Source organism: Engystomops pustulosus, chromosome 4 (assembly GCF_040894005.1).
Source record: "Engystomops pustulosus chromosome 4, aEngPut4.maternal, whole genome shotgun sequence".
NCBI lineage: Eukaryota > Metazoa > Chordata > Amphibia > Anura > Leptodactylidae > Engystomops > Engystomops pustulosus.
Window position 1 is genome coordinate 86,097,439 of NC_092414.1, and position 72,089 is coordinate 86,169,527.

Consider the following 72,089-nt stretch of genomic DNA (forward strand, 5'->3'; position numbering starts at 1 on the left):
TAGGGAAAGGGGGGGCGATTTGAATTTTTTTTTAAACTTTTTTTAACCCTAGGTTGCCTGATCGATCCTACCATATACTGCCATACTACAGTTTGAATAGAGATATGACATACAAACAGTTTCTTGGGGGATCAGGTTACATGCTGCCCATAGAGATCTATGGGAAGTGGAGAGAAGATAGGATGAACTACTTAAAGGTGTATTCCCACGGAGACAAGTTTCTTAAATATACTTAAGACAACAAAATAACACATTCTCTATTTCACTGTTATTAACAAAAATACAGCATTTCAAAAATATAAGTCCAACCTGTTTCTATCAGTCCTGCAGTACACAATTTCAGTTGCCCCTACACACGACCCTATAGCTTCTGATTTAAGGTCGGGGAAGCCATCTTGGATTCCACAGCCGTGGAACTAATATTTCTCTCTGCCTCAAGCTCTTCCTCCCTGCATCTCACGACGGAGCTCTCACACCGTGAGGAGTGTAAAGCTACAGACCGATAAGTTCTTTACCTGGGGAGGGGGAGGAAGGCACAGCAGATCTAGTGTGTTGTCGAATAGCATAGATGTAGTATAGTTGACATTGTGTGTAATAGGCATCTCATGGATCTCATCATCTCTCATCTGTCTCAATGTTCAGAAGGTAAATAAAAGTGTATATAAACCTGTACCCTGATAACCTGACCACATTTTTAGCTCACAGAACTAGATGGATAATAAAGTGTCTGCTTAGAGAGTCCCTGCACACACTCTGGAATCTTACACTGACCACCACTGAGTGATAGGAGCTAAAACAGCAATAAATATAGTACAGCATAATACCTTTCTATAATGGGGCTTATTTACTAAGGGTCAACGGCCCCACTTTCGACAGATATTCGGGAATTGCGCCGCTGGGATAGGTATTTAACCAGAGATTAACCACGCGATCATATTTTGGAACAGCCACGCCGACTTTCGTTCAACAGAAATCGGGGGCGTGTCATTGTATGATCCCACTGATTCGGACTTAGCGCGGGATTTAACTTTAAAATTGTGTCACAAGACAATGCACTTACATACACCGGGAAGAAGAAGGTGAACTCCGGCGGACCTGACCGGGGTAGCTACACATGCAGGAAATCAGGCGCTCAATCACAGTGCATTCCAGACGGACAATGCACTTTCATGAATCCTGACAAGACAGGTAAGTAAATGTGCCCCAATGTGTTCTATGTCACTGCTCATTCTCTTTGTTTGTGAGAAATAGTTTCAGTTTGTGTTCAATTTATGGTAAACATCACAATAACTATTTCAGAGACATCTGAAAATTACTAGCAGAGGGAAGTGCTGGTGAATTAAAAGTTGCATAAATAGATGGAAAAAGTGTATCAGTCATTTACCAACATGATCTCTTGAAAAAGTCCTGAAATTACAGGAATACTGAGTTGTGCACTCAGCTAAATGATTGTTCCCAACTGCTTTCCATCCCCTTCATGTTGTAATAATATGACGCTACAATGCCCCCTTATGTGAAGTATTTAGTTTCTAATATACTGGATTTTTTTAATGCAGAAATAATGCAGAATAATTTTAATTGAAAGGAATAATAAAACGACAGTGTTCTAGAGTAAACTTAACCCTTTTCACCATAGATAAAACATATTTTTGATACATAGATACTGATCTAACATAATTTCAGATCTTTTTGATATCCACAAACCAGAGCGGCAAATCTCTACTAATTGACACATGGTTATCCAACACTTGCAGTGCCCTTTTTGCTATTAGATTATGAATGACATCTCAAGGACTCTGGGGTGTCTATGACCAACAAAGATCATGTGTGAACTTCTGCACAAGAGTGATTCTGAAAGGTGAAGATTATACCACTATATAGATCCTGCACAGATTACAGTTATTTAAATTAAGAATTAAGAAAGGTTTATCTCCCAGCATATAATTTCTTGGCTAGAGCAGGAGGAACATGCTTGTTAACACCTGTTCTCGCCTTGCAGGGTGGTATTCGAATCTGTCTACTCTGTGTTAAATTTAAGTATGATTGACAAAACAGTCAGGTCTCATCCGGATTCTGGAGCTTTTTACCATCACACCTCCAATGCAACAATGAGTATTTATTATAGACTAGGTTTGGGTTGGATAAAGATTAGAATGTAACCTTTAAACATAATCAGAGACATAAGCAAATGTGTCATCATTCTTTCACTGATTGGACTAAAAAAGCTGACCTTTAGCAATCAGTATTACCAAATGTATTCAAAGGCACGTCCATAAGTCTTGTCCTGCAATGTTATTCCACTTTTTACATCATCTCCTTATTGGAGTGAGACTAGGACAATTTTACTAAATGAGAACTTTTTATAAAGGTAAATCTAATTCCCTATATCGTTTTTGTTTCATGTTTTGTGATGGATTGTTCTGCAGTTTTTTTGAGCAAAAGGAGTAGATCCAGCAGGCAGAAGTAGCAGTCCATCCTTTATATTTAAAGGGAACCTGTTGCCAGATTTTACCCCAATAAGCTACCACCCACGCCACCAGGTAGTGTATGAAATGTCATTTCTACACTTCTGTCTTTTATGTGACATCTCACCCGTTTTAAAAATCACCCCAAAGTCATGTGCAAAAGAGCAAAGCAGAGATATTGGGGCAGATTTACTTACCCGGTCCATTCGCGATCCAGCGGCGCGTTCTCTGCGGTGGATTCGGGTCTTCCGGCGATTCACTAAGGCAGTTCCTCCGACGTCCACCAGGTGTCACTGCTGCGCTGAAGTCCGCCGAAGTTCACGATCCTATTCCTGGTGAAGGTAAGCGCGTGTCCAGCGACACTTTTGTTAAAAAAATGCGGCGGTTTCTCCGAATCCGTCAGGTTTTCGTTCGGCCACACCCCCCGAAACCCGGGGCAATACAGGGAAAATCTGCGCAAATCGGAAATATTCGGGTATGACGTCGCGAAAACGTGAATAGGGCCCTTAGTAAATGACCCCCATACAGTCAAATTTACAGGCTGCAGAGGCAATGTCATTTCAGCTGCCCTTATTTTCGTTCTATAGGATGCCTTATATGCTTTGGTGCCATTTTAAAGAATCTCATCTTTTAGAACACATCAAACTTGTGGTTCGGTGAGGTATAGGACTGGAGATACAGGCAGGTAAAGAAATAGGCAGGACCTGAATCTGACGCTTGCATTTCCAAATATATATACAAGTATCTCCAGTTCTGAAGCTCACAGAACCACAAGCCTAATGCAATCTGAAAGATGAGATTCTTATCTTTAATATGTTTTTTTTAGGTACTACAGGACAGAAGATTGTCTGAAGTGAAGCTCCCCTCTGCAGCCTCTAAACTTAATTAATATACTTTGTGTATCAATTCATCACAATTTTCTAGATCTCTGCTTGCTGTCCTTCTATAGGAAGCTTCTATATTTGCTTCCAGTGAATAGAAATCTGACCATTGCCCCACATTGCACTGCTCGTCGGTTTCTTAGAGAGTAATAATGAGCCTTATACCTGTGTGACCATGGTCAAATTTCTGTCCACTGGAAATATAAAAGAACAGCAAGCAGAGATTGAGAAAACTGTGAGGAATTGATACAGAAAGCATATTTGAAAATTGTTTTTATTGTAAAAAGTTATACATTATGACATACATTTTCTGTAATGGGAATACTCCTTTAACTCATCTTAGGTAACATATGATTCTTATCAGCTCATTTTCACAAAACTTTGGATATGACTTTTAAAAGGTAAATGGGTAAGATTTCATAACAGGGGATTGTAGAAAGAACAAACCCTATCTGTAAGTTTAATTACAGTGAGTAGAAAATGAATTCAGACCTCTTTAAATGTTTCACTCTTTGTTTCATTGCAACCAATTGATAAGATCACAAAAGTTATTTTTTTGGCTCAGTAATGTACACAATGCACCACATCTTGACAGATTTTATTATTAATTTATTAAACAAGAAAAACTGAAATATCACATGATCATAAGTATTCAGACCTTTTTCTGTGACATTCATATTTACTTCAAATGCTGTCCATATCCTTCTGATCCTCCTTGAGATGGTTCTACTCCTTCATTGGAGTCCAGCTGTGTTTAATTAAACTGATACATCTCACAGACTTCACATCTCACAGTGCATGTCAGAGCACATGAGAATCAAGAGGTCTAAAGAACTACCCAAGGAGCTCAGACACAGAATTGTGACAAGGCACAGATCTGGCGAAAGTGACAAAATAATTTCTGCAGCGCTCAAGGTTCCTTAGAGCACAGTGACCTCCAGAATCCATAAACGGAAGACGTTTCGAACGACCATAGCTCTTCCTCGACCTGGCTATCCAGCCAAACTAAGCAACCATGGGAGAAGTGCCTTGTTAAGAGAGGTAAAGAAGAGCCCCAAGATCACTGTGGCTGGGCTCCAGATATGCAGTAAGGAGATGGGAGAAAGTTCCACAATGTCAACTATGAATGTAACCCTCCACCAGTCGGGGCTTTATGGCTGAGTTTGCCGATGAAAGCCTCTCCTCAGTACAAGATATATGAAAGCTGCATACAGTTTTCAAAAACACAGATTATGAGAAATAAGATTCTCTGGTCTGATGAGATAAATATAATTTTTTTTGGTGTTAATTCTAAGTGGTATCTGTGGAGAAAACCAGGAACTGTTGATCCACCTGCCAAATACAATCCCAACAGTGAAACCTGGTGGTGGTGGTAGTATCATGTATTGGGCATTTTTCAGCTGCAGGGACAGGAAGACTGGTTGCAATTGAAGGAAAGATGAATGTGGCTATGAAAACGATGGGCGCTGTATGAGCCCATAGAAATACATGGGGAAGTGTGCTATCCATTGTTTCTACGGCTTGCTCACCTCAAAAAACAAAATTCATGCACTTAAGCCCGTTGACTACTGTACAACATTATTAACCATTTTTGTAACCTGTCTTTAAAAATATGCCCCAATATGTTTTCTTTGAATATGGGCAAAAACCTTTTTCTAGGCATTGAATTATACAAAAGGCCATGCTCACATACTAAACCTTTTAAAGTTAAAAAACCTTTATCACTATGGCATAAGTGCAAACCCATATTTAAAGGGAACCTACCACCACGATTCTACCTATAAAGGTAGATCGGGTGGTAGGTGGATGTAAGGGACGTGAGGAGAGCTCTTTTTAGAGCTAATCCTCACGTCCCCGCTAACTTTTAATAAACTTTATTCCCCTAACATGTAAATTTAGTTATGCGGCTACTGGGGCGTGGAGTAGCCGGGCACGAGGCTATACAGCGCGGCTACTCCACGCCCCAGTAGCCACGTTACTCCTCCTACCCTGTGTGTTCAGCTCGCGGCATCCGACAAGCCGGAGTTCTGCGCATGTGCAGTAGCTCCGGCCTCGGAGCTGTGGCTGCTCAGCTGCGTTCTGCGCATGCGCAGAACGCCAGCATGCCGGGCAAGGGCGCGCAGCTACGAGGAGCTGCGCGCCGAACACACAGGGTAGGAGGAGTAACGTGGCTACTGGGGCGTGGAGTAGCCGCGCTGTGTAGCCTCGTGCCCGGCTACTCCACGCCCCAGTAGCCACATAACTAAATTTACATGTTAGGGGAATAAAGTTTATTAAAAGTTAGCGGGGACGTGAGGATTAGCTCTAAAAAGAGCTCTCCTCACGTCCCTTACATCCACCTACCACCCGATCTACCTTTATAGGTAGAATCGTGGTGGTAGGTGCCCTTTAATATAGGACAGGAGTCAGTGTATGATCATTTTAGGGCTGACCATTAGAACTGAAGTGATCACTAGAGGGGAGGTAAGAACAGGTCCATGTGGTAGTAGTTGGGTAGAAAGATCTAAGAGCAGACACTACTACGCTCAACAGTATTTTAGCTTACTGTAAATGGCCTGAAATTCATCATATCCTAGCTATGCTGATCAATCAGCTCTGTGGAAATAACAGTGCTGTGCTCCACTAGTCATGCACCAGATTTACTTCATTTGTGAGCGTCAATAATAATAATTGCATTATACACTCACCGGCCACTTTATTAGGTACACCATGCTAGTAACGGGTTGGACCCCCTTTTGCCTTCAGAACTGCCTCAATTCTTCGTGGCATAGATTCAACAAGCATTCCTCAGAGATTTTGGTCCATATTGACATGATGGCATCACACAGTTGCCGCAGATTTGTCGGCTGCACATCCATGATGCGAATCTCCCGTTCCACCACATCCCAAAGATGCTCTATTGGATTGAGATCTGGTGACTGTGGAGGCCATTTAAGTGCAGTGAACTCATTGTCATGTTCAAGAAACGAGTCTGAGATGTTTCCAGCTTTATGACATGGCGCATTATCCTGCTGAAAGTAGCCATCAGATGTTGGGTACATTGTGGTCATAAAGGGATGGACATGGTCCAACAATACTCAGGTAAGCTGTGGCGTTGCAACGATGCTCAATTGGTACCAAGGGGCCCAAAGAGTGCCAAGAAAATATTCCCCACACCATGACACCACCAGCCTGAACCGTTGATACAAGGCAGGATGGATCCATACTTTCATGTTGTTGACGCCAAATTCTGACCCTACCATCCGAATGTCGCAGCAGAAATCGAGACTCATCAGACCAGGCAACGTTTTTCCAATCTTCTACTGTCCAATTTCGATGAGCTTGTGCAAATTGTAGCCTCAGTTTCCTGTTCTTAGCTGAAAGGAGTGGCACCCGGTGTGGTCTTCTGCTGCTGTAGCCCATCTGCCTCAAAGTTCGACGTACTGTGCTTTCAGAGATGCTCTTCTGCCTACCTTGGTTGTAACGGGTGGTGATTTGAGTCACTGTTGCCTTTCTATGAGCTCGAACCAGTCTGCCCATTCTCCTCTGACCTCTGGCATCAACAAGGCATTTCCGCCCACAGAACTGCCGCTCACTGGATGTTTTTTCTTTTTCGGACCATTCTCTGTAAACCCTAGAGATGGTTGTGCGTGAAAATCCCAGTAGGTCAGCAGTTTCTGAAATATTCAGACCAGCCCTTCTGGCACCAACAACCATGCCACGTTCAAAGGCACTCAAATCACCTTTCTTCCCCATACTGATGCTCGGTTTGAACTGCAGGAGATTGTCTTGACCATGTCTATATGCCTAAATGCACTGAGTTGCTGCCATGTGATTGGCTGATTAGAAATTAAGTGTTTAACGAGCAGTTGGACAGGTGTACCTAATAAAGTGGCCGGTGAGTGTATATATATGCTGATGTCCCAGGACCTCAAAAACGCGAGATCAACCGGGACGAGCAAGTAAGTTTGGGACATCTCCTGTGAGTAAATCTGACAATAGATGTCCCTTAAAAGCCTAGTGAACGTCATTATTCCCAACAATATATGTTTTCTACTCTTTAATCCTCTTAAAGTTTGAAAGGCTTTGGTTATGAGCAATTCTGCTTATTAATGGATGCATAACTCAGACTGTGTAATGTCATTCTCACCAATTCATTCATTTTAAAAAATAAGTACAATACACTCAGAAAAACTTGGATCACATGATATTGTTGTATGAACGTAATGCAAATTCCTCCTGAAGGACCAGAAGCCTAAAGTGATGGTATATATCATGTTTCCCTCCACTGCAGTACACAGAAGTCAGAAAGTGTCTGTTGCCACTTCTGCTGCTGCAAAACAACTGTGCACTACTTTTATGTCATGTGACTCAAGAATATGAAATCAAATCATTTAAAAGAAATAATTCATTGTATTATTTTTTTCCAATTGTTATCACAGCTTTCCTTCTTCCTATTTCATAGGTTCTAATCCTGTACTTTTAAAGTAAGTTGCCTATTTTTAACCAAACTTTTTGTCAAACATACTTTTAAAGATATATTGATGGCTTTCTAAAAAAAAATCTTTCCACGCTACTATCTATATTTAAAGGAATTCTACCATCAGGATCAAGGATTGTAAACCAAGCATACTTAGATGCTGGCTGGCCCTGAGGCAGGATACACTCTTTTTTTAGCTTCTAATACTCTTGTTTAAAAAAAAACAACAAAAGGCTTTATAAATTATGCTAAATTATTGCCATGCAGAAGTCACCTCTTTTACACAACAGATAAACCAAATATGATTACACTAATAAGATAATGGGGCTTATTTATTAAGGGTCCAGCAATGCATTTTCGTCAGACTTCCCGACGTTTTGGGGTTTTGCGCGGCTATGACAGATATTTAACAGGGAATTATGTCGCATGCAATCGGATTGTGGCGCAGCTGTGCTGGCTTTCATGTGACAGAAATCGGGGTCGGAAGGATTTGACTGAGCGTAGGATTTAACTTTCAAATTGTGTCACAAGATCATGCACTTACATGCACCAGGAAAAATAAAGTGAACTCCAGCGGACCTGAGAGGGGATATTAGTGAATCCCGGCACAGTGCATTATCATCGGACAATGCACTTTCGGTGAACTCCTCTGGACGGGTAAGTAAATGTGCCCCAATACCTCTACAGAGAATGGTAAAATACAATGAAGCAGCACTCCTTAAGCAATGTGTTTTTTTTAATTCCACCATTATTCAACATTTTACTTTCTCAATCATGGCATTATCAAGCTTTATTGAGAAGGGGAAACGTTGCCTGTCTGAACACTAGTGGAATAAAAAACACGTTGCTTGAAGAGTGCTGTTTCATCGCATTTTATCAATCTGGATGACAAGACAGTTAGATCAAACCTTCAGAAAGCCATTGCTTGCTGTAAGTGCTGCTTTGAATTATGCAGCTCCAGGCTCTTGTTGCCTATCGCCATCTCACTAAATGGTGTAACTAGAAATCAGGAAGATGATAATTATTGACAAGAAAATAAAATTCTACAATCATAAAATAAGTACAATAAAATCTACAAGCCAAAAATTTAAAGATTAGAAAAACATTATGCAGTACATATACAAGCTATTATTTGTGTATCTATAATTAGTTTTGTAATTAGTTTTATGCCTTTGCATAATTCTTATGTAACTGCTCCTACAGAATCTGTTAAGCCTTTTATAGAAGGTGTCTGTGAAATGCATGTGAAATCCATGGGGGTAATACGATGGGGGACATGTATTATCGTATCTGCGCCAAAAAAATGCAGGGATTTTACAATTGTTGCAGATCATTTATAATGAGTTTGCGCCAGAAAGGAACTGATGATTCTGACTATCCTCCATCTTTTTTTGGCGCAAGTGGGCGTGGCCTAACTTTTTCACATTATCCGTCACATTCATGTGTATTTTGTCTGCATTTTTAGGTGCAAATTTTGGCGCACAATAGACCAGGAAAAAAATGGTCAGAGAGCAAAATTAAGGCACAGTCCATGTAAGATTTTAGCGCACATCTCATTGATGTAGGCATTTATATGGCGCACGACTGATTATTACCGTCTACACATTATTTACTTACAGCCCTGCGCCATTTTAAAACATTTGGGCTGTGCTTTCCGGAGATTGATCTCCGATGCCAACAGTCGTGCTTGCGCCAGAATTAGTAATTCCCCCTAAGTGTGGATGCACAGCCCTCAGTAAATGTGCCCCTCTGTGTCTTTAAAGCTATATTTTATTACACGTTGGCTGGGTTCAAGGCCATCTTTGTGGATGTCCTGCAGCATGAGCTAAGTAGGGCCAGATTATGCAAGAGGGCAGTTTATAATGTGATCAGAACAAATAGAGAGTATCATAATGAAGCTGTCCTCTGATAGTAAATTTGAGAAATTTCTGTAGCTGTTGTTAGGCCTGCTGAAAAGAATAAGTCACTCTCAGATCCTAAAGTGAGTAAATTTACCGTAGTCCTTGAATGCCTGTAAACGGTGATCCTGGAGCCTATGAGTATCTGTGGACCACTTCCTGGAAGAAGAAAGTAACTTAGGTAGATATAAACCACAGACCTCAAAGTTAAAAAAGTGTTTAGTGTATGTTCCAACAGCAATTCACAACTCAAAAAAAAACATTATGCTCAATCTCAGCTTCTCTGAGTTATCGTAAAATTTTATTATAGTCATGGAAATTAATTTTTATCTTTCCTGACTGTATAGTGGCAGATATCTGTAAATGTGCATGTATCAATGTATATTTGGATTGTAATGCAAAAAAACTTCTACATTATCATAAACTTTAGAGACTTTATTACATTTTAGATTCTGTTACCATAATAGAAAGCCTTTTGTCTGGTAGATGCACAAAAACATTGCATAGGCATGCACCAACCAATAAAGCTTGTGTCCCAAATATTGTGATAAAACTGAATTGTATTGGAGCAGTCTTAATCTCTACATTGTTTTCCTTTGTTTGTCTATTTGCTGAGCAGAAACAATGTCTCACTTGACTTCAAAGCCGCAATACACTCTGAATGCAAATGAAAGCTTTTTAGTTTAGATGCTATCACCCAACAATGCGTAAAAACATGAACTTAAGACAAGCATTATCACCGGTCAATGGTCAAATTCTTGTCACTAGAAAGCACTTTGCTCCTGGGAAAGATAACCTACATGTTTTATATGAATAATGTATTTCTAAAGCGTAAATATACCATATAATAGATGAAATGTATATGCTCTATCCATGTTCCTGTGCATTCTTCTAGTACTAACATTACCTTAAAGGACATCTATCACCAGATCAAGGATTGTAAAACAAGCACACTGACATACTAATGTGTGCCCCCTCTGGCAGGATCTGCTGTTCTTTTAGCTTCTTATGCAAATGAGCCTGAAGGGCTCCAGGCTCCATAGGAGTTATTAGAGCCTGGTGCTCCCAGGCTCATTTAAAGCCCCATTTTCTTAAAAACAAGGGCCTAAGTAAGCTAAAAGAACAGCAGATCCTGCCAGAGGGGGCACACACCAGTATGTCTGTATGTTTGGTTTACAATCTTTGATGTGGTGATAGATGTCCTTTAAAGGGGTATTCTTGTCTGGGCATTCACATTCAGTTTGATTAATCTGCCATGTATAAACATTTCTTCAATTAGATGTTATTAAAAAAAATGTTTCTGTTTGAAGATAATTTCTCATAAATGTAGTGATTTTGTCCCTTAGAAACGAGATAGCTTCCTCGGATACGGCCACCTCTGCTGGATGGATTTCACAAATAAACAAAAAGTTCTTGTATATGTAAATGTCCGGGAGTTACTGCATGTCCCCACGGCTGTCCTGTGGTAATGGATACTGAATCCAGGAGGTCAGGCAGGACTCTATAGCGCAAGTCTGGCCACCACTATCAAAATGTGAGGTGGCCGTAACCGAGGAAGCTATCTCATTTCTAAGGGACAACATGGCTATGTTTATAGGAAATTATCTTCACACAGGAACATTTTTTTTAATAACATCCAATTGAAGAAATGTTTATATATGGAAGATTAGTGAAACTGAATGTGAATGCCCAGACGAGCATACCCCTTTAAGGATGATCTGGTTCCATTGACACTGGTTTTACTGTCAGAAACAGTTGAGCAGGGACTAAAGTGCATTCCCTCTGTACAGAGAAATGTTATTATAAGTAATAGAATTGCAATACTCATTTTGAAACATTGCTAATTTTCATAATTCATGTTTTTAGCCATTTGGTAGAAGAGTTTAAGAGGATATGAGGGTATCTATTACATGACAAGATTTTCTTATTGAATGCAAGATAATTCACTTATTTCCCAAAGTCCGATCGGAAAAGAAGAGCAAAAATAAATCTCCAACGTACTGTATGCTGCGCTCATTTGCCCATTGAAAATTTTAATTTGGATTTGTTTTTTTTCCTCACTCAAGTACTATATATATTTACACTATATCATTCCAATTCTCTGTCTTCTGAATTTTCCTTATGCATTACTTTAGTTTGTTGATATGTTGTTTTACAGCTTACACAATATAATTTTTCAAGGTGAGCACAGGATATGCTCCCGGGTTATGTACAAGATAGGTTATTTAGGTTTCTACTTAAGTTGAATTTGCATATAAGTCAGAACAGATATATTTTATAATTGTAGGATTATCAATAAAATTTCATTACAGACAGACACCTTATAGCTGATCATTGCAGCCTGGGGCTAAAGTAGCATCCAGAGAGCTTCATCAGAGGTCACAGTGGGCAGAGACATCCGTCTGTAACTAGGGGTTATCTGTAAGTTGGGTGTCCTTTAGTGGGGGACTGTCTGTATTTACAAACCTTGCATTTGAGAACTTATCATTTGTAGCACTAAAGGGTCAACGGCCACCTATAATCCCTGAGGTTCGAGGAGCTCAGCCCTTTATCTTTACTGCCAACACTTCACATTTTTTAACCTATAGAAGGCTTATATTTTGTAACCTTCTGTTAAGACTTGCGTTGCAGAACAAAGAGATGGATTAGAAACTTAAACATTAGATTTTGTTCACCTTAGGTATATGTATCTCTATGACTTGCACATAGAAATTCCCTGGAATAACCTACAAAACAGAGCAGCTACAAACAGTGAATAAGCAACTGATATTTATAAAAATCTATAAGAAAACAGTAGGATCTTGCATGTCTGTATAGTTTATGGCCACATCTTGGCTGCCGTGCTTCGCCTGACCTAACTAAGCAATAGTGCTATTGATAAGCTGTACACAATGGGGGAGATATATGATGCCTTCTCCAACAGTTTGTCAGACAAGACATTTATAAAGCGCCCCCAAATCACAAATGGTCTAATCAGGTCAGAGGTGGCAGAAATTCATTCTGGTGCGCTGTCCAGATTTACTAAGGGAATATCAGGACTGGCGGTTTAAAAATGTCAGTCGAATACAGTTTTCATCAGATTTCTGGCTTGATCTTTTAACTTTTATAAAACTTTACCTGGCTCCCTGCCTAGTTGTCGCTGCTCAAAGTAAGTGCCCCCCTCCACAAACAGCTCGTCTTCCTCAATTTTAAATTTAAAAAACCCTCACACCTCCCTCTGCTACATTGCTTCTTGCCTCCGCCTCCCTGCATACTCTTGCAGACCAGTTCATTCAACTCATTGAGCACAGGATTGCTGCTTTGACGCAGCTCGCTAGACAGTGGTGACCGCCAGCGCTTCTGCACTCCTATCTGTCCACAATCTGATGCTGACAACGCAAGCACTAGAATTGCTTGCACGGTCCGCAGGAGTATGCAGGGAGGTGGAGGCCTGAAGTATTGTAGCGGAGGGAGGTGGGAGGAGTTTTTAAATTCAAAATCGAGGAGTACAAGTTGTTTGTGGAGGGTTGCACTTACTTTGAGCAAGGATCACCATGCCCAGGGGACTACTAGGCAGGGAGCCAGGTAAAGTTTTGAAAGAAACAAGCCAGAGATCTGATGAAAACTGTTTTTGGATATGTTTGGTATTGACTGTGGGGACGTGGTGAACCTAAAAACAGTGTTCTGGTGACAGGTTCCGTTTAAAATGCTTTATAGGTAACTTAGCAACTCCTTTCCAGATCACATGATGTGTATCACAGTACAATGCACAGCTAAGGCCAAGAAAAGACACCTGAAAAGGCCTTTAAAAAAAATTATATATATCCGACCGGTGGGGGGCTAAAAACAAAATGTTTGCTCATCTCCTCCAGTGGTCCCATTGACCCGTGCCTATGCCTGTTAGAGCCATGCTGCTATCTGTATATAAAAGCAGCCATCCATCCACTGCCGCTCTCCTGATATAGGATTGGAACGGGATATATAGTCGGACGGGAACACCTGCTTCTGTACTGTATACAAACAGGGACATGGCACTTACAGGCAGCGGCACGGGAGAACGGAAACATCATAGGATGTTTTTTTTGTTTTTAAAAACCCACGCTCAGAAAATCTTTATTTTTAAAGGCCTGACAACACCTTTAAGAAGCCATCCTTGTACTTATACTGTATGAATACAGGATGCTTTACACACAACTGACAAAAGTTTCTTATTTCTTCCAATAAACAGTTTACACTATAGCCGGTCTATGTCAACATGGCTATTTGTAGAGTGCAAGCTGTTAATGGTTGTTGTCATTGTAAAATGTTTTTCTTTTTAATCATGAAAGATAGCATATCATTCTCAGATATTTGTCTAAGTTGTGGCATTGTTGAAGCGTTTCATATCACTTTACCTAGATTTGACCACAGAAAACCAGTGAATTTATTACATAAAGGAAAACTAAAATACCTCTAAATATGACAAATATTTACAGTATTTAGCAGTGCGGCACCTTTATTATTAGTGCAGCTCTGTTGCAACATTGAATGGGTTCATTAGGCTCCCGAGGAACTAAAAATAATAAACAACGATACTAACCTGCACTTTGGTCCAGCATGGTGCTGCGGATCACCGCTGGACCACCTCTACTGGTTTAAAGAGGGTCAGTGGTGACGTCCTGTCGACAGCTTGCAGCTCCTACAACCTCTGGCTGTGCACTCTATTAGGATGTTGTGGGATCACATTGTCAACGCAACATCAATGCTGAGCCTCGTGGTATAACTCATTGTATAACTATGCATTGGGACATTCATTTGATACTTCTCCTGAGTATTTCTGCAACTGGTACATGAGTACCATATTTTTCGGACTATAAGGCGCACAAAAAATCCTCAGATTTTCTCCGAAATCAAAGGTGCGCCTAATAGTCCAGTGCGCCTTATATATGAACCATACTTACAGACAACAGCTGCCTTGAACTGCGCACCGTTCTGCCACCTGCTGGTCATTCATCCTTATAATCCGGTGCGCCTTATATATGAACCTGACGTTTTAGCAGGCATTTATTGATGAGGTGCCTTATACTCTGGTGCGCCTTATAGTCCGAAAAATACTGTAGTATATGCTGTGTGCAGCTGACCTTATAATACTGTTGCTTAAGAAAAAGAGAAATTGCTTGCTTTTATTATCAAAATTTATAGTTAATAAAGCAGATAATCTTTCCCGAGATTTTCTTAACAGAAAAGTGGTAGAAGGATCAAAGTCCACGTACAGTAAACCGAATACAGGATAAAAAAGCAAATGGTCATATGTCAAATAAACCCAATAATATTAGATAATCCTATATGGACTTATCACCTCCTAAATTGATGTGCAACGGTAAGACAGAACTCTCCTTTTTAGGATAATGTAATTACAAAAAGTCTAAAAATGCATATAGGCATAAAATCGAGAAGGAATTATTATTGATCCATTCACAAAACGGATGGCACACGGGCTATTTTCACCTGAATGCGTCTAAATTGCTAAATTATTTTTGCCTCAGATCTCATATAGATCTTTTATAGAGGTTTTGGAATAGAGGTACAATAGAGGTATTATAATAAAATGTGAAATTTTATTCTTTCCTTGCAGTTTGCAGATGTGCTTGCAGTTTAGTTTACTACACATATCTATTATGTTGTTTACTATTTTGTGCCCAGTCAGTTGTGGTAACTTGGCAGAGGTTGTTCCGTATCCCCATGCTTTTCTACAATATTTTCAAATATGTTTAGCTATCTCCCGTGTCTCGACCATCTGCTCACTATACACCTGTCTGGAAAAGAAAATGTTGAGCTGAACAAGTGGTTACATAAGCCTTTATTTTAGGTTTCTTTTGGATGATACTGAAGGGCATCCAATATACAGCATATGGAGTATCAGTTTATAAGTATATAAGAATCAGTTAATACCTTTAGTAGTAAAGAAACAAAAGAATAAAAATATTTTAGTTAATCAAATATATGCTGTGTGCAAACTGCAGTCTGCAAAGCACTGCACTAGATTGACAGCTGCCTGCAAATTATTCCCAATCTCTCAATTCACATTATACACACGTTACACATGTAATATTATTATATTACTACTAACAATCAATAATAATTTATCAAATATTATCATCATTTTATTAGGCAAAATTTCAAAGCATCACCTGCTTGCTGATGGGGTTAGAATATTGACTATAGTAGTAACTGATGGTGTTAGATAATGATGTCAGGACAAGTGATCCATAGGATTGTCATTGCCTGATCCTAAAATAGGCCAAATCCTTGGACGAGTTCTCCAAAACCCTACAATGGAGGGAAGCATTCATAATGGATCTGACCAAATGCCAGAGCATCAGTGCAGATGTAAAAAATAATAGATAATAAAAAAAAAAGATATAACAGTATATAACGATCTTGCAGATAATGTAACAAATTCTGTTGTCTTTTCCTTTTAGCTTGGAGATCTTATCACAAATATATCTTGTACTTAGGATACATTCACCGCCGTGTGCTGGAGAGGTGACCCCTCCTCCCTCCATACAGAATAGCAGTGCACGGCCGCACAAGCGCCGAAAGATAGAGCAGGCTCTATCTTTTTGCGGTGTGCGGCCTGGATCCCGGCCGTGCCGCTATTGCGGTCTATGGGGACGTACATGCAGCCGCAAATTTGCCCCTCAGGCGGCAGTGTGAATAAGCCTTAGGTGTAGAAGAGCCCTGGCAGGCAGCTGTGATTTATCCGACAGATCTGCTGCACGCCATTCTACAATGTGCCCCTTAATCTTTTTGGGCCAGTTATGGACACTTGGCGGAGGGCATCCAGTAGCCACACACTTTTCTAAGGAATTTAGGACAGGGACATGATGGCATCTAGGGAATTGTTTTCAGGTCTTGTGTGAGCAGCTGAGGGATTAGATTTATAGTTGGCGCTTACATGTTAGTAACCCTTTAATTACCAATGGTCAACTACAGCAGAAAGTAGCAGCCACACCGCGCCCCATGCATTGCATGAGCCTGACAGATCGCCCACCCCACGTGGTGTTATTGCATCATGTCAGGCGATCTATGCACCTCACACACGTCACGGGTGTACAGAGTGTCTAGGCTTTACAAGCCCGGGGTAACACGACGTCACGCGCTGCACACGTACTGTACGGCCGTGGGGATCGCGGGGCGCCAGGGGGGAGGAGTCTACAGGAATGCGCGCTCCGAGTCTAGTGAGCGCTCGCTCCTTATTGAGAGCAGCGGACATGGTCCCGCCCTCGCCGCGCATGCGCCCGGCCCCGAGCCTTTCTGTCTGCTCTCGGCCGCGCCGTGGAATGTGAGAGCCGCGCTCTGCGAGAGACGTGCAGTGCGCGCGCAGGGGCGGGAGTGACGGGGGGCCGGGGGTAGTGCAGCCAGCGGGGCCGGACCAGCTGAACGGACACAGACCGGAGACGACACAAGTCCATGGAGAGGCGCGTCTGCTCCGGGTGCTCACTTCTTTCCAGCAGCACCAGCCTCCTCTAACCCCGGGCCGGCTCTCCTCCTGCTCCGGGCGCTCGGACGTGTGGTGGTGCGGATAGGGAGCGGCAAGGGTCGCGGTGACAGCAGCTGTAGCATCCGGGGAGCCTGGAGGAGTAGCCGCCTCTATGATGAAGTTCAAGCCGAACCAGACTCGGACTTATGACCGGGAAGGCTTCAAGAAGCGGGCGGCCTGCCTGTGCTTCAGGAACGAGCGGGAGGATGAGGTGAGACCGAGAGGCCCGCCCCCCGCACACCGGCCTGGCGGCTCCCCATGGCGGCGCTCGGGATGGCCGTTCACTCCTCCTCGTCTTTGTCTACTGGAAGCCCGGAGGGGAGCCCCCGGGTGTCTGGAGGTGGGCACCCACTGACATGTGTCTGCCTGGAGTCCAGCACCCCCTGCCGCTGATACATGGCTGCTCCTGAGTCATGGTCACATCACCGGGCATCTCCATTGTTCTGGTGACAGTGGATCGTGGAGGCTTCTCGGTATTTCCTTTATGTCTGTGCTGCACCATCGCTGTACAGATGGGGAGCTCTTACACACTGTGCCCCGACGTTCCCATACTGACTCCTGGCTGCGTAGCATATAATAACTTTTAATGCACCGAAACCAAAGCTAAGGGGATTCTTCCTGTGGTTGTCAATGCAGATCTATGGATAGGTATAGGTCAGGTGGTATAGAGCTTGGCCTGTGAACTAGGATCCATTAGAAGTGAGTTGGAGGTCAGGTCCTACCTACCCTATAAAAACCAGAAGCCATGGCACCTGAGTGATCAGAGTTTACACTAGCGGCTGCTTTATCTATGTGATAAGAGGACTGTAGAGTTCCATAGACTCCCTATATTTCTATAAGTTGTATAATATGTTACTTCTCAGTATGTACTTGCTGATTTTCTGTTACTAATTGGCCCCCAGCCTGGCTCTTCTGTGTCATAATATGTCAAGTTAGTATATGGTGATTCCTAATCTTCATGGTTTACTTTCTGCCGCTCAGATCACCATGTGCAGAGTGATATGGAATAAGAGACTAAAGAGCAGATGTCAGGACTTAGCAGTACATCCCCCTGTCATGTGTCAACCAGCTACGTGCTGAAAGTTACACTCCATCAGATGCCCAAATACTCGCAATCTAGACAAATAATTTGCTATATTTATATGTTTACATCGCTTCCTAGTGCTGGCCTTGCATCTACTATTTGCTTTCTGTTTTGGTTTCACTGTAACAAATAACTGTTGCCAGTTTTTCAACATGATATTTTGAATATTCTAATTTATGAAAGGCAAAAATAGTATGTTGTATTATGTTGCTTGATTAGCCATTGTACTACTATCAGAAATTAAACTCATCTCAAGGGGTCTTTTACCAGGTGAAAGTTATAGTGCTATACAGTACAGTTCCATACAGCTTTATAACCTGCCTGAAGGTTGTATGATATACAGGGACTGCACATTGCACTCTAGTTCTGTCTGGTCTGTCACATTTCTGTTGCTGTTTGACTTGACACAATCATGTGTAAAATTTCAAACATATTGTGGTCTGATAGTGATGCAGCCAAAATACCCATGCTAGAAGGCGCTTTTTTTTGTGTGTGTGGGGATGTTGTTATTGGTGGTACCCAGCTGGTGCAGTGTGGGCCCAGTGGTTTGGACCTCTGACTAGTGTCTAATTGTTAAATGGTGTATGTGAAATTACCTTCTCTGTAAACATGATTCTTGTGTGGAAGTTTTTGAACTGAACAGTGTGTATGTAAAGGTGAGAGCTATAAAGACTGCCCCTTGTTATCACTTGTAACTGCTCATGTTTTAGGCAGTCTGATAGCACTGTGTAATGGCTGCTGAATTTACCCCAGCAGTAATTCCTAAGGCATCAGAAACCAGACAGAATAGTCAGGCTTCTGATTTGTTTCATGCCACCATAATGCAACAGCAGTGGTGATCCGCAGCAATTGGATAACACTACAGAAAATAAATCCGCTGCAATATGTGTGGGGATTTTCCTGCATCCGTTACACTATATTGCTACTGTATTACGTTGCAGAGCCCCCTGCACAGAAATGGCACATTTAAAAAAAATAAATAAATAAAAAAAATATGCATGTGTTATGTAATGTGTATGGGGCACCCTTTTTGTCCATAAACAATTTAATTTCTACTTAACTTTTTTTTTTCAATTCATTCAGGCCTGAAAGTTCCCAGTCTATAGCGCAATAGCACTGACGCCCGCCAGATACATCAGGAGATGGCACGGCCAACATTGTTGGGGTTAAAGGGGATGGGAATGGGGGTATTTCTTATTAGCTTTTTATTACATGGTCTTTTTTTTTTTTTTTTATTGGTCAAACACCGGGGTCAGGAGTGTATTTCCAGGATTAAAATGTTGATGTTTTAGCTGCCTAACAAAAACTGGACTTTATATACTGTTCTGTGCAAGTCCTTACTATAAGCAGCAGGTAGTTTATCTCCAACTATACACAGAGTAGCATGACTTAAATTTTTAGTTTTTGCATGTCTGTTTTTCACTTTGCAAGTTTTGGAGGCCATATTTTTATTGGTGGCAAAATGGTGAAAAAGCTGTGGTTTGGCCTTTTTACCCTGTTACATCATTGACTGTATGAGAATTGTTTTTAAAAATCTAGATGGATCATGTATTAATTTTTCCACTGATGAAAGAAGCCAGCTGGCATGGGGCTGAGCCTGCAGCAATGTCTTGAGGTGTGGGAGCAGGACCAGGTCTCTGGGTGTTGGGAGTTGGCTGGAGACCCTTCTGCCATTTCTTTTCTTCACTGCTCTCATGTGACGGCCCTGTCTGAAAGGGTTAAGCATTTTTTGTCTTGTAACTGGGGCTCTTTTAGATTTCCCAGTAACTAGTAAGCTAGTGCACATGGAGGAGGGGGCAAGCTTGATCATGGTACTTAAAGAGGACATGTCACCAGATTTTGACCACCCTGAGTAACAATGCCTGCTGATAAAGGTTTATAAGTCCTCCCCATATCACCTAAAATTAGCTGCCAGTGGGGCACTGTAGCTTGCTTACAGACATTTTTCTTATATGCAAATTAGTTTTTTGTGACTCATGTCTGGTATCTGTGACTCTTCTCTCTCCTGGGCTGGCAGTGAACCACGCCTAGCGTCTGCTAATATTCAACCACAGACATATAAAGCTCTATGTACAGATGGGAAATATTGTAATTTTTTTGTTTTTAATTTTTTTTTTTTTTTTTTTTTACACAGTGCCTTGTGTTACATTCATGACATGTGACCAGTAACATCATCGCAGGTCCTTTTAGGCTTCTAATAATAGCAAACTGTACACCATATCTGTGATCACATGAAATCACAGCAGCCTCCTTGGAGGATGGAGAGAAGTCAGTCATGGAGGCTGCTGTGACTTCATGTAGTCAGATACATGCATGGTGATCTGACCTCTTATGCATTTGGTGACCCCTGATGAAGTCCTTGGGGTAATACCGCACCATACCGTGAGCACATTGAGTCCAGGACGTGCGCCGTGTCTCAAAAAATGCAAGGGGTCCTAATCCTGCCCTGATTTTGTGGCATGGCGGTTCAGCTCGCTATGGAGAGGGACATGTTGGCACCAATTGGGGCAGTTAATGGAAGTTTTCTACTGTATAACACAGCAGACACAGGCCCTGTATGGAGTGAGTTCCGGCCATGAGCCCTCTCCATACATTCTTAACTTATTTGTGCGGTCACCAAGAAGATGATTTTTGTGTTTATTCATGTGTACTAAGGTGTTGTGGCTTAAGAGCAGTGGCGTAACAAGACTCCAATGGATTGGGGGTCCCATAAACTTAATACCTCATTCCTGCCCCTGTCCCGCACATTATAAGCGAGCTACTACACATAGACCACATTTATATGCTACATTTACCCCACCCTCCTCCACCCCTGGGCCCGATCGCTATGCCCCTGCCTAAGAGAGTCCTTTTTTTAGGGTTGTAGGGCTGCAGCTTCTGCTGCTGTAGTCAAGTGAGATCTTCTTTTTACCTGCTTCAGTGCTTATTCCACAATTCACTGATATTCTGCTGGATGTTATGGTCGTCGGTGCTACCAGGAATATTCCTTGTGGCCAGATCATGTGGTTCCTATTGTATAGAAAATTGCTAAAATCCTTATTGCATGTATCTTCTTTCTCAATGCTCTAGACCAGTAATGGCAAACCTTTTTAGACACCAAGTGCCCAAACTGTAATTCAAAACCCGCTGATTTATTGCAAAGTGCCAACAATGCAATTTAACTTGAAGTTGTAGTTTAGAAAAAAACCACTCATACATTGACTTATTTTTTTCAATAAAATGTTCACCACAGACTCCAACAAGCAGACCAGGATATGAAACTTAAAAAGTGCTGAGCTCAGCATGTCCTGGGCTGCCTGGGACGAAAGGAGAATGTCTTGGGACAGGACAATTTCATATTACGGTCTTCAGTCCATGAATTAGTCTCCACACTGTTCTGCTTCTTGGACTGACTACAGGATGTGAATCCTTGCATCTCGGTGATATATGATGCAATGGAGTTCCTGCTTCCCTGCTAAATTGCAACGCTGCATCATGATTGCAGTCGTGCAGAGCTGTTTAGCAGGGGCTCCTTTTGTCATGTAGCAGTTTGATGCACAGAGTCCATCCATTGAACAGTGCATATCCTGTGATGTATGGATTTGACCACAGCAGTATGTGGGAAACTTCACTCAGCACCAGTTTACCAAACTCTGTGCTAGAGTCATTACAATATCAGAATTTGGAATTGGATATTGATAGTGGAGTATCACAATTCTCAGTACCAAAATTGTACTAATGGTTTGATAGGGGGGCTACTTTAAACTCATACACTACTGCCATGTGACTATACACGTCCTATGTGCACATTATGTAGGTGTATATATATGTCCAGAAACTGTAACACTTTAAATAATCTCTCCTTTGATATGAAATTAGGATTGTGTTTCTAGGTGACCAGAACCAGAGATATCCACAGTTAACGTTGCACAAATAAATGTGATTTTTTTTTTTTTAATACAGCTTTTAATTCCCAACTATTTTAACAGTGGCTATCTCTATTTGTATCTTGCCTACAAAAAAAATCCTAAGTTTCTCCTCTTTAATAGGACACCATAATTGGTGACATGACCATTGGAAGTGACCCACCCTTCAGCCTGGCAGCTGAAGGCAGAAAGTACATGCACCCTCTGTCTCTGAGCCAGAAAAATTGTGATGGATTGACACTGTACACATTTGTAACTTATTTTGGGAAGGTTTATACAAGGTTTATACAATTTACCTCTTTAATGGGAAAAATGGGGGGGGGAATGAAAAATATTTTTTTTTTAGTAATTTGCTAGTTATATATTTAAAAAAGGTAATAAAATTGTTCTTCAAGATGGTCTCACATGTCATGGATAAAGCAAATCAAAAAGCAAAGTAAAAAAATGCTATAGTTTGTATAGTGGCTCCAAAGCTATAAAGAGCCGAACAGACCTGCAAAAATTGACCTGAACATTTGGAAACCAATGACCCTCGGTCATGAAGTGGTTAAAGGACTGTGCATGGTGTTTTGTGAGACATGCTTTAGTATTTAGAAGCTTGCTTTTTAATTTTGGTTAAGTAATAATTAAATATTGTTTTTTTGTTGAGGCCGTTTCTTTCGTGAAGATCACTATAAATATTGTTGGGGATTCTTCAGAGCTTTTCTGCCATACAAGCATTGAAAAACTCGCAAATCCTGGTAACTATTTTGCACTTTACCGTGGACTGGCAGAGGGCATTTCTGTAAACTACCTATAGTGTGCGCCAAGAACTGACGCAGGCTGTAGCACACTTTTATGCCAAGAAGGACCTGGCGTAGAACTGGCCTGCCACACGCTGGCCGCAGGATATGTCAGGACACTGGGGGTTTCTAGATATATACGATACGGAGGGGCCGGATCAACCTCATTGTTGTGTGGTTTTTGGGGTTTTTTTTTTTTTTTTTAGTGCATTGCTGATGTTGTCCTGATTAAGACCATATAAAATTTATAGTTTTATTACGGTAATTTAAACATTACGTTTTATCAAAAGAAATGTACAGCATATAGATAGACCCCTCAGTAGACACATTTTTATATACAGGCAGTCCCTGGGTTATGTACAAAAAAGGTTCTGTAGGTTTTTCTTAAGTTGAATTTGTATGCAAGTCGAAATTGTATATTTTATAACTAACTGCAGTTATTAGTTTCTTTGACAATTGGATTTTAAAACTGGGTTGTTATAAGAAACAGGATTAACAAAGCTTAACTGCAGGTACCTTTGATAATTGTTTAACTGTTTATTGTAGCGCAAGGCTAAAGTACAGTAAATTCCCAACATCCAGAGGTCCATTTGTAACTAGGGGTCGTCTGTAAGTCGGGTGTTCATAAGTAGGGGACCGCCTGTACCTGAATAAGTCTTGAATTGTCATGGATTGCTAGAAGTACCGGTTTATTTTTCTTAAGATGCAGATGAACCACAGGAGAGATGTGAATGCTACTACGTTTGGGGGGGAAAATGGTCCATTTACTGTACAAAAAAAAAAGATTAGCCGTGTCTGATCTAACAGTCCCACTTTCTTCCCTCCAAGGCAGTAATCTGATTTGCTGCATTGGACTTGTGCATGAAGCCGTTATATTTTATCAGTGAGCTTAAAGAGAACCTACCACCACAAATCTACCTATAAAGGTAGATCGGGTGGTAGGTGGATGTAAGGGACGTGAGGAGAGCTCTTTTTAGAGCTAATCCTCACGTCCCCGCTAACTTTTGGGAAACTTTATTGACCGAATATGTAAATTTAGTTATGCGGCTACTGGGGCGTGGAGTAGCCGGCACGAGGCTACACAGCGCGGCTACTCCACGCCCCATAAGCCACATTACTCCTCCTACCCTGTTGTGTGCGGCGCGCAGCTCCTCGTAGCTGCGCGCCCTTGTCCGATATGATGGCGTTCTGCGCATGCGCAGAACGCCGTCTGAGCAGTCCCAGCTCCGAGGCCGGAGCTACTGCGCATGCGCAGTAGCCGGCTTGTCAGACGGGGGCGCGCAGCTACGAGGAGCTGCGCGCCGCACACAACAGGGTAGGAGGAGTAATGTGGCTACCGGGGCGTGGAGTAGCCGCGCTGTGTAGCCTCGTGCCGGCTACTCCACACCCCAGTAGCCGCATAACTAAATTTACATATTCGGTCAATAAAGTTTCCCAAAAGTTAGCGGGAACGTGAGGATTGGCTCTAAAAAGAGCTCTCCTCACGTCCCTTACATCCACCTACCACCCGATCTACCTTTACAGGTAGATTCGTGGTGGTAGGTTCCCTTTAAAGGATTTCCACGGATGCAGCCACTCCTCATTGGTTGAATTATGCAGAAAATATGACTGACAGATGTTTCGGTTTTGTTTTTTGGGGGGGAATATTTTCTTTTTCAATTTGTAACCAGATTTCAGCATGTTTTGTTCTATTTGTATTTGATGTTGAAAATGCATAGAAACAAGGTTGTTTTGAGGACAAGGCAGCCCCTGTTAGTGTATGATATCCATATGTCCACCGAGCGTTTTATTTTGAGCCTGAATTAACACCTAAAGGACAAAGTGCATCCTAGCTATAACCCATTCGGGAAAAAAGGGCAGCAGTGTTTTTACATGGGTGCAATTGAAAACCCCTTCATTTTTCATGATAAATGTTTTTGAACTGCACTCATACGATCCTAGGTGCTTGTCAGGTTGCATCCGTGACATTTACACTCTGCCTGTGTATGTCATCTATGGTACATGTGTGAGCTAAATATTTCCATAGGACGTATGTATTGAGGCTTTTCATGCACAGTGCAGCATTTCATAAATCTAGGGGAAGTTTGGACAACTATAAACAAGTCTTGCACCACTCGGTGTGAAAACAAGAAACTTGTACTAATGTTAGAGCTTTAAAATGTCAAGAAACTGCCCTTTATAACTTAACTACATGTTCTTCTCAAAGAAAAAGTGATTTAATGAATGATCAGGAGTAAAACAATCGCCTGACTATTTTTTTCATTCTGGTTGGTTGCCTTTTTTCATTGCTTACTAATACAACATGTACAACCTAGCCCTTGCAACAGCCTATAAACTGCACCTAGGTAGTGTGAGCAATATGGAAATGGGGGAAATTTATAAATCTGTCTATGCCAGAATTTTGCGCCATATTTATTGAAGGTTTTTGAACGTTTTTAGTCTTTTTTTCCTGAGTTGTCTGAAAAAGTGGCATAGCCCTGCATAAAATAGGCCTAACTACAGAAAATCCAATATTGTGGTGCAGCAAAGTTGGATTGGCTAGACTTATTCAAATAAATCAGAGACCTGTCTAGTTATACTCTGCACTACTCTAATGACGACACAGTAATAAATCTTCCGTATGTTGGATATACGGAATTATATGAGCAATATATCAACAGACCCCACTTTGGTTCCTGTTATGTTTCGGTTTTTGAAAGAGACTGCAACTGAGCCCTATATTTTCCCTTGACAATATTTCACTACGCTTTGGAATTGGTATTCTAACCACTGCCAGAAGCTGATCCTACAAAGGCAAAATCTTTGTACTGCTGCATGTACTGGACTCATGGTGAAAGTGGCTTAAAGTTCAATGTTTTGTATCATATCTAAGTCCAAAACACAGGAGAGTGACAGGACTTGTGTGACGGCTGCCTAAGGACTGTAATTAGAGAAGGGACCTTTTCCCATTTATTACTTTTCTATCTACACTGTGTGGGCCGTCATCTATTGAAGCCAATCGAACTCCAGCTTTACTTTTATTCCTGGCTGTACGTTTTTTGGTTAGTTGTCGAAACAGAAACATTAGTTGGATGAGTATTTCTGCATAGAGCTCTTTTGTCATTGGCAGCAAAACACTTCCTTTTTGTTAGCAAATATGTGACCTAAAGCTCGGTGGGATCATAAGAAGGTGAACATTGTTTACTGCATAAAAAGTAGGGACGACCTTGGTGTCTTGTGTGTAACCGTTCTTTCAGCTGCCAATAAACCCGCAGTTAATCCAATGTAGCCCTCTTATATACCTCCTGTGGTCCCATCTTAACCGCTCTGGGGGCAGCACACCCCACAATGCTCCCCAGCATCATTTATGGGCAGCCTCTATCACATGATCACTAAATTGCATTCTATTGTTTGATCGCCTTTAGCCTGAGCTGCAAGGAGTCGGTGTAGCTGGAGTGATTCCCCTACAGAGATCAAAAATGGAGATTCTACTTCAAATCAAAAAATGGACAACCCAGGTGTTAGAATTCTGACTTGGCACTTCTTCTTCTACTTCTGTAGGATTGATGCCTAATGGCATTATGGGCTCGGAGTTAAAACTACACCAAGAATTGCTTATTTCTAGTCAGATTAGGGGAGACGTATTCCGCACCTGGATATTATAGTACGTCCTGGTGAGCAGTCCTTCAAAGCACCAGGACTTATTTTAGCGGTGTACTCACAGCTTGCTGTCATTTAACCCCTTAGCTGCTCTCTGTCAACGAAACCCGCAGGATCACATTTTATAATTAATGGGAACCTGTCACCACATTTTTCACAAATACAGGTAGTGGCAGGTTCCTATAGAGCTCTAATAACTATTGGACACCCTTCTTTTAGCTAAAAATAGTTTCCCTCAGATCCCCATATAATCAGAATTATAATCTTGCCTGGTATCTATGCATTTGAGTCGAGGGGCGTGGCCTAATGTTGTGTGACCAGGGTGACATCATCAAAGGTCCTTTAGCTACTTAAAGGGCACCTACCACCCCGATTCTACCTATAAAGGTAGAAGGGGTGGTAGGTGGATTGATGGGACGTGAGGATAGCCCTTTTTTTTGGCTAATCCTCACATCCCGGTTGTCTTTTAGAAAACTTTATAGCAGGTATATGCAAATTTTTTTTATGTGGCTACTGGGGCGTGGAGTAGCCGGACATGAGGCTACTAGTCGCGGCTACTCCATGCCCCAGTAGCCACGTTACTCCGCCTACCAGGTAATTTTCGGCGCGCAGCTACCGGGAGTAACGCGGCTACTGGGGCGTGGAGTAGCCGCGACTAGTAGCCTCATGTCCGCATAAAAAAATTTGCATATACCTGCTATAAAGTTTTCTAAAAGACACCTGGGACGTGAGGATTAGCCAAAAAAAAGGGCTGTCCTCACGTCCCATCCATCCACCTACCACCCCTTGTACCTTTTTATAGGTAGAATCAGGGTGGTAGGTTCCCTTTAACATTAGCACACTGTGCCCCATGTACATATCTGACAACATAAAACAATCACAGCAGCCTGCATGGACTTCCACTCCTCTCCATGTGTGCTCCTCTGATTTCATGTGATACTATATGCTGTGATTTTATGAGATATTTGCTTGGTGTACAGTTTTCTAATGCTAAAAATCTAAAGGACTTGTGTTGATGTCACCCTGGTCACATGACATGACTGCTGCATACAGAGATGGGATGGAGAAGAGCTGCTGGGTTCAACCTGAGGAGGCCACGCCCACCTTGAGTCGCTGTAGCCATGCTTAGATACCAGTTAATACTAAAAAGTTGAATATGGGGGAATCATTTTTGGCTAAAAGAAAGGTGTCCGATAGTTACTAGGGCTCTATGGAAACCTGTCACTACCTGTATTTGTGAAGAATGTGGTGACAGGTTCTCTTTAAATGTGAAAAAAGTATAAAATGTCCTGAATAGGTTAATGTGTCGGTGTCTAGAGTAGAACTAGACAGTTCTGTGGTGAAGGACACTGGATACAGGCCTCCCTGACAGCTGACCTGTGAGATTATGTACCACACTCCTAAAGTCTTCATGTTTTTGCCTAGCAAACACAGGGGCGATCACTGCAATATTTTAGCTGGCTAAATATTGGGTTATAGCTAAATTCTGAATGGACAGTTGAAAATGAACTTTTATTGTTGTAATGGGTGCCCTCTGCCATATCCATTCTCTCCAACCTAATGTTGAGGGGATCAAATCAGACTTGTGTTTTATTTATTGTTCTACCATCCCATGACAAATCTATCACTTATCAGTTTACAAATCCACAGACCTGCTATATTCGAACTTTCTTGGTCCATGGAAAGTAAGCTGCATCCTGGTTAGCGCGGTGGATTTGGGAGTCCTTGCATCATAGAGAAATAAAGTGCAGAGAATCTCTTCCTGAAAGCCAAACCGCAGCACCGAAACTAACATATTTCCTTTTTATACGTAAGGTAGTTTGGCTTACTATCCTTTAGAATTTCCCTTCAGATTATCACAGAGAAATTCTGAAAACCTTTTTAATCTGGTCAGCAGGAGGTGGACAGCAGCCAGTTGACTGCTTCATCGTAACTTTGTAATTAGGTACCATTCAATTGTTATTCCATTTTTCTCCTCCTTATATGATCTAGATGTTTCATGGCGGTAAAAATTTAATCTATGTAAAGTTATTTGCTTGATAGATGAACTATGGGCTGCCCTAACATGTGTGTTCCTACACATTGTCCAAACGGACTAATCATGTCAGTGTGATATGTCGAGACAGATCATTGTTCCGCTTTAACTGTGGATTTTCTTGTTGACCTTCTTTATGGATTGCGCCAAATTTAAGTTGTACGTTGGTGGGTATCAGACTCCGGGTTGAACCAACGGCCGCTCTGCCCGCTGGATACATCAAGGGGCCTGAGCCACTTGATGTATCCGGCGGGGGACGTAGCTGCTATCCTGCGCCAGGGTATGATAAATGTCTCCGCCTTGTGTCAGAGGAAGCCTTCAGATGTAGAAATACCATATATGGACAGGGGACATATTCCCCATGTATTCTGCTCATAGACTCCTTACACATCTACTCAAAGGATTCCCTGTCTCTCTCCTTTGCCCAACATCTCCTCAGAAAGGATTCTACAGGATCTTTAGAACAGCAATCATTCAATGCACGGTACCGAAAATGACATAATCCTGTTTCCATACATGCTGCAACCCGAATCATGAGGACAATATAAAGCCCTTGTAGATGTCTTTAGCAAGAGTGTCACCTGCTGGCTCTAATGCATGAGTGGAAATTTCACTTGCCATGTTTGTGTTTTTCCATATTTTACTGCCCCAGAATTCAAGGTTTTCTTTTTGGGGGACATATACTGTTAAACCTTTGTAGTTATAAATTCATGTAGTATATTTTAATTATAATAATAATACAGCAACAAAACAGTTGACAGAACTTTGCTGAAATCTAAGCTGTGTTTAGGCCTATAGGACATATATAACTGCAGTTTTCCTAAATGGATCTTTCCAATACTTTTTTTTTTTAGGTGCAAAACAAAGTACAACAGACCCAGGCTTAGTTCCATGGATGCACCTAAAAAGTCACCCAAAAAACCCACAAAACAAAGGTAGAAAGATGCATTGCACTGCTAAAGTTTCCTGACATCATCCAACTTTAATAAGAGGCAAAAGAAAACAAATGATACCTGTGTCCCAGAGGGTATGCCCCTTTCAAAAGTGGCATGTCATATGCCCATTGGTGCATAATGGTCAGTAGTCCATAACTATTTCTCTAGATGCTAAATGAAGAGCTTTTCATGCCAGTGTTGGCATCTTCAGCCAGGGACGTATGCATTTGTGTTGAGAATGTGAGGCGGCCGTTCTGCATATCCTAGGCCTAGGAGGCAATGATTGTTTTAATCAGGAATGTTAATGGCATTGTGTGACCACATAACAGAGCCTGTTCTCCAGCTCCGTACTCTGCTGCTGCATAATGTGTGGGGCCTGCTCCTGTATGTCACTTAACATGGAAAATTTGCATTTCTTCATAGTTGGTCAAATTAGAGAGATTTGGCAAAACAGTCTTTGGGGGGGGGGGGGGGGGGCTCCTTCATAATGTGACAGGTAGGTTGTACATGTATGTCTTCTTAATAGGGGAATGGGTCTTCCCATTTCAGCTATGGGCTGATGACCAAGCAAACAATATTTGTTTGTTTGTTTTTCCTTCATTTACATCATTGTACAAAATGTGAAGACCAGTCCTTCTCTTTGTAGTAAGGGAAGTGTTCTCCTCTGTTTCACCTATGAAGTCTTTTTGAAGCTTTCAGTTTCCGCTTTTTTTCAGTTTGACACACATTGATACTAATCACAAGCAGTGTACAATGGATGGCACTTTTTGGTGTGCAGAATGTGAAATCCCTTTCTACCTGGCATTGCAGCTCCTGAAGTTGCTTCTGAGCCCCTGGTATTATTGATGTTTTGGCCTCAGAGTGAGCCTTCAGTGTTATAGTGATTTGTAGAGCATGTACAAGAAAGTCTTGTGATCAATATTCACAATTATTACTTGAATTGTGTTCTTATGTAAGGGATGAAATGCACTGAAAGCATCACTTCATGCCTCTGAGACATAGGGGGTCATTTCGCGTTTTTGCGATGGGTTAACCAAATTTTTCCGTTTTGTGCCGTTTTTTCCCTGTATTGGCCGGGATTTTGTCGCACACGATCGGATTGTGGCGCATCGGCCCCGGCATGCGCGCGACGGAAATGGGGGGGGGGGGGCGTGGCTGTACGAAAACCCGACGGATTCGGAGAAACCACCGCATTTAAAAAAAAAAAAAAAAGTTTTCAGCGCGACACCTGGTGGACGTCGGAGGAACTGCCTTAGTGAATCGCCGGAAGACCCGAATCCACTGCAGAGAGCGTGCCGCTGGATTGCGAATGGACCGGGTAAGTAAATCTGCCCCATTATGTATAATGTACATATGTAGAGGAGGCCTTACAGCATGCTACAAAACTACACAAGAAAAAGGATTTTCTTGAGACCGACAAAACAAGGGCCATCATTGTGAGGTAGTCGCAGCACAATTGCATCTGCTTACCCCACAGCAACTTACAGGCCCAGCATAGTAGATGGAATTAGTAGAAATGCTGTGATTTCCGCCTCGGGTACAAACCTGCAGAATGTGCATTACTGCTGAAGATTTAAAGGGAACCTGTCACCACAGAGCATAGTACATACACTGCCAAAGTGTTTTTGTATAAAAAATAGGTTTTACAGAAAACATGGGAAACATGTGACCTTTTCAAATATATGAATAACTCCCATCACTCGGGATTGGGTGTAGAGGAGCAGGGGGCGTCGCTAAGCCAAGTGATGGGTGTTTTCATATATTTGAAAAGGTCACATGGAGAAGCTGTTCCCCAAGGGTGGGGGGAAACTGCTCCTTTCCAGCCCCTCCCAAAAGGCAACTGCCTAGTCACACAGCAGATGCTAATGAAAGGTACAATATAACATATCTTTTTTTTCTGTAAAACCTATTTTTAATACAAAAACACTTTGGCAGTGTATATACTATGCTCTGTGGGGACTGGGGGAGTGCTAAAAATGGGTCTCCTGGTGACCAGGGGGAACCTGTCACCAGGGACCTCATTTTTACCAAAGACAGGTAGCAGAAGCTTCATCTGCAGTGCAAATCAGCCTTTCTGCTTTTTCTAAGCATTTGCATTACAATATAATTGTGTGTTATACCTTACTCTTGCACCCTCACAAAATCCCGGGGTAGACACAGAGGCTGGGCTTTGGTTTGGATGCATTTCAAAAAACTTGTGCCAGAGAGATGCTTAGAAAAGGCACAGAGGCATTGTTGCACTGCAGGTGTCATGGGCTCTTACAATCTGTCTTTAGTGAAAATGAGGTCCCTGGTGACAGGTTCCCTTTAATCATTACAATGTAATACTTTACTTTGCACCCCCTCCCCCCCTTTCACTGTAGAAAGCAGCCATTTTAGCTAGTCTGCAGCGTTTGGACTCTCTATGGCCGTTCCAACTTATGTGTCCTGCTCTATGTTGGAATCCATAGGTTACATCCCTAGCACCAATACAAGTGTATACTGAGCATCTATAGTGTATTGTAGTACTCTGCTGATGTCAAATAATTTAATTCAATATCTTGTTACTTTGTTACTTTTCTACTGTTCATCTGACAAGTTCATTTCAAGCTTTGACCAATTTTCCATTGTGTAAAATCCCTTGTATTAAAGATTAACTGAGGCTGCCGGCACTTGCACATTTTATGCATTCCATGCTGTCATGAGTAAGCGACTCAATAGGCAGGCTTATCTTGATTTGGCTTGAGCTCGGGTTCAAGGCTCAGAATTGTGTAGTGTTTAATGATTGATACAAGAGTCGTGTCCTATATTACTCCATTAGCAGACCGGCCCAGATTGGGAGCCTCGGTACATTGATGAAATTATCTTTTTATAAGCTAAGGTATGCCCTTTATATCAAGAAATGTGACAGTAACTTCTTATTTCAATTGGCAGTAGATAAACTTTTACTATGTTCTTTGAAAAAAGCTAGATCTGATGGGATTTCTGGCTCAATCTGCAAATTACATGTAAACATGGCTATAGGTCTGAGGGAAATGGATGATAACATATGTGACCTTCTATAAGCTTTCCCAAACTCATGAATATGACTTTTTAAGGCTTTAGGTGGTCATATCCGATTGTTGACAGCCCACATATCAATGAATGTAGCAGCCTCGGCAAACCAGAAGTGGACAAGGCACTGTCCATTGTGTAGTGGCTGTGAACGGTACTACGGATTAGTTTACTTCACTTGAACTTTACAGCAATAATGAGGCATAGCCACTACACCGTGTACAGCGCAGTTTCTGCTCTAGGTACACTGTAATCCCCTTCATCCCAAATCATCAAGTGCTAGAAAGTTATCCGTTCTTCCCTTGTCCCCAAAATCTTGGCTGATGCATTCTGGGTATATAATTTCTCTTAGAAATACTGCTTCACCTATGTCTCTTGAGGTCTTGCAACCCTTTTCTTCATGGATTACTAAGAATACTGACTATTATCTTGTGCATGAAATTATGTGAAATTTAGCAAAATCCCTTTTCAACCTAATATTGTTACATGTATTAAAGTTTATAACCAGTTCTAAAGTTACCATTTAAAAGTTAATGTATAGTGGACTTTATAAGCGTCCCAGACATCGTTTCCATCTGATCTGTCATTATAGAGAAAATTCTGTTTCTAATTTATGCAAATTGGTGTCTTTGTTCACCAGAGTTATGGCTAGGACTGCGGGAGCGGCCATTTATTCCTTTATACACTACCTAACCAGTGTGGTCACATTGAGACTCATTTGCTAAAGGATGAGGAATTATAATTTCTCTGACACCGTCTGCTCGGAAAACAAGTATTTAAGGTATATTTGGAAAGCTTATAAATTTTCCCTCCTAATGCTGCTATACCTTGTGGAAGATTTCCATAGGGCCAGGTAGTTTCCTTGTCATATTGTAAATTGGTATATTGAGTAGAAAGCAAGGCTGTGTACTTAAAACGAATGATCTGTTAGAACATATATCGATTATTATATAAATTATGGGGACATTCAAAGGACTAGAGCAGAAATTGGGCTAAGACCTTTTAACCTTGTAAACTAGAGCTAAAAGTTGAACCTAACGGCAGAGCACGGCTGTAAAATATAAGAAATGTACTTGTACCCTCCACTCCATTCACTTGTCACAAGCTGGCTTCTGTATACAGCAGCTGTAGCAGCGACATGGCTATCATGACTGAAGCTCGTGTTGCCCATCACTGGCCCCAGCTTAACATTGATGGCGTGTGACTGCTGCAAACTATGTGATAGGGTAATCTCAACCTCTCTGCAGTGGCTGCAGTCATAGAAAGGGCTGCACAAACCTCTTTTCTATGCTGATTCATGGAGACATAAGCAGCATAGCACAATGGATGGTGGTTTCCTAAAGCCTCATTTGCGCATGGATTTCACTTGGCTCAAACCCACGGCTGTGGATCACAAAGCCCCGTACATGAGTCAACTGGCCATTGTACAGCAGGTCCTATTCCTGTCTGTCTGCAACCTGCAACGTGCATGTGGCCTAGCTCTGAAATGATGGAAACATTTCAGCTTGCCTTGCTGTGGTGTTCCTGTAACTCTAGTTTACCTCTGTGGGAGTTACGGAAATGGAGTAGAACTGCCATGTTTAGCTGTGTCTGCAAATCCTGACTTGGAGAAAAAGTGATGTATTCCTATCCCTGATGTGGGGCAGAAGAACTAATAGTGTTAATCTGTTCATCTCTGTGTCTAGGGGTTTACCCACCTTTCTGACCTCCCAAGGCTTAATGAGAAAGTTGTATGACAATGACTTGGCTTCACGTCCTCTCTCTGGGTTGATCAAAGAGTTGGATGCTGGGACACAAAGGACCTTCCAAATATAAATGTACACAATGCTCTACCAAGTCATAAAGGGCAGAGCTCAGGAGAAGTCCCCCTGAACATCCCCATTTCCAAGCCCCGCCAACAGTTTCATTGTGCAGCTTTACAAGGGCAGCTGCTGGCATTTCAATCCTGTTATAAGTTAATGAAGGATATGCTATGCTTATGTGTGTCAATAAAGATTTACAATGCTGCATTGTACTTCCAGATCCTGTTGGTCAGCAGCAGTCGCTACCCGGATCAATGGATTGTACCAGGTGGAGGGATGGAGCCTGAGGAGGAGCCTGGTGGAGCTGCAGTCAGAGAGGTGTATGAAGAGGTATAATAAACAGCTTTTTCTTATCTTTACATTGCTCTTTATTGATCTGAGCGTTGTGAAAGCATGTGTTTATATGCACCTGACATCTTTATTTCCTTGGCTCCATTGAGGTAATATTGTTCAGATAAAGAGTTTGTTGACCCGTACCACAATTAGAAGAAAACGTTACATCAGCAGTAGATGGAGTTTTTTTCCTTTTAGTGCTGTAAACTGCATCCGCTGCAAAGCCTGACCTTGATCACATTGTACTTTCTTAACCTTGTAGTGTTTAGAATTAGATAAGTGTATACTTGAACTGCTGATAAATCAGTTGCCCATTAACTTAGGAGAAGGCAGCATATTGTGTTTCCATCGGTTTTACCAAGATGAGACTTATTTTAAACCCTTTACCTCTAAAGACCAATGATTTAATTTGCTGCATTTGCTCTGCCATGATTCTGTAGAGTGTGTCCCTTACACAGCTTTATTATCAGGCTTTTATTGGTGTTCATAGTACTACTTGTTTCTGATAAATGTGCTTGAAACGGATCAAACTCTCCATCTTATTGCAAGATAAAGAATGCAAGCATGAGTATTGTTCCATGTAAACGGGTACCGTGCAATGGAGTGCTGATTGTTGCTTTATATCATTGGGTTGTGTAAATGAACTCCAGGAGACAAAATGGACAGCTTTAACATCCTCTTCTGCAACTTTTAAAAATTGGTGCTGATCTTTCATAATGTCACAGTTAGCTGAGACACAATGATGTTTTTGTGGGACATTTAGCTCAATTTTACTTCTAAATGTTAGCTCGGTTTTAATTACAAAGCACAATAGTTTCTTAAAGAATTCTTTTCTTTCTTCAGGCTGGCGTGAAGGGGAAGTTGGGGAGACTCCTGGGAATATTTGAGGTGAGTGTTCTTTAATGATATTTTTTTGTAATCTACTTAAAATTTTATGTAAATACCAATTGCAGTGATGAAAGCTGCAAATGGTAGTCGCATTCTTGTATTGTCCAAATATTTGAACCCAGTCTTTGCCATTTATATTCCTAGGTAAACCAATTAGAATCTACTTTATCACACTTACAATTCTTTACTTTCCCCTTCAAGCAGAATCAAGACAGAAAGCATCGGACCTACGTATATGTACTCACTGTCACTGAGGTTCTAGAAGACTGGGAAGACTCTGTGAACATTGGTAAGTACTGCTTACTTTATCATTAAAACTAAAGGACTATTGTACTGGCTTTGATATGAGGAAATATTCTTCAGCAGCAACCGGTATAATAAAGGATAGGACCGTGATAGAAGGTAACCTACCAAACATAAAAGCAAATGGTGACTAATAATTCTACACTATGAACAGAACAACCAAAATTTTAGCAGAGATGTGAACGCAATGACTTGTACAACAAAGTAAACTGGTAGCATGTGAAATTGTCAATTTCTGGTGCTCCCATAGTATTGAATAGAGTGCATGCTCAACCTCTTGCCTTCAGTTAGTGAGAACAAAACATATGTTGTTTGCTCTATTGGGGGCACAACCACCGGTCAAATTGTTTTCTTGCATCCATAAATAGACAATACCATTCACACTTTGGGTTCAGTCTTTCCCCAGTTTGTCAACGAACATAATGCCATGTTTTTTTTTAAGCATCCACTCCTGTTTCTAGAATGTTAGGTGGTTTAGAATTTAGCATCTATAGCTTTATTGGTGGAGGAAATTGGCAATTCTTTGGGTCACCACAGTTATGGCAATTCCACATTTATATAATTTTTTTCCTCTTGCCAATTGAATTCCCAATTTACTGAATAAAAACTAATTTGGAGAAAATCTTGTTTATTTTAGCATCACCATCTTTTCAGAGGCGTAATTTTTTATTTTTATTTTTTTCAATTTTTCTGTTGACAAATCTGGTTAAGGGCTTATTTTTTGTGAGATGAGTTGTTGTTTTTACCTGTCTTATTTAAGTGCGTTCAAATTGTGGGTGTAAGGACTCATTCACACGAATATAACTGTGGCCGCATATCGGTTCCCTTTGATGTCAATAGTGCCCTGTCGCTGTGCGTTGAGAACATGTTATCTCACTGCACCGTGACTGTGCACGCAAAATATAGGACATGTCCTATATTTTGCCCTTTTACGGTGCCAGCCCTATTCTGCTCTATGGAGAGAGGAGGGGTGAGCAGTGCCCATCTGCACCAAGCTGACTAGTGCCCGCCCGGTGTGAGTGTACCCTTAGAGTGGAGTGTCAGCTGTGATGTACAGCTGATACCCGCTGCTTGTGAGCCGGTACATGAAGCCTGATGAAATGGTACATCTGTTTGCAGAAAGTATTTTCCCACACAAACATACTGTTGCATCGGGGTGCGAAAAGGGGGTTAAGGAAATTAGCAGTAGGTCCCAGATTAACACCAATAACTTGCAAGTATCTGAAAGTGTTATCTAATTTTGTTCAATAATCTTTTACAACAATCTAGTTTGCATATATTCTAAAGCACAGCAAAAAAATATGTAATTTATGAAATGAGCTTAAATTCTGTGATTTTATTCCTATTACGATATATTCACTTGACCTTGACATTTAGTAAATTTGTGTTTTGTTCTATAATTTTGATCTCCTGTGTGTAAAATTTAAAACAGATGTCTGTATTGTATGCATTTCTCATGTGAGCACAGCAGTCACTTTAGTCTGCAGTTTCTGGGCTGTAAATGAGGCTACTGCTGAAAAGTTGTTTTTGTCCCTTCTATTTCAGGGAGAAAGCGGGAGTGGTTTAAAGTTGAAGATGCCCTTAAAGTCTTGCAGTGCCACAAGCCAGTTCATGCTGAATATTTGGAAAAACTGAAATTGGGATGCTCTCCCACTAATGGAAATTCTGTAGGTCCACCCTTATCGGACAACAGCTCTTTATATGTAACCTCTGCACAGACTTCTGGCTTGCCGTCAACAGTGAGATAAACTCTGTACTTTATAAGGCATCTTGCTGATTCGGTGGGAAGATGGCCTCTTGTGTTCTAATATGGACATCCTAATGTTAAGACCTGGATTCTCTTGCAAAATGTGCTAAAACCATTTTTTTCAGTTTTATTTTAAACATGTAAATTAGATTTCAGCAGGTAAAAGCCATAGGAATTTTTGTTTTTTTTTTGTTAGATGCCTTACATGGCCATTTTTTCTGGTCTTCTGTTTATCCACACAATTCTCGATATGGCTTCTGTACCACATTATGGCTTTCTTTTCCTACTGCTTTCTTTCTGTAAGGGCTTTAACTTCCACTGGATGCGAAGTGCGCCTTTGGTGCATGGTGTTGAAGGTTCAATGCCAAATGAGGGCAATCCTGTAGAAAAAGACCTAGTTTAGTCTGTTTGGTCTCTTCAGCTTTAAAGAAGGCTGCTCATACGTTTCTGGCTTCTCCATACTGCAGTACACTGGCAGAAGTTGTGTTTTTCATATTCTTGTGGAGTGATGGATCACGACCAAGGAAGATTATTTAGATGTGGGTATACATGCTACAAGCAACTCTATTTAAAGAGGGCCTTTCTTTTTTTTGACATGTCATTGTTAGGGTACATTCAGACGCCCGTCTATGCCCCATATACGGCAATGGAGGTATGCTGCCACACGTATGGTGCCGTACACGGGGAATAGATAGAGCATGGTCGTGTGCTGCTGTTCTCTATGGAGCCAGGAGGGGTCACCTCCTCCTCCTCTCCAGCGCACAGCGGTATGCCCACCCGGCTGCGTAAATGTACCCTTAGTAAGTATCTGTGTCCTTCTCAAACACCTCTGGCGTTTCTTTTATTACTTTTTTGTTACTCCTGTTATTCCTTCCTTTATTAGAGAAGTTGGATGAGATATGACTGTGCTCTGACACAAGCTAAGAACACCCTGTTGTCAATTTATTCATCCTTTTTGTCGTACAAATTGTTTCATGATGATTAGAAGTATTTACTAAAAGTGACATGTCTGAAGAGTTGTAAGGTTTTTAGCAAGTGGGAATTCCTTTTCTTAAGCTTGGTACCATCACTAATGTTTCCAACAATTCCATAGAAGCGGCTGGCTGTTATTGTCTACCTTTGATTAGGACATTGCTTTCCCTCCTACAGCGAATGTAAAGTGAATTTTAAAGAAAATTACTATGGACATAGATAACTATAGAAAGGTTTTACGATAAGTTGCGGCTGATATCCCCCTCCCTGTGGTTGTATTCTGGGGTGAGAGGCCTTACATTCTAAGTCTGATAATATAGTCTTGATAATATAGCTGATAATGGGTTCCCCAAACATTATCTTCACAAAGCTTAAGTCCCTGTGTGAGCTGCCACACATTAGCCTTGTACCGTGACCAGTACTCTAGGTATCTGCCAGGCAGATGGTGGTGGGGAGTAGTTTATGGGGGTCAGTGAGTAGGACTCGTTAGGAGAAGGTTTGGAGATGGAATGAGCTGTAGAAATGTAAAGCAATGTCACTATGAATTTTAGATCCACCAGCCATTGATGCATCATTAGCCTTGGCTGCCAAAGAAGTGGATATTTTGGCCTTTCAGTGCACTAGTAGACTGCAAATCAGGGACACATTGCATTATCCCGCATGGTGACTTCAGTAGGAGTAGCGAATCCAAGCCTTTTTTTATTAACCCTTTAGACCTAAGTGGTGCCTGCAGTGTTGATGACGTCAGACATCTGAATGTGCCTCCTCCTATTTCTAGAGACACAGAAGGTGAGCAATTTCTCTCAGGTTTAATACCACAGAGCTGTACATACAATTCTGAACTCTTATGTCAACATGTATTGATCAGGATGTCATGAGGAACATCCTGCTCAAATCGCAGTCTGCTGTAATAGTGTTCACAACACATTTGTTGGCAGGGGCTTTCTATATATATATATACCTTTTTCATTTTTGTACGTCGCACGCTCCTTAAAGATGGCTTTCCCACAAAGACAAGTGGCCTAACTTGCTGATGAGTGGTGGTCCCAGTACGGAGACCTCCACAGATTGTGAAAACAGGTTGTCCGCCCGACTCCTTGTCGCTCCATAAAAGTTATGGAGCAGACGGCCGCACATGACTGTTCTGCTCCATTAATCTCTATGGAGCTGATGGAGATCGGTGAGCGCGGCGTATCCACGGGGCCTAACTTCGTGGGAAAACCCCTTTTAAACATCACAGGGGTATGGAGAACTCGTTGGTTTCTATTATTTGCACATGGTCCACACCATGTGTATGTGTACAGTATTGTGACTTCTATTTCTTTTTCATTGCAAGTACAGTGGTGGACTTCACAGTTTTTATAATAAATTCTACATTAGTGAGGCACTTCACTCTTAGGCAAAAAAAACAAAAAAAAGCAACACGGGGATATTTTCCTCTACACTTGTCCCTAGTTGTATTAAAATATCTGTACATAAGTTGTAATGTTTCTTTCAGCATTACCATATTCCATATAAAAACAAAAAAAACCTTTTGTAAATAATCCAGTAAATTTACAGTGAGTGCACAAAGGATTGTTGTAATTTAAGCATTTTGTTACTCAATGTTTTTTTTTTATAACACAAACTGTGTAAAATGCTGCTATAAATTAAAATAATTGTGAGTGCTGTTATACTTTTTGTTAAAGAACGGATGGTGCCACAATTGTTAGTTTAATGTACATGTGCCATATGATTGCCTTTATACTTTTTAAGAGTAATGTTTGTACCATGCATATTTACAGTGATTCCTTTTATTTCTTTAAAGCTTCCCCTTGCTACTCTTGAAGGTCTCTAGGCTGCTCATGGATTTTTGTGCTTTGGAGGGCTAAAAGTGGTTTGCATTCAGCGTGTACATTTGAGAATAAACAGAATGCCTGGCCAAATCAATATTTTGTAGAAAACTGATCAATATTTTGTTTAAAAAAAAAAAACAAAACTCACCTTGGTAATTCTTGGCTGCTACCATTCATAGGTTTGCTGGGTCCCTTGCAGTTGTCTACTTCCTGGCCTCTCACCAGGCCCAGGAAATGACCACTGACCTCTGATGACCACAGAAGACAGTACATTCCTGTACATTGTGAGGGGCCAGGAAGTAGAGACTAGAGGGGAGGTTTCCGTAAAGGTGTGGCAGGGAAATAGTGGGTGAGGCACCATTTCAAAATAAAAAAATGATCTGCACCATCCTGATTCTTTACTAAATTTCAGGCATCCCCCTTTTAAGGGGATGTCACAGGCGGACAGCTACATTTAGTGTTGAGGTGGAAATTCTTTCAGCAGCACCATTGTAAGGCACCACAATTTATAAGTACAAAAATATCTGTAGACATCCATTTTTTGTGACATCGGGGGGCTTTTGAGTGTGGGTAGACTATCCTTAGGGTACATTCACACAGATGTATGCTCATCCAGCCATAGCTGGACGGGCATACAGTGGCGCACTGGGGAGGAGAAATGACCCGTCCCCCCTACATAGAAAACTGTGCTGCACGCACAGGGAAAAATGGAACATGCTCTATATTTTCCCTGTGTACAGTACACCATACATGTGTGGCAACGTACCGCAACCATTGCTGTCTAGGGGGGAAGATAAACGGCCCGATATATATCCTCCAGACAGTCCTGTGAATGAGGCCTTACTCTTCTTTTTATGGTATTGTGACTTTCTGCAAACAAAGTTTTTTTGGGGGGGTTTTTCACTGAAGAATTTACAGTGGTGTTAGCTCACTTCACTTTCACAATTTCGTCCTCTTGCTCCATAGTTTAAGAAATTGGGTGATACTGGAAATCAAGCACATGATGTTTGGAATAAGATTTATGTTACTGAATCCTGTATCCAAAATGTATTTATTTTTTTTGCAAAGATGGCCCTTGTTTTTAATAGTGGTTATGTTTGATTAGAAAACTATGGATGATTTCGTCCTCAAACACATCTGCAGGTGAACAGGTCATATGTGTTCCAGATATTGTTACAGTATTGCCGATGTCTATGATCCGTGTGTGAATCATGGACCATACACTGACCACAGTGCTGAGAACCAGACTTTAATATCATAGTGATGTATGTAAGAGGTCCCTGCTTCCCTGCACAAACACTGTGCCAAACTGTAATCATAACAGTATGGTCCTGCTGTTTTTTGAGAAAGAAGGGCCTCCCAGGTGTCAGATTTCACCAGGATGCATGGAGTCCAATCTCCTCCACTGTGGTGGGTCTGAAGTCTGGCCAGCGCATGGTCCATAATTCGCAGAATGACCACTATCGTGTGTCTCTGGCTTCATTCGGCATAATTTGACACACCCAAAATACAATTGTGGGACATCACATATAGACTTTGTACTGGATTGTTCCATCAGTTTGGCTGCTGACTGATTGAGCAGCACAGTCGTAGGGAGCTTATGTTGCCTATATAACCTACAGTAGAGGAGAAGAGATGCTCATGGGTTTTGCCAGGAATGTGATCCAACCTTTTTCCGGAAAGGAATTTTACTACTTTGCCTTCTTCTCCTGCTTTGTGTCACACCTCATCCGCCTGTGCTACACACTAGTAACTCCCCAACTATTTCATGACTCACCAAGCCACTCCTTCATCAACAAGCAGTTCAGACATAGAAAGTGTTTTAATGCTTGGAAATATAGATTATGTTTACTTTCCCCACATGGCAAATTGTACTCAGCCCATGTTGAGGACTCTTGCAAAGTGGGTTAATAAAAGTTAAACCCACAAGCTGTATCTTTTGTTGCATACATTTTTTTTGTAACTCCCATTCTGAATAAGGTTTGCAGAAATCCCCATTATGTAATCTGCCTCATGGAGAGCTTCTCACCTTTGAGATGTCTTGCAGGTAGATACTAGACACTGGAATACAGATGTCTTATTCCTAATTTGAATCCCTACCATAAAAAAGTCCGTTGCCATTTGAATGTGGACATTTGGACATTGGAGGCTACAACATACAACTATTATTCTCCAGGTTTACCCAAACACTATATATCCTACAAGGTATCTAACAAAAGTGATAATCTTTAGTGGTACAATCCAGAGATGTTCTACAGACCTCACACCTTTGCTTATTGTTGGATGAATCATGTAGGACACAAGAATCCACTTTTCATGACCTTACATGATGTCACAGAGTATGTGGTATACCCCTCTTATAAATGTATTCTGCCAGAATATGGAAAGGTGTGGAATGAAGAAATACGTGTATATACCCATCTCCTTGCTACTATTCCCATAGTATGAGTCCCAACCATATGGCATTGTACATCTCATTGCATCCTACATAACATGAAGAGGAAAGATCAAATGGTTACATTGTAGGTTTAACATCCTTCTGTAAGAATGTAACGGTATGCTTGTGTCACTGTATTCTTGGAGATTTAGCTGCATGGTCCTTTGCAACCTATACAAAGTGTATTTGACAAATGTAAAGTAATATGTACAGTATTTGATGTTGGTTATCCATTTGAGCTGATGGCCGTTCTATTTTAGTTAATGTACGCTATACAATCTTTGGCTTTTATTTTGTGCCAAAATCCTACAACAGTTACTGCACACACAAAACCTCTATGCAATCTAAGAACATATCCTCTTAGGAACAGCTTGTGAATATATCATTTCTTTCTGTAAAGAGCATTTTACTAGACACTTGTATTTTTCCCATTGCACCTTCACCAACTACGGCAGTATAAATGTGATGCCCATTTTGCGGAACAGTCTTATGATGCCCACCTAGTAGTCAAAGACCTGAATCCATGGTAAACTTGGCACAATTTTGATGGTTGAATTGAGAAGAACATGCCAAGGTCATGACTGATGGTTGATGCACTTGTGGTTCCAACTACAGCTATGGTTCTGGTCTCCCACAGAAAAATATCAGAGGGTACTTGATGCTTTAGAGAAATCTGCATGGTAGTTTACTCAAGGTTGTTCTTGAACCGGATAGCTATCTTTTTTATAGGGGAGGTAAGAATGCTTTACTGTGTAGTATAATCTGGACTGAGTTTGGCAATACTTTGTCATTTATGAATGTGAATGGCTTATCGAGGGGTACACTAAACTATTGTACTTTAAACTTTCACATAACAAGGGGTATTCATTAAAATAATGATGTAATTGTATTAAATAATAAAATCTAAAAGGAATAAAATGTGAAATGCCTGTTGCATACATAGTCATTTTATAGGTATAACATATAGCACATGGGAACTTGTACATATACTTCAGTCACCCATGTCTAATGTACAAATTTTTCAGTATACAGAAATGGGCTGTGTGTATGTGTGTATATATATATACACATATTTTTTTTTTGTTTTGTTTTTAGTGGAACAATCAAATGTTATTCAGCGTATGAATTTGTTTAATAAAATAAATTGGTCATTTAAATAATGAAAATGATCACACATGCCTGACTATTCATGTCCTATGTTATGAGCCAAATCTTACTGTGATTTCTTGTGTGAGCTTTGAATGACCTTGGCTGGTTGTATTGGTAGCATTGAATGTGGCCTACAGAAAGATTCATTTGTGATTTTCTAAAGATGAGTGTAAGTGTTTGTCTGAAATGTTAATGGTGCTTTTTTTACTTTTGTCTTTTTTATAGATGAGGACTGATTAATAAAATGATTCCTGGCTTGCAGTGCAGTTTCTTACTTTACTACCAATTCTGCAGGCACATGTTGTATTCTATTAGATACTACTGTACATGGGTGGCAGAAGGTTAATCTGTTGAACATTATGATCATTAAACATCTGCTCTAGTGGACTGCCCACAGTGCGGAAGACTGAACTCTGCTTCTCAGTGATGTATAATTAGAGAGTCCCTACTTCCCCACTCTTCAGTGCTGCTGTTTTACTGGGAAGAAGGGATCCTTGCATCATATGACTATAATGCACTCTGTTGGTCCATTTTTAGGCCTAGGACACACAAACTAAGTTAGTCTTACACTGTACCAAATTGGGTGTTTTGCTTTTCCCTGGAGGCCAAACCCCCATAGTAGACTAAAAACTTCAAATTTGGCACTAATTACTACAGACTGAAATCTTACCCCACTGTGTTTGCTTCAATATGATTAACCATTTGTATGGAATTGGTGCTGATAATCAGCCAAACTTTCATACAAAGGTGTGGAAGACCACTTCATGTCACAGGCCAGCATAACAATACAGCGAGTTTCTCCTAGGACAGTGATGGCGAACCTTTTAGAGCCTCAGTGCCCAAACTTCAACCAAAAGCCATTTATTTATTGCAAAGTGCCAGCACAGCAATTAAAGCAGTAATGTCAATGAACAAGGAGAAATACAACTTTCAATCCTTCAGCCTCCCAAGGACACCAACACAGTTGAAAGGAGGAGGGCAAATTTCTCTATCATTGTAGGAAGATTCTTTGAGTTCTGTCTGGTGAACTTCATTCTGGGGTGATGGCCTGGGTGCCCACAGAAAGGGCTCAGAGTGCCGCCTCTGGCACCGGTGCCATAGGTTCGCCACCCCCTGTCCTAGGGCAATTTTGGCCAAGTCTTTGGATCCGTTCATTAAGGTAATTAGGTACTGTATTTGTTTAAAGTGACTGTGTTCGTGGGCCATGCATAGGAGAGGGGGCCCCAGGTCACAGAAAAGCACCTGTTGATGAATATATGAGAAAAGCTCAGAAGGCACGAGAGCCGAGCACTAAGCAGGGACTCGGTATTGTGTGTTAGGTACAAGGACAAGAGAGAGGTCCTAGTATTAACAAAAATAGATGGGCACGCGAGCACCCCTGCCCCTGTACGAGGTACCAGTACACAAACTCCTGAACCTGACTACATATTGGACTATAACAAGTACCGTATATACTTGAGTATAAGCCGAGACCCCTAATGTTACCACCAAAAACTGGGAAAAACTACTGACTCGAGTATAAGCCGAGGGTGTAGTATACAGCCTGCCCCAAGAAGTATAAAGCCTGCCCTCAGTATGCCAAGCGAATAATAAAAAAATAAACTTAATACTCACCCTCCGACGATACTCGCCTTTGATGCTCAGTGGCGGCTCCCGGTCCTCGGCGGCGGCGGCTTCTCTTTTCTTTCTTCACTAGCCGGCAATCGCGTCCATGCGATCTGCCAGCGGGCACACACTATGATGCGGCGGTGTCGCCGCTGATGACGTCATCGGCGACGACATCGCTGCATCATATTGCACGCCCGCTGGCAGATCGCATGGACGCGATTGCCGGCTAGTGAAGAGAGAAGCGGGGCCGCCGCAGAGGACCAGGAGCCGTCGCTGAGGATCGGAAGCCGCCGCTGAGGTTCCAGGTGCCGGAGGGTGAGTATTAATTTTTTTTTTATTATTATTGACTCGTGTATAAGCCGGGGTGAGTTTTTTCAGCACATTTTTTGTGCTGAAAAACTCTGCTTATGCACGAGTACATACGGTACATGAGAGGGGTGGACTTGTAGAATCAGCAATATAACCCCATTTTTACTCTGCACCATTTACTTTGTATTGAATTTTGGCCAGCATATTGGGAGTTAAAATGCTCACCACAACCGCTGATAAATTCTTTAAGTGGTTTAGTTACCTAAATGGTGACATCTTTGGGGATTTTCTATTGTTGTGTTACTTCAGGGGCTCTTCAAGTACACTGTGGCACCACAAAACATTTGTAGCCAAATTGGCCTTCCAAAAACCCAATAGCACTAACTCTGCTCTGGACCTCGCTGTGCAAAGAAACAGTTATTGACATCCACATGTCTGGTATTGCAGTACTCGTAAGAAGCAGGGCAAAAATTTTGGGATTTATATTTACCTCAAATTCCTTCTGAATGTGTCCATTTTAGGGCTAAATGAGAATCCAAAAATTGAAATTTCAAAATTTTTGTTTGCTTCCAGAGAAAGAATTAAAGGGTTAACAGGCTTTTGAGACATTATGTTCATAAAATGGTGTTACTTGTGGGTGTATATAGTACAAAAGACAAATGGCAAAAGGTTTCTACAAAATAAAATTTGTGGCAAGGCGGGTTGGACTTGCTGCGGCAGGATACCACCTGGTCGTTCCACAGGTGCGACTAGCCCTGGTCTGGTGGTCGGGTCAAGGCACAGGGTCAAGGCAGGCGGCAGAGATGCAGGGCCAAGTCCAATCCGAGGTCAGCAACGGGAGGTCCAGGCAGAAGGGGACAGGAACACGGCAACACAGGACTCTAGCAGGAACACACAGGAAGGCAGGGAGGAACGCTGGAGGACACAGGAACGCAGGAATACTCACAAGGAAGCTTTCTCTTAGGCTGTGACGCTCAAAGATCTGGCAAGGGTCACAGGAAGGGGCAGAAACTTATAGCAGGCCAGCGCCAATTATTGGCACGCTGGCCCTTTAAATCTTAGAGTGACGGCGCGCGCCGAGCTGCGGGAGCCAGAGAGGACATCACAGGAGCCAGGGAAGGTGAGTAGGGCCCGCGACCGGGGGCAGCAGCAGGAACACGGGTGCGCCCACGATCCGAGACAGCGATCGCGGGAGCACCCGTGACATGATCAAAAGGTTGTACAGTCCTAAAAATGATAACATTAAAAACGTCATCGCAAGAAATGACACCACCCACAGCTCCATAAACTGAAGAATGAAGACGTAATTGGCGCCAGAAGATGGCGAAATTTAAAAAAAAAAAAAAAATTGTACAGGTTTTCATTTTTGTAAATGTATGAAAACATTATAAAACCTATACAAATTTGGTATCCCCGTAATCTTACCGACCTAAAGAATAAAGTAGACATGTCATTTGCGGCGCACAGTAAAAGCTGTAAACTTCAAGCCCACAAGAAAACAGCGCAAATGAGGCAAAAGGTTTCTACAAAATAAAATTTGTGGTATGACTTTTTGTCTTAAAAGTAGAACATTTGAAACTTATTGAAGTTATTGAATTTTTACCCCCCCTCAAAAAAAATGAAATTACACTACTAACATAAATTAAAATATCTCACGAGAAAACAATCTCAAAATCACAGGGATGTGTTGAAAAGTTACTACCACAGAAGAGACATTGGTCATTATTTATTTATTTTTTTAAACGGACTGAGCCTTAATGTTCAAACAGGCTGTGTCCGTATGGGGTTAACCTCTGCTTAGGGGGATTCCTAAAGGTCAATTCCTATGGATACAAAGGAATAATTTGTCATCGTCCATTTCCTGACATCTTGATGCAACAATACAGTCATGGCCAAAAGTTTTGAGAATGATAATGTTAATTTTTTACTACGGTAAGTCTACTGCATCAGGTTTTATAATGGAAATTTGCATATACTCCAGAATGTTATAAAGAGTGATCAGCTTAACAAAAATTAATTGCAAAGTCAATATTTGCCTAGAAAATGAACTTTTTCCCCCCAAAACACATTTCAGTAGTTAACACAGGTGTGGGTGTTGATGAGGACAAGGCTGGAGATCAATCTGTCATGATTAAGTAAGAGGAAAGAGGAAAGAGTATGTCCTGTATTTGAGAAAGGGTCTGTGACCCGAAACGCGTCATTTGGACTTTGTCTGTAAGATTTATATACTACTTTTTTAACTGATTTGAAACAATATTAAAAAGTTTTTAAAAAAAAAAAAAAAAAAAAAAAAAAAAAAAAAAAAAAAAAACTTTTGTTGGTTTCAAGACTGGTATATTCCATTGTTGGGGTAAGTTATTACTAATAGCGCTCCATGTAAACTCGCTTTTGCAATACTCTTTCCACTTGTCTTCCGGACCCTAATGGGACCCCGGCACATTAGAGTTGTGGTAGCTGCATAGTTGGTATAACGAACCCTAGAACTATACCACTCAGAAACCTTTTTGAGAATCTGAAACTTGTAAAATGGTAACTACCATCTGAGATACCATCGCCTGGAATCTGTGGACCCTACTGTATTTGATGTGCCTAAAAACCAAGAAAAAACCAGGTGAGCACCCTCTACTCTTCATTTGAATCTCCAACATCTGTCAAACGATATCACCCGAGGCGCCACCCTCCGTGTTCCTCTTTTTTCCTGTTTCCTAACCTTCATGATTAAGTAAGAATCACACCATTGGACACTTTAAAAGGAGGCTGGTGCTTGGCATTATTGTTTCTCTTCTGTTAACCATGGTTATCTCTAAAGAAACACGCGCAGTCATCATTGCACTGCACAAAACTAGCCTAACAGGGAAGAGTATCGCAGCTAGAAAGATTGCACATCAGTCAATAATCTATCAGTTCATCAAGGAATTCAAGGAGAGAGTTTCCATTGTTGCCAAAAAGGCTCCAGGACCAGCAAGCGCCAGGGCCATCTCTTAAAAGTGTTTCAGCTTCGGGTTCGGGCTACCAGCAGTGCAGAGCTTGCTCAGGAATGGCAGCAGGCAGGTGTGAGTGCATCTGCACGCACTGTGAGGCGGAGACGCTTGGAGCAAGGCCTAGTGTCATGGAGGGCAGAAAAGAAGCCACTTCTCTCCAGAAAAAAAATCCGGGACGGACTGATATTCTGCAAAAGGTACAGGGAGTGGACTGCTGAGGACTGGGGGAAAGTCATTTTCTCTGATGAATCCCGTTTCCGATTGATTGGAACATCTGGAAAACAGCTTGTTCGGAGAAGACAAGGTGAGCGATACCACCAGTCTTGTCTCATGCCAGCTGTAAAGCATCCTGCAACCATTCATGTGTGGGGTTACTTCTCAGCCAAGGGAATCGGCTCTCTCACAGTCTTGCCTAAAAACACATCCATGAATAAAGAATGGAACCAGAATGTCCTCCAAGAGCAACTTCTCCCAACTGTCCAAGAGCAGTTTGGTGATCAACAATATATAACAAAAACAATGTTAGTGCTCTAACTCCACAATAAAATGTTAAGATTGAGAGTTCCACAGAACGGTCTCACCCAGTTCCTTATAGATCGGGAATCTATAAGGAACTGGGTGAGACTGTTCTGTGGAACTCTCAATCTTAACATTTTATTGTGGAGTTAGAGCACTAACATTGTTTTTTTATGTGTTTTTCTGGCTAATTTGGGAGTGTGCCAAGTTAGTAGCTCCTCCAGTATTTGCCTCCCTTTTTACGGATACTGCAACACAATTTTTTTCTGGTGATCAACAACGACCATAAAGCAAAGGTGATAAGTAAATGGCTCAGGGAACAAAACATAGAGATTTTGGGTCCATGGCCTGTAAACTCCCCCGATCTTAATCCCATTGAGAACTTGTGGTCAATCATCAAGAGACGGGTGGACAAACAATCCGAGACAGCGATCGCGGGAGCACCCATGACATGATCAAAAGGTTATACAGTCCTAAAAATGATAACATTAAAAATGTCATCGCAAGAAATGACACCACCCACAGCTCCATAAACTGAAGAATGAAAAGGTTATTGGCGCCAGAAGATGGCGAAATTAAAAAAAAAAAAATTGTACAGGTTTTCATTTTTGTAAATGTATGTAAACATTATAAAGCCTATACAAATTTGGTATCCCCGTAATCTTACCGACCCAAAGAATAAAGTAGTCATGTCATTTGCGGCGCACAGTAAAAGCTGTAAACTTCAAGCCCACAAGAAAACAGCGCAAATGCGTTTTTTCACCATTTTCACAGCATTTGGAATTTTTTTCTCACTTCCGAGTACATGGCATGGAATATTTAATACCATCACTATGAAGTACAATTTTTTACACAGAAAACAAGCCATCACACAGCTCTTTACGTGTTAAAAAAGATATAGATTTTTTAAGGTGGGGAGTGAAAAATGGAAATTAAAAAACAAAAAAGACCAGGTTGTTAAGGGGTTAATTAAATGCCCACAGCAGAGGGCCCTTTAAAGAAATGAGCACTGCAGATTAATGAAATGGCCACTGCAGGGTCCCCCATAAATGAAATATCCACAGCAGGGCCCCTCCCTTTATAGAAATGTCCATATTGAGCCCTCTTGAAAAAAAAACAAAAAAAAAACACGCTATATCACATCTGCTGTCTTCTCCCCACAGCACCGTCTTCTTCTCTTCCTGCCCTCGCGGTGTGCAACACTATCATGTCTCTCGGCCATGACCCTATTGTATCATACTGTATGCACGCTGGCTGGAAGACGCCACGGGGCCGGGGAGAAGAAGCCGGAAGATGATTTCAGAAGTTTTTTTTTAACCTAGCGATCTTCATATAGGGACCTAGTATAACGCCTATATGAAAATCTGCAATTGGGCATTTTAATAACATTACTCTCTGCAGATTATATATTTAAAAATTGGTTTCCGTTCTTTTAAATATATCTCAAGCAAGCAGTCACAAGTATCATACTTACCTTACCCCAGTCTGTTGCCAATTATGACATCTTGCATATACATCTCCATGACAAGTAGTACACTTCTGGCAACAATGGCCACAAGTCCTTCTCGTCCACTAAAGGCGGAGATGTAGTAGGGGGAAACGTGCAGTAACCTGCTGTTGCCCACCCACATTGACCGCACTAGAGTGTTCCTCAGCTGATAGCCGCAGATTGAGGAGTGGCTCACTGTCAGCTTATGGAGACACAACCCAGTAAAAGGGAGGTTGGAATGCTGGCGGTGTAACCTTACCCAAAACAGGGTGACACTGTACTATCTAATATAGTACAAATTAAACTAGTGATGCAGAAATGTATGAAATGTTACTGCAATCAATTGTGACAGTGCAGATCTCCGCTCCTTGGTGTGTACGCTGTAAAGGTTTGGTGGGTGATAATGTCACTACACCTGCACTCCACCATAGTGCCGTGACGCCAAAGGGAGCTCAGCGAGGTGAGGATCTGTTCTATTATTTTTGAAACCAGACACATTAGTGTCTGGTGTCTTAATAGCACGTCATGGGTCGGCTGCGGGTCAGCCCGTGAGCCCTCTCCCTAGCCTGTAAGTCTTTGCTGCATATTGAAGCAAAGACTTACCGGTAACACCCGCGATCGCTGTTAGCAAAGCTGCCAGCGGCTTCAAAAAGATGGAGGCGCACATACGCCGCCATCTCGTAGGAGATTGTCGCTCCCCATGACGTCATCAAAGACCCGAGGCTGTCTCGTTTTAACCCATTCATTACAATGTGCGATTTGCACATTGTAATGAATGAGGAGGAAAATCCCCATATACTGCTATACTGTAGTATGGCAGTATATGATAGGATCGATCAGACAACCTTGGGTTAAAGTACCCTAGGGGGTCTGAAAAAAAAAAAAAAAAAAGTTAAAAAAAATTATAATAAAAAAACCCCAAAAAATTCAAATCACCACCCTTTCCCTAGAACTGATATAAATAAACAGTAAAAATCACATTAGGTATCGCAGTGTACGAAATTGCTCAATCTATCAAAATATAACCACTGCGTTTAACACCTTAACAGAAAATAGCACCCGAATTTGAAAATTGCACTTTTTTGCCATTTTGAAAAATATAAAAAATTTGATAAAAAGTGAAAATGGCAGCATTGAAAACATAATCAAAAGTCACAAAAAATTACACCACCCACAGCTCCTATACCAAAGTATGATAAAGTTATTAGCACCAGAAGATGGCAAAATTAAAAAAAAAGTTTTTGTACTAGAGGTTTTAATTTTTGTAAATGTATAAAAACATTATAAAACCTATACAAATTTGTTATCTCGTGATCGCACTGACCCAAAGAATAAAGTAGACATGTCATTTTGGGCTCGCAGTTAAAGCAGTAAAATCCAAAACCACCAATTTCACTGCATTTGGAATTTTCTTCCTGCTTCCTAGTACACGGCATGGAATAATAAATACCATCACTATGAAGTGCAGCTCTTTACGTGGAAAAATAAAAAAGTTATAGATTTTTGATTGTGGGGAGTGAAAAATGGAAATGAAAAAACAAAAAAGGGGCATGTATTTAAAGGGTTAAAAACTCTAGACCGGGAAGTACAGCCTGTGGGCTGCATGTGGCCCGCACCCTGCTGCCCGATCAATGACCGCATCCATCACTGAACATCTGAATTACTTGGCGCTCCCAGGTCCACTCTTGCAGGGTGGAGTAAAGGATCCAGGAGAGAGGAGTATTTGTTTTTTAATAATTGCTTGGGGGTTTCTTTCCATCAGTATATTTATTTTTCTCTGGGGTCTTCATTTTTATTATTGTCTGCTCTGGGGTCTACATTATAGTTTCATAGTTTATAGTTTATACGGTTGAAAAAAGACACTTGTCCATCAAGTTCAACCAAGAAAGGGTAGGGATTGGATGAGGAAGGGATTTAGGGGAAACAATCCTATATAGCATAACAATCAATGTTATTTAGGTGTAAAAAGGCATCTAGACCCTTCTTGAAGCTCTCCACTGTCCCTGCTGTGACCAGCGCCTGAGGCAGGCTATTCCACAGATTGACAGTTCTCATAGTAAAAAAGTCGCCTCCGGTGATTAAACCTTGGTTTCTCCAAACGGAGACAGTGCCCCTTCGTCTTTTGATTTGATTTAATCTGGAACAACTTACCACCATATTTTTTGTATGGACCATTCATATATTTATATAAATTAATGATGTCCCCTCGTAGTCGTCTCTTTTCCAGACTAAATAAATCTAGTTGTTTTAATCTTTCCTCATAACTAAGACCCTCCATACCCCTTATCAGTTTTGTGGCTCTACGTTGAACCCTCTCCAGCTCCAGGGCATCCTTTTTATGGACTGGTGCCCAGAACTGGACAGCATATTCCAGGTGAGGCCAAACCAGTGCCTTGTATAGTGGTAATATTACATCCCTATCACGAGAGTCCATTCCACTTTTGATACATGACATGATCCTACTAGCTTTAGAGGCAGCTGCTTGACATTGCATGCTGTTATTCAATTTATGATCTACTAGTACCCCCAGGTCCTTCTCAACAAGGGACTCTCCCAGATTATCTCCCAGAATAGAGGGGTCCAACCTGTTGTGACCCATTTTTTTTTTGCATTGATATACCTAAAAAATTTCTTGGGATTTGTTTTGCTATCTTTAGCCACCTGTCTTTCATTTTGTATTTTGGCTGATTTGATTTCCTTTTTACAGATTTTGGTAAGTTTTTTGTAAGTATTGAAAGCCTCAGGTGACCCGTCAGATTTATATATATTTTTTTTAAATGCCCTCTTTTTCTCATTAATTGCCCTTTTAACTGTAGCTGTAAGCCACAAGGGGTGTAATCTAGCCCGTCTATACTTGTTACCTATTGGAATAAATTTAGAAGTATAAAAACCCAGGATAGATTTGAATTTCTCCCATTTAACATTAGTATCATCATGTGACAGTATCTGATCCCAGTCTATATCCTGTAGTGCAGCCCTGCATTTTTGGAAATTAGCCCTCTTAAAATTGAAAGTTTTCGATTTTCCCACCTGTTTCTGCTTTTTAAAGTTTAAAAGGAAAATAATTATATTATGATCGCTGTTCCCAAGGGGTTCCCGGATACTGACATTTTGGACAATCTCCGCATTGTTAGAAATCACAAGGTCCAACAATGCGTCACCTCTTGTGGGATCTTCTACCAGCTGCACCATAAAATTATCCTGCAGAATGTTCATAAAATGTCTCCCCTTCACAGATGAAGACGAGCCCTGACCCCAATTTATATTTGGAAAGTTAAAGTCTCCCATTATCACAACGGTCCCCTCCTGTGTAGCCCGCTCCATCTGTTTATATAGGTGACCCTCTATTTCCTCAGAGATGTTAGGGGGTCTATAAATTACACCATAAATAATTTTCTCAAAGCTCTCTTGGCTTTGAATTTCCACCCACAAAGTTTCAGCCTCCTCACACTCTGAGACCACTGACTCATTCACAATCGCTTTTAAGTCTCTTCTGACATACAGACATACACCACCTCCCCTCCTATTTGCCCTGTCTTTCCGAAAGAGTGTAAAACCTTGAATATTAACACCCCAATCATGCGATGCATCAAGCCATGTCTCTCCTACACCAACAACATCTAACTGTTCCTCTAATATCAGAGCCTCAAGCTCGCCCATTTTGCCTGTGATACTTCTGGCATTTGTGAACATACAATTTAATTTTCCACAGTTATTTATCTGATTTAAAGTAATTTTACTGGCACATATATCCTCACCACTGTTATGCAACTTGTGGATCTCCTTATCCACTGCCTTGGTCCCACATACACCGCCCACCAACATAACCTTCCCCCTCTCTGACCTGTCTATCCCTTCAGTGTCTTCCTTTTCCTCCTCCCCCGATCCTAGTTTAAATACTCCGCCATTATCATAGTCTGCTAAGGGAATGCTCCATTTTTAGCTGGTGCCGCCACTACGAATTTCAGGGACCACCCATACTAGTTTCCCATCTTTATTGCACCACATCAAATACGTAAGTTTAAGACTATCTCTTGCCCTTAACTGTAAAGAGGTTGTGGCCTCCCAAATGGTCTAGAGCAGGGTTGTCAAAATCATTTTTGTAGGGGGCCACATCAGCCTTGCCACAAAGGGGTTGAATGTCATTTTATTACTATATAAATGTGTCTTCTTGAGCTGTTTAGTAGTTACCTTCCTACAGTGTTATGATTACAATCAGCTTTTTGAGGGCAACCACAATGCTGAACATAGTGTTAAAAACCCACAACCCAAGCCGGTGCATGGCTTGTATGTACCAACAGCAAAAATTAATCAAAGTGCCCCCACAGCAACAGCCACAGTGCCCCCACAGTGCATCCCCAGCTGCCACAGTGTCCCCACAGTATCCCTAAAGCACTCACAGTGCTCCTAGTGCCCCCAGAAGCCACAATGCTCCCCCAGTAGCCTCAGCAGCCACAGTGCACCCACATTGCCCCCAAGCAGCCATAGTGCTCCCTCAGTGCCTCCAGTAGCCACAGTGCTCCCTCAGTACCCCTTGTAATCTACAGTGCTCCGCAGCGCCCCTAGTAGCCAAAGTGCTACCCCAATGCCCCCCGCAGCCACTTTCCCCTGTGCCCCCCACAGCAACAGTAATCCCCCTGTACCAAGAGTGCTCTTAGTAGTCACAATGCTCCACAAATACCCCCTTTAGCCACTCAGTGCCCCCAGTAGTCTAGTGCTCCCCCAATGTCCCCAGCAGCCACTTTTCTCCTAGTGCCACCCTGTAGCCACAGTGATCCCCCAGTAGCCATAGTGCTTCCACAGTGCTCCCGCAGTACCCCCCATAATCCACAGTGCTCACTCAGTTCCCCCAGTAGCCCTGTGCTCCCCCAATGCCCCCAGCAGCCACTTTTCTCCTAGTGCCCCCCCCCCATAGCCACAGTGATCCCCCAATACCAACAGTATTCCTAATAGCCACAATGCTCCCTCAATACCCACATTAGCCACAGTGCTTCCGCAATGCACCCAGTAGCCGCAGTGCTCCCTCAGTGCCCCCAGTCATTACAGTGCTCCCCCAGTGACCCCAGTAGCCACAGTGCTCCCTCAGTACCCCCCTGTAAGCCACAGAGCTCCCTCAGTGCCCCCAGTAGCCCAGTGCTCCTTCAATGCCCCCAGCAGCCACTTTTCTCCTAGTGCCCCCCAGTAGCCACAGTGAACCCCAGTACCAACAGTGCTTTTAGTAGCCACAATGCTCCCTCAATACCCGCATTAGCCACAATGCTCTCCGAATACCCCCAGTAGTCACAATGCTCCCCCAATATGAGCCTCAGACACTGCCCGCCCCTAGTGCCCCCAGTAGCCACAGTGCTCCTTGTCCTCTCCCACTGCTATATGCAACGGCTCTGGAGCCGGCACACGTGATGTATTGGAGCTTCCCTGTGTCTATGCTGCGCTCCCAACAAGCGCAACATAGGGACAGAGAAAGAAGAGCAATGCCGATTAACACAAGGCCGTGGCCAAATTTGGCACACAGGTCTTGTGTTTGACACCCGTGGTCTAGAGTTTTTAAATGATCTGACATCTGGTACATAAAATCAGTGATATAAAAAAAATTGTTGCATAGCAAACATATCACAGCTAGACATATTGCATGATAATGTAACATAAATAAGCTTACTACATACACTCACCGGCCACTTTATTAGGTACACCTGTCCAACTGCTCGTTAACACTTAATTTCTAATCAGCCAATCACATGGCGGCAACTCAGTGCATTTAGGCATGTAGACATGGTCAAGACAATCTCCTGCAGTTCAAACCGAGCATCAGTATGGGGAAGAAAGGTGATTTGAGTGCCTTTGAACGTGGCATGGTTGTTGGTGCCAGAATGGCTGGTCTGAGTATTTCAGAAACTGCTGATCTACTGGGATTTTCACGCACAACCATCTCTAGGGTTTACAGATAATGGTCCGAAAAAGAAAAAAAACATCCAGTGAGCGGCAGTTCTGTGGGCGGAAATGCCTTGTTGATGCCAGAGGTCAGAGGAGAATGGGCAGACTGGTTTGAGCTGATAGAAAGGCAACAGTGACTCAAATCGCCACCCGTTACAACCAAGATAGGCAGAAGAGCATCTCTGAATGCACAGTACGTCGAACTTTGAGGCAGATGGGCTACAGCAGCAGAAGACCACACCGGGTGCCACTCCTTTCAGCTAAGAACAGGAAACTGAGGCTACAATTTGCACAAGCTCATCGAAATTGGACAGCAGAAGATTGGAAAAACGTTGCCTGGTCTGACGAGTCTCGATTTCTGCTGCGACATTCGGATGGTAGGGTCAGAATTTGGCGTCAACAACATGAAAGCATGGATCCATCCTGCCTTGTATCAACGGTTCAGGCTGGTGGTGGTGGTGTCATGGTGAGAGGAATATTTTCTTGGCACTCTTTGGGCCCCTTGGTGCCTACCTGAGTATTGTTGCTGACCATGTCCATCCCTTTATGACCACAATGTACCCAACATCTGATGGCTACTTTCAGCAGGATAATGCGCCATGTCATAAAGCTGGAATCATCTCAGACTGGTTTCTTGAACATGACAATGAGTTCACTGTACTCAAATGGCCTCCACAGTCACCAGATCTCAATCCAATAGAGCATCTTTGGGATGTGGTGGAACGGGAGATTCGCATCATGGATGTGCAGCCGACAAATCTGCGGCAACTGTGTGATGCCATCATGTCAATATGGACCAAAATCTCTGAGGAATGCTTCCAGCACCTTCTTGAATCTATGCCACGAAGAATGGAGGCAGTTCTGAAGGCAAAAGGAGGTCCAACCCGTTACTAGCATGGTGTACCTAATAAAGTTGCAGGTGAGTGTAGATCCAGCACTGGAACCAAGCTTATTTCAAAGATAACAAACCAAAAACAAGCTTACTATTTAGATATGTTACTAGAACCAAGATTACTGCATAGATGCACCACTGAATCCAATGTCACTACATACAAGAACTAAGATTACAACAAAAAATATGATACCAGGACTAATATTACTACATAGATATGTTAGCAGAAGCAAGATTACTGCATAGATACACTACTTGATACTTAATACAGATCACGTATATTGCTGATATGCTGCAGTAAGGTATAATGTTTCACCGATTAGAGCCCCTTGGGTTCAAACACACTGGGGAGCTTAAATAAAAAGTAAAAAAAAAATAAAAAATTATGAACAAACATAAACATGTTAGGTATCCTCATGTCCCAAAATGAAGTACCATATATACTCGTGTATAAGCCTAGTTTTTCAGCACAAAAAATGTGCTGAAAACGTCTCCTCGGCTTATACACAAGTCAATACACGACTTATATACTTATATACTCACCCTCCGGTGGCCCCGATGCGCAGCGCTGCTCCCCCGGTGTCATCGCGGCTTCTCTTCTGGCTTCCCGGCTCCTCTTCTTGCTTCAGCGCCCGTCTTCTGTCTTGTGTAACATCGTGCTGGGCGCCGCCATAGTAAAATTAGGGGTCTCGGCTTATACTCGGGTCAGCTTATACTCGAGTATATACGGTACATAAAATTGATTATCCCATGACGTAATGTAAAAAATTTCCAAATTGCCACTTTTTAATTTTGGCCACTCAGGTATTAAAATTTAAAAAAAACTCATCATGGAAGACACAGGAATTCACTAATAAGGCAAATATCGGTAAATGAAGCTTCAATCTGCAGGTATATATATAATATCACCATCCCTACTTACTGGTCAACTAAAAAAAACTTCTCTTGTTTGTGGTCTCTAAAATCATGTATCCTTTGGGAAAAATATTTACTTTTGGAGGACATCTATTAGGCTTGTATGCCAGTTTGTGATTATTTTCCCGTTCATGTCACCTTCACGCCAAGTGGGCATACAGGGGCATGAAGGTGGCATAAATAGCGCAATTCTAAACTAGGAAGGGCCTGTAGAAGTGTACTTCATTGCAGCAGGCCACCAGATACATCAGGAGGCCGGAGCCATAGGGGTTGGGCTTGTTGCAATTGTGTATGATAAATGTTCCTCATGTTGTCTTGGGTTGTGTTTGACTCTTTTCTTTCCAATGTACATTCAATCAGTTGCTTGCTCTTGTCGTATGCACCTCAGAACCAGCCCATTTTAACAATGAAAACTTGTAAAACCTTAATTGTTTCTCTATTGTCTCAACTACTGTATCTCCCTACTGATTGAGAACCTCCAACTCAAGTCTCCAGAACTACTCCTGAGCTGGACCAATTCTCTGGAATGCTGTATCCCGGACTAGACTCATACCCAATCTTCAAAGCTTCAAATGTGCCCTAAAAACTCATCTCTCCAGAGAGGCCTTACATATTCCCTAACCGCATGTGACTTGTACTCTTTTCACTAACAACTCCATCTGTTTTCCCTCGCCACTTATTTTGCTGGCCAATACATCATGGACACAGAGATGATGACTGGTTCATGCGGCACTATTTATTTATTTCATTTTATTTGTGATACCTTCTAGAGAGAGGCTGGACCCTTGCATTATCCATGTCACTTACTGTGTCCACCCTTCTTCCTCATAGACTTGGACATATTATTTCTCTGAAATGTCTTATGTTGTTTGTATATGTACCCCAGTACTATAATTGTAATAAATCTTGCAAGTCCAACAAAGACAGTTTTTGTTTTCTTGCAAAGATTAGACAATTTAATAACCAGTTCAGGGGCTAAGTTTAACCAATAGACCTAAAAAGGTATCAGACGTACAAATTAAGGGTCACCTGGATAATAGTGACCCCAAAATAATAAACTTTCATTTATAATAATAATAATTCCTTTATATAGATTACGCAGCGCTACACAGAATTTGCCAAATCAGTCCCTGTCCCCATGGAGCTCACAATCTAATCAACCTACCAGTATGTTTTGGAGTGTGGGAGGAAACTGAGGAAACCCACACAAACACAAAGAGAACATACAAGCTCTTTGCAGATGTTGACCCGGGGACTTGAACTTAAAACTAAATTTGGTATCTCCATGATAATAATAACTAGAGATGAGCGAACATGCTCGTCCGAGCTTGATGCTCGGTCGAGCATTAGGGTACTCGAAACTGCTCGTTGCTCGGACGAATACTTCGCCCGCTCGAGAAAATGGCAGCTCCCGCCGTTTTGCTTTTTGGCGGCCAGAAACAGAGCCAATCACAAGCCAGGAGACTCTGCACTCCACCCAGCATGACGTGGTACCCTTACACGTCGATAGCAGTGGTTGGCTGGCCAGATCAGGTGACCCTGGGATAGACTAGCCGCTGCCCGCGCTGCTCGGATCATTCTGTGTCTGGATGCCGCTAGGGAGAGAGCTGCTGCTGGTCAGGGAAAGCGTTAGGGTGTTCTATTAGCTTACTGTTAGGCAGGAGTGATTCTCAAAGAACCCAACAGCCCTTCTTAGGGCTACAATAACGTTCTACTTTTTTTATTTTAATTTGCATCTAGTACCATTTTGTGAGGAATTAGCAGGGGGACTTGCTACCGTTGTGTTTAGCTCTTAGTGGCACACATATCCATAGCAAAGACCGAAGTGGGAAAATTTAGTAGGGGTTGGATTTCAATTAGGCACTAACTCAGAGTCATCTCATCTGGCATAGTAGTGTGCTTTGATACTTGGCTAGAAAATAGCCATAGGAGAATACAAAGAGCTTACTTACGCCTACAGTAGCGTTCTATATATTTGATTTCTGGTTGATCTGCTGGTGGCTGTACTTTCTGCAGTGCATGTACTAGCCAATTCTGAGCAATTTGTAGTGAGACTTGCGACCGCTGTGTTCTGCGCTTAGTGACGCACATATCCATAGCAAAGACCGAAGTGGGAAAATTTAGTAGGGGTTGGATTTCAATTAGGCACTAACTCAGTGTCATCTCATCTGGCATAGTAGTGTGCTTTGATACTTGGCTAGAAAATAGCCATAGGAGAATACAAAGAGCTTACTTACGCCTACAGTAGCGTTCTATATATTTGATTTCTGGTTGATCTGCTGGTGGCTGTACTTTCTGCAGTGCATGTACTAGCCAATTCTGAGCAATTTGTAGTGAGACTTGCGACCGCTGTGTTCTGCGCTTAGTGACGCACGTATCCATAGCAAAGACCGAAGTGGGAAAATTTAGTAGGGGTTGGATTTCAATTAGGCACTAACTCAGTGTCATCTCATCTGGCATAGTAGTGTGCTTTGATACTTGGCTAGAAAATAGCCATAGGAGAATACAAAGAGCTTACTTACGCCTACAGTAGCGTTCTATATATTTGATTTCTGGTTGATCTGCTGGTGGCTGTACTTTCTGCAGTGCATGTACTAGCCAATTCTGAGCAATTTGTAGTGAGACTTGCGACCGCTGTGTTCTGCGCTTAGTGACGCACATATCCATAGCAAAGACCAAAGTGGGAAAATTTAGTAGGGGTTGGATTTCAATTAGGCACTAACTCAGTGTCATCTCATCTGGCATAGTAGTGTGCTTTGATACTTGGCTAGAAAATAGCCATAGGAGAATACAAAGAGCTTACTTACGCCTACAGTAGCGTTCTATATATTTGATTTCTGGTTGATCTGCTGGTGGCTGTACTTTCTGCAGTGCATGTACTAGCCAATTCTGAGCAATTTGTAGTGAGACTTGCGACCGCTGTGTTCTGCGCTTAGTGACGCACATATCCATAGCAAAGACCGAAGTGGGAAAATTTAGTAGGGGTTGGATTTCAATTAGGCACTAACTCAGTGTCATCTCATCTGGCATAGTAGTGTGCTTTGATACTTGGCTAGAAAATAGCCATAGGAGAATACAAAGAGCTTACTTACGCCTACAGTAGCGTTCTATATATTTGATTTCTGGTTGATCTGCTGGTGGCTGTACTTTCTGCAGTGCATGTACTAGCCAATTCTGAGCAATTTGTAGTGAGACTTGCGACCGCTGTGTTCTGCGCTTAGTGACGCACATATCCATAGCAAAGACCGAAGTGGGAAAATTTAGTAGGGGTTGGATTTCAATTAGGCACTAACTCAGTGTCATCTCATCTGGCATAGTAGTGTGCTTTGATACTTGGCTAGAAAATAGCCATAGGAGAATACAAAGAGCTTACTTACGCCTACAGTAGCGTTCTATATATTTGATTTCTGGTTGATCTGCTGGTGGCTGTACTTTCTGCAGTGCATGTACTAGCCAATTCTGAGCAATTTGTAGTGAGACTTGCGACTGCTGTGTTCTGCGCTTAGTGACGCACATATCCATAGCAAAGACCGAAGTGGGAAAATTTAGTAGGGGTTGGATTTCAATTAGGCACTAACTCAGTGTCATCTCATCTGGCATAGTAGTGTGCTTTGATACTTGGCTAGAAAATAGCCATAGCAATAGGATAGCATTGTTTGGTTTTAAAAACTCAAAAAAAAACAAAAAACACAAAAAAAAACAAAAAACACAAAAAAAAAACCAAAAAAAGTTAAAAAAAAAAAAAGTTATAACTCTCATTTTAAAAATGTTTAACCCGAGGGCTAGGGGTAGAGGACGAGGGCGGGGACGTGGGCGTCCAACTACTGCAGGGGTCAGAGGCCGTGGTCCTGGGCGGGGTGAGACACCACCTGCTGATGAGGGAGCAGGGGAACGCCGCAGAGCTACACTCCCTAGGTTCATGTCTGAAGTTACTGGGACTCGTGGTAGAGCACTGTTGAGGCCAGAACAGTGCGAACAGGTGATGTCGTGGATTGCTGACAATGCTTCGAGCAATTTGTCCACCACCAGTCAGTCTTCCACGCAGTCCACCCATGTCACCGAAATCGCCACTCCTCCAGCTCCTGCACCTCAGCCTCCTCCCCCCCAGTCTGCCCCCTCCCAGGAAAATTTGGCATTTGAACCGGCATACTCTGAGGAACTGTTTTCTGGACCCTTCCCACAGTCACAAACCACTTGTCCGGTTGCTGCTGAGCAATTTTCCGATGCCCAGGTTTTCCACCAGTCACAGTCTGTGGGTGATGATGACCTTCTTGACGTAGTGGAAGTGTGTAAAGAGGTGTCCGACGATGAGGAGACACGGTTGTCAGACAGTGGGGAAGTTGTTGTCAGGGCAGGAAGTCCGAGGGGGGAGCAGACTGAGGGCTCGGAGGATGATGAGGTGACAGACCCAAGCTGGGTTGAGAGGCCGGGTGAACACAGTGCTTCTGAGACGGAGGAGAGTCCTCGACCAGAACAGGTTGGAAGAGGCAGTGGTGGGGCCAGACGGAGAGGCAGGGCCAGAGCTGGTGCATCAGCGCCAAATGTGTCAACTAGTGAAGCTCCCGTGGCGAGGGCTCTTGCGGCGAGGGCTAGATCTTCAGAAGTCTGGAGGTTCTTTAAGGAAACACCAGATGACCGACGGACTGTGGTGTGCAACATTTGCCAAACCAGGCTCAGCAGGGGTTCCACCACTACTAGCTTAACTACCACCAGTATGCGCAGGCATATGAATGCTAAACACCCCACTCAGTGGCAACAAGCCCGTTCACCTCCGGCCGTGCACACCACTGCTCCTTCCCCTGTGTCAGCTGCTAGTCAGCCCCCTGCCCAGGACCCTGCCACAAAAACCCCATCGTCGCCTCCACGATCCTCCACAGCATCCACCAGCGTTCAGCTCTCCATACCCCAGACGCTGGAGCGGAAACGCAAATATAGTGCAACCCACCCGCACGCCCAAGCCCTTAATGTGCACATCTCCAGATTGCTTAGCCTGGAGATGCTGCCCTATAGGCTAGTAGAGACCGAGGCCTTTCGCAACCTCATGGCGGCGGCCGCCCCTCGGTATTCGGTCCCCAGCCGCCACTACTTTTCCCGATGTGCCGTCCCAGCCCTGCACCAGCACGTGTCAGACAACATCATCCGTGCCCTGACCAACGCCGTTTCTGACAAGGTCCACCTGACCACGGACACGTGGACGAGTGCTGCCGGGCAGGGCCACTATATATCGCTGACGGCACATTGGGTTAACTTGGTGGAGGCTGGGACCGAGTCTGACCCTGGGGCTGCTCATATACTGCCGACGCCGAGGATTGCGGGGCCTACCTCGGTCCAGGTGTTTCAGGCCTACTATGCCTCCTCCTCCTCCCACCCCTCCTCCACCTCCTCCTCCGAACTACCATCCGTGGGCACGGCGCCATCAGTCGGTAGCTCTAGGCACAGCAGCAGTGCCGTCGCTAAGCGACAGCAGGCGGTGCTCAAACTGCTGAGCCTAGGCGACAAAAGGCACACCGCCCAAGAGCTATTACAGGGCATCACGGCGCAGACTGATCTGTGGCTGGCACCGCTGAACCTCAAGCCGGGAATGGTTGTGTGTGACAACGGCCGTAACCTGGTGGCGGCTCTGCAACTCGGCAGACTGACACATGTGCCATGCCTGGCCCATGTGTTAAATCTGATAGTTCAGCGTTTCCTCAAGACATACCCCAATCTGTCTGATTTGCTCACGAAGGTGCGCCGCATCTGTGCGCATTTCAGGAAGTCCAGCCCAGATGCTGCCACTCTCAGGGCAGCGCAGCGCCGCCTCCAACTGCCCGCTCACCGACTGTTGTGCGACGTGCCCACGAGGTGGAATTCAACACTGACCATGTTATCCAGAGTTTACCAGCAGCGCAGAGCGATTGTAGACTGCCAGATGTCAACTTCCACCAGAACTGGTAGTCAGGTCAGTCAGCTTCCTCAAGTCTACAATGAGGAGTGGACGTGGATGTCTGATATCTGTCAGGTGCTGAGTAACTTTGAGGAGTCAACACAGATGGTCAGTGGCGATGCCGCCATCATCAGCCTCACCATCCCGCTGCTTGGCCTGTTGAAAAACTCTCTGGTCAGCATGAAGTCGGAAGCTTTGCGCTCGTCACAAGAGACAGGGGAAGAATATTCCCTTGTTGATAGCCAAAGCACCCTCAGGTCTGTTTCTCAGCGCATATCGGAGGAGGTGGAGGTGGAGGAGGATGAGGAGGAAGAGGAGGAGAATGTTGGCGAGACACAAGAGGGGACCATTGTTGAGTCCTTCACTGTTCAGCGTGTATGGGCAGAAGAAGAGGAGTTGGAGGAGTTGGAGGAGGAGGAAATGGACAGTCAGGCCAGTGAGGGGAGTGAATTCTTACACGTTGGTACTCTGGCGCATATGGCAGATTTCATGCTAGGCTGCCTATCCCGTGACCCTCGCGTTCAAAGAATTTATTCCAGCACCGATTACTGGGTGTTCACTCTCCTGGACCCACGGTACAAGCAAAATCTTCCCACTCTCATCCCTGCAGAGGAAAGGAGTGTGAGAATGCATGAATACCAGCAGGCCCTGGTGCACAAGCTGAAACAGTATTTCCCTTCTGACAGCGCTAGCGGCAGAGTGCGTAGTTCTGCGGGACAAGTAGCGAGGGAGAGTAGGCGAGCAGGCAGCTTGTCCAGCACTGGCAAGGGTACGCTTTACAAGGCTTTTGCCAGCTTTATGTCACCCCAGCAAGACACTGTCACCTGTCCCCAGTCTCGGCAGAGTAGGGCTGATCTTTATAGAAAGATGGTGAGGGAGTACGTAGCTGACCATACCATCGTCCTAAATGATCACACAGCTCCCTACAACTACTGGGTTTCAAAGCTGGACATGTGGCACGAACTGGCGCTGTACGCCTTGGAGGTTCTTGCCTGCCCTGCCGCTAGCGTCTTGTCCGAGCGGGTTTTCAGTGCAGCTGGTGGCATCATCACCGATAAGCGTACACGCCTGTCGACTGACAGCGCTGACAGGCTGACGCTTATTAAAATGAATAAAGGCTGGATTTCTCAGAATTTTCAATCTCCACCAGGTGAAGGAAGCTCAACCTGAATAATTGATCCACTCCTCCTCATTTTCCTCCTTCTCCTCCTCTTTGTACAGTAAAGCAGAGGAAAATGGCTATTTTTTGACAGGGCCCACTGGCTCTTGCTATAGTACTTCATGCATTTAATTTTTCTGGAGGGCCACCTACCCGGTCCTCTGTTTGAAACAATTTTTGTGAGTGCCACATACAGGCACTCAATCTATTCCATTTTTCTGGAGGGCCACCTACCCGGTCCTCTGTTTTAAAAAATTTTTGGGACTGCCACATACAGGCACTCAATCTATTCCATTTTACTGGAGGGCCACCTACCTGCTCCTCTGATTTGAAAAATGTTTGGGACTGCCACATACAGGCACTCAATCTATTCCATTTTACTGCAGGGCCACCTACCTGCTCCTCTGGTTTGAAACATTTTTGGGACTGCCACATACAGGCACTCAATCTATTCCATTTTACTGGAGGGCCACCTACCTGCTCCTCTGGTTTGAAAAATTTTTGGGACTGCCACATACAGGCACTCAATCTATTCCATTTTACTGCAGGGCCACCTACCTGCTCCTCTGGATTGAAACATTTTTGGGACTGCCACATACAGGCACTCAATCTATTCCATTTTACTGGAGGGCCACCTACCTGCTCCTCTGGTTTGAAAAATGTTTGGGACTGCCACATACAGGCACTATCCAAATTAAATTGTCTCCATAGCAGCCTCCACACGTTGTCTCCATTGCTACCTCCAAAAGTCGTCCATATAGCTGCCTCCATACATCGTCCCTTTATCAAACGAGGTGTGTCAGGCAGAAATTTGGGTTGTTTTCATGGATTCCACATCAAAGTTGTTAACTTTGTCGCCACCCTGCTGTGTTATCCACAAAATATACTGGCAAACTTTTACCATTTAGGGATATTATTTCATCGCTTCTTGCGCATCTGTTTACATTCCCCTCACCCGGCATATCCTAAACTTATAAGAACGCTACTACACTTGATCTTATACAAAAGGTTCTTAGAAGTGCTGTTTGGGGAGTAGCCTAGAGACAGGGGCTTGGATTGGCGAAAGCTCGCCTGGCAGCGGAGCGCCAGCTCCATGCGCATCATGCACTTCTTGCGCATCTGTTTACATTCCCCTCACCCGCCATATCCCAAACTTATAAGAACGCTACTACACTTAACTTGGTGCAGGCTGGGACCGAGTCTGACCCTGGGGCTGGTCATATACTGCCGACACAGAGAATTGCGGGGCCTACCTCGGTCCAGGTCTCAAAGGCCTACTATACCTCCTCCCACCCCTCCTCCACCTCCTCCTCCTCCGAATTACCATCCGTGGGCATGGCGCCATCAGTCGGTAGCTCTAGGCACAGCAGCAGTGCCGTCGCTAAGCGACAGCAGGCGGTGCTGAAACTGCTGAGCCTAGGCGATAAAAGGCACACCGCCCAAGAGCTATTACAGGGCATTCCACATCAAAGTTGTTAACTTTGTCGCCACCCTGCTGTGTAATCCACAAAATATACTTGCAAACTTTTACCATTTAGGGATATTATTTCAGCGCTTCTTGCGCATCTGTTTACATTCCCCTCACCCGCCATATCCTAAACTTATAAGAACGCTACTACACTTGATCTTATACAAAAGGTTCTTAGAAGTGCTGTTTGGGGAGTAGCCTAGAGACAGGGGCTTGGATTGGCGAAAGCTCGCCTGGCTGCAGAGCGCCAGCTCCATCCCAAGATCCAACTAACATAGTTGCAGCACCTTTAATCTACTACTAGTTCACTGCCTCCATAATAATAATAATAATAATCTTTATTTATATAGCGTCATCATATTCTGTAGCGCTTTACAAATCATAGGAAACAAATACAAATGTAATGTAACAGAGCACAACATTTGTATGGAACAACAGGAGTGAGGTCCCTGCTCGCCAGAGCTTACGGTTTATGAAGATGATGGGGTAACACGAGGTAAAAGAATATTTAATGGTCAAGCCATTCTTCTTAGGGAATAGAAAAAAATATAATAAATGGAATTGCTGTCGCTTGAACCACTCAGCCGTCATCTTATATACCAGGTCCAGGGTGAATGGGACTGCAGAGAAGTCTGGTGCCTGTTGGTTGCTGGATAACAGATGGGAGGACGACACAGGACGGGTTAGTAGAAGAGTTAAAACTTCATGCAGTTAATGAGTGTTATAGGCTTGCCTAAAGAAATGGGTTTTAAGAGCACGTTTGAAACTTTGGAGGTTAGGTATTAGTCTGATAGTCCGGGGCAGAGCATTCCATAGAATTGGTGCAGCTCTAGAGAAGTCTTGGAGACGCGAGTGGGAGGTCCGCACTAGGGTAGAGGTTAATCTAAGATCACTGGCGGATCTAAGAGCACGGGTTGGGCGATAGACTGAGATAAGAGAGGAGAGGTAGGGGGGTGCAGCATTATACAGAGCTTTATGGATGAGGGTTATTATTATTTTAAACTGTATTCGAAAGGCGACTGGCATGAACTGTAAGCATACATGGTCCCCTTATCAAACGAGCTGTGTCAGGCAGAATTTTGGGTTGTTTTCATGGCTTCCATGTTAACTTTGTCGCCACCCTGCTGTGTAATCCACAAAATATACTGGCAAACTTTTATCATGTACCGATATTATTTGAGCGCTTCTTGCTCACCTCCTTTGCTTTGCTCACCCATTGGTTTGAAGCCTGAGTCCAATTAGGGTATGTCGCCATGCCACTCTCTAGCCTGCTGCCGCTGCCTCTGCCTCTGCATGCCGTCCCCTATAGTGTCAGGGTCAATTATTGGATGTTTTAGATGCTATCTAGCTTCATTCTGTCACTCTGTCATGGCCATGCTGTTGCCCATAATTTTGGCATAATGGTGCGATTAGGCAGCCTCAGAGGCATCCATGCATGCTGCCCCTGCTGTTTCCTGTCCATTTCCGTGGTGTTTCCATCCTTTTCTGAGGTTCCCAGGTGTTTGGCCAAGCTTCCCTGTGCAGAGCCTTGGTCCCCTTGAAAAATGCTCGAGTCTCCCATTGACTTCAATGGGGTTCGTTATTCGAGACGAGCACTCGAGCATCGGGAAAAGTTCGTCTCGAATAACGAGTACCCGAGCATTTTAGTGTTCGCTCATCTCTAATAATAACCCAAAGATTAAAAGGGAAGTATCATTTGGACTATATAGTGCAAGCCACCACAATTCCACTACATTTGGAACTGTTCCAGGCACTGAATTTTAAATTGTGCCACCTATTATCCCGCAAAAATCAAGACCTCACAGAGCTTTGTAACCTGAAAATTCTGAAAATAGCGTTGATGAGGATGAACTTTACACATAACATATCAAACAAGCAAAATACTGTAGTTTCTCCAACATAGTATTCACTAAAGTCATACACATAATGCCACAAAAACATGATCGCTTTTCACTTGTATTCCAAAAGGAATGAAAAAATGTATTTAGTTTATTTGTATTTTATTATAAAAAAATTTAAACTCTAGGAACAAATAAATGTAAATCACATAACTTTGCAGCAAGGTTGTTCAAATCTTTGAAAACTAACCCCTATGTCTTGTGTAGGTGTAGGTTATCCCAGACAGACCCTTTTATGATCAAGGCTCCTTGCAGAGTATAACCGCTTTTACTGTACATTTGTTTTGGTTTTTTTTGTCCTAATGCAGATGGATTATCTGTTGGTAATTGAGACAACATATTTCCCAAGATTGGGGATCATCTCTCATACATGAGCTCAAGCGTACAATTTGCGCTATTAACCAGTGACCGTTCAGCTTGAATGGAGGCTGTTTGTAACGAGTCCCCCCTAAGGTTGGTGGCACACGTGGCATTTTTTAACCAGTTTTTAAGCAATCCATTAAAAAACATGCGTTTTTGACGGTTTATCAATTATTTTAATTAAGATAATTGGGAAAAATGGTCAAAAAACTGATGCATTTTTTTAACAGAGTACTTAAAAACTGGTTCAAAATGCCACGTGTGCCACCACCCTTAAAGGGAGTAATGATGACAATGGCGGGAGTACAAGCCCTAATAAATTACCACTGATTATTTACCACTTTTTAATTTTTTTAAATCTGGATCCCAGGGAAAGGAAGGTGATTTAAGTTTCTACACTTTTTTTTTAATTTACTACTTTGTTATGCCCCCTTGGGTGTTTGAACGCTAAGGGATCTGAGGTGTGAATAATTAACAACGCAGAGCTCCAAACTTTAGAAAAAGCAACCTGAAGCATGTGACTTTTTTTTTTTACAGTGATCCCAGCATGTCAAGGTTGAAGACGACCAGCGCTGGGATCCTGGAGAAAAGGGCGATAGGCGAGTATGTTTAGTTTCATTTTGGTGCGAGACTCTTATAAGCAGTTGTAGCGAGGCTCAGTGTGGTACATTGTACTACCCGTGTGTGGTAGTGTAGCTCAGACCTACCTTCTTGGATGTCACATCACTGGGCGGTGAAGCAGAAATGGTGTGTAATGACCACTTCAAACAGCCTATCGTTATGGGTGCCAGATCCCTGCGGATATTGATCACCAGCAAGAAAAAAAAAATCCTGGAATAGCCATTTAAATGTGGAACAGCATAGAATATCCCTGGAAGAAATGCAAGACTCAAAACACTTTCTTCCTTTTATTTGCAATGTTATCTTACATTGAGACATGCCATTATAGGAGAAGACCTATTAAACATTCTGAATGAGCCATTACAAAGTGTTACAATAAGTTAAAGAATTAACATACAGAAGTTTAGATGAGGAACTGCACAATTAGAACTGCAAACCATTTCACAGGACACTAATGTATGAAAAAGGTTACTCTTCATGTCTGGTCAAAAACATGACTAGAAATGTGATCTGTGAGCAGTCAGACATCACACAAGATGGGAACTCGCATGCAGAAAAAGTATCCAAACAATAGCTGACTATTTCCCCACTGACAGATAGGCATTCTTGCCTATTTACAAACACTGACGAATTCGTCTCGTCTTTATCCTGCACAGACATTGCTTGGCATTGATGGTTCCCACAAATCTGGATAGGACACAAGTCCATTAGGGTTCCTGGTTAGAAGGTAACTTACTTAGCAGAAAATAAAATAAAATCAATGTTAACACAACATAATCCGTACTGTTGTCAGTGTCCAAATACAGAGATCACTAAAAATCCTGAACAATGATTTCTGGTTGTGGTGGAACCAAATATTAAGTTCTATGGGTACGAGACAGACTTTCGTTAAGTGAAATTGATAATTCAGAGAACTAGTTGATAGGCACTATAGCTTTAACAAGCAACAGGTCACTGGCAGGAAAGCTAAGAAAATACAGATGTGCTAACAATCTAATTCTAGTGTAGTGGTCCATTTTAAAAAGAGGTTGGTGCTGAGACTTCCTGCTGTGAGAGTGGGAAGGAACTGCTTACCTTTTCAGCATTCTGTAAACAGTTCATGTGGCTGTTATAGAGACATTAAGTTGTGAAATAAAGAGCAAAAACAGAATTTGCTGCACTGCTGCAGAGATGGGCCATTGGAATTTGGAATAAAAGTAATAAGAGGTTGCAAACTAAAAACTGGTTAATAGAAAAGGATGTTGAGATTTATTTCAATTACTTCCAGTCTTACTTTTTTTGCGGTTCTAATTTTCCCAGTAGTTCAGTCAGTGTTAGATTTAAAGTGTCCCTCATGAGACTGCATTGACAATGAAGTTATCTGCCACTCCGAATAGGTTAAGCTAAGGCAGTCAGAACCAGGGTTCGAGTCTCAAAAGGACTGTAGGTCATGTTTAACACACCCACAACCCAAAAAGATCAATTCAAGTTCATGTTCTTTTGCAATGTTGGGGCAGTAATGCAAACATTTTAGTTGCAGATCTAGTTTTATTGCAGGAATTAATCTGCATTTACCACACCGAGAATTTTGGCACAGACTTTGTTGGGAAAATCCATGCCAAAATCCCTCTCTCATTGAAATCAATGGAAGTCCGAGTGTTGGCAGACAAAGCCAAACTTCCAAGCTTTATTTAGGAGCCTTGAAATATAGGGCAGGTCTTTCAAATTCTGAGTGTACTGTACAGATTTTTACTTGGATGCCATCCGTGCAATGTTTCCTAAGCATATATCACTGGAAACTGAAGAAAAGGTTTCCATTTTCTAGAATTCAAAGAACCTATTACAATTTGACTTGGAAACAGGCTAGTGCCAGGATTGTGTTTACCATAATCATCTCATTTATTCTATACATCTAAACAGTAAAAGGGGCAGTCACCAGGACAAAATTCTCTAT

General features: G+C 42.4%; 2 protein-coding genes across 6 annotated transcripts in view; one reads left to right on the forward strand and one right to left on the reverse strand.

The window, feature by feature from the left end:
• Positions 1-16,951: 16,951 nt before the first annotated feature.
• Positions 16,952-41,781, forward strand: NUDT4 (nudix hydrolase 4). 5 transcript variants are annotated; one of them, XM_072146566.1, is made up of 5 exons: positions 16,952-17,415; positions 34,639-34,749; positions 35,596-35,640; positions 35,842-35,929; positions 37,489-41,781. In XM_072146566.1, exons 1-5 carry the CDS (start codon positions 17,317-17,319, stop codon positions 37,689-37,691), a joined length of 546 nt encoding a protein of 181 aa, XP_072002667.1. In that variant the 5' UTR covers positions 16,952-17,316; the 3' UTR covers positions 37,692-41,781. The 5 variants fall into 5 exon arrangements, with proteins under 5 accessions (XP_072002667.1, XP_072002668.1, XP_072002670.1 ...); XM_072146567.1 differs by having other exon boundaries at positions 16,959-17,415; positions 35,845-35,929; XM_072146569.1 differs by lacking the exon at positions 16,952-17,415 and adding an exon at positions 17,446-17,544.
• Positions 41,782-71,177: 29,396 nt separating this feature from the next.
• UBE2N (ubiquitin conjugating enzyme E2 N) overlaps positions 71,178-72,089 on the reverse strand; it is a 16,110-nt gene continuing 15,198 nt past the window's right edge. Inside the window, exon 4 of the mRNA XM_072146571.1 lies at positions 71,178-72,089. This exon is cut by the window's right edge and continues 1,478 nt beyond it. The gene's annotated coding sequence lies outside the window, so the exon portion shown is untranslated.

Excerpts from the sequence above, each read along its gene's own strand:
- NUDT4 (XM_072146566.1), top strand. The coding sequence starts at position 17,317 with ATGATGAAGTTCAAGCCGAACCAGACTCGGACTTATGACCGGGAAGGC. Across the intron at positions 17,416-34,638 it reads GGAACGAGCGGGAGGATGAG|ATCCTGTTGGTCAGCAGCAG; the intron begins GTGAGACCGAGA and ends TTGTACTTCCAG. Across the intron at positions 35,641-35,841 it reads GACTCCTGGGAATATTTGAG|CAGAATCAAGACAGAAAGCA; the intron begins GTGAGTGTTCTT and ends TTCCCCTTCAAG.